The 68,974-nt window shown below is 32.1% G+C and overlaps 9 protein-coding genes across 16 annotated transcripts; 6 read left to right on the top strand and 3 right to left on the bottom strand.

Annotated features, from left to right (window-relative positions):
* Window positions 1-2,839: 2,839 nt before the first annotated feature.
* On the top strand, window positions 2,840-4,264 carry LOC106761534 (protein LURP-one-related 6). Its single transcript, XM_014645091.2, has 3 exons — window positions 2,840-3,242; window positions 3,520-3,765; window positions 3,848-4,264. The coding sequence occupies exons 1-3, from the start codon at window positions 3,024-3,026 to the stop codon at window positions 3,989-3,991; spliced, it is 609 nt and encodes a 202-aa protein (XP_014500577.1). The 5' UTR covers window positions 2,840-3,023; the 3' UTR covers window positions 3,992-4,264.
* A 5,195-nt stretch (window positions 4,265-9,459) lies between these two features.
* On the top strand, window positions 9,460-15,644 carry LOC106762243 (aldehyde dehydrogenase family 7 member A1). The gene is made up of 14 exons (XM_014646029.2): window positions 9,460-9,642; window positions 9,742-9,828; window positions 9,992-10,123; window positions 10,836-10,908; window positions 11,064-11,086; window positions 11,193-11,256; window positions 11,935-11,980; window positions 13,498-13,678; window positions 14,064-14,240; window positions 14,343-14,507; window positions 14,657-14,797; window positions 14,883-14,980; window positions 15,091-15,240; window positions 15,353-15,644. The coding sequence occupies exons 1-14, from the start codon at window positions 9,508-9,510 to the stop codon at window positions 15,405-15,407; spliced, it is 1,527 nt and encodes a 508-aa protein (XP_014501515.1). The 5' UTR covers window positions 9,460-9,507; the 3' UTR covers window positions 15,408-15,644.
* A 3,970-nt stretch (window positions 15,645-19,614) lies between these two features.
* LOC106760063 (tetratricopeptide repeat protein 27-like) lies at window positions 19,615-28,303 on the top strand. The gene is made up of 20 exons (XM_014643500.1): window positions 19,615-20,000; window positions 21,846-21,978; window positions 22,068-22,375; window positions 22,488-22,569; window positions 22,643-22,976; window positions 23,464-23,522; window positions 23,770-23,859; window positions 24,612-24,703; window positions 24,812-24,910; window positions 25,019-25,096; window positions 25,306-25,390; window positions 25,491-25,549; window positions 25,660-25,729; window positions 26,030-26,121; window positions 26,672-26,734; window positions 26,957-27,023; window positions 27,375-27,584; window positions 27,684-27,806; window positions 27,921-28,076; window positions 28,205-28,303. Exons 1-20 carry the CDS (start codon window positions 19,615-19,617, stop codon window positions 28,301-28,303), a joined length of 2,685 nt encoding a protein of 894 aa, XP_014498986.1.
* Window positions 28,304-31,483: 3,180 nt separating this feature from the next.
* On the top strand, window positions 31,484-35,659 carry LOC106759914 (protein STRICTOSIDINE SYNTHASE-LIKE 4). The gene is made up of 6 exons (XM_014643299.2): window positions 31,484-31,668; window positions 31,757-31,969; window positions 32,196-32,266; window positions 34,639-34,875; window positions 34,960-35,092; window positions 35,170-35,659. Exons 1-6 carry the CDS (start codon window positions 31,525-31,527, stop codon window positions 35,440-35,442), a joined length of 1,071 nt encoding a protein of 356 aa, XP_014498785.1. The 5' UTR covers window positions 31,484-31,524; the 3' UTR covers window positions 35,443-35,659.
* Window positions 35,660-36,466: 807 nt separating this feature from the next.
* On the bottom strand, window positions 36,467-44,495 carry LOC106759660 (ATP-dependent DNA helicase Q-like 3). 3 transcript variants are annotated; one of them, XM_014642946.2, is made up of 20 exons: window positions 44,390-44,495; window positions 44,127-44,298; window positions 43,809-43,916; window positions 43,683-43,690; window positions 43,502-43,585; window positions 42,619-42,759; window positions 42,498-42,532; window positions 41,969-42,052; window positions 40,556-40,644; window positions 40,053-40,205; window positions 39,864-39,960; window positions 39,264-39,267; window positions 39,002-39,151; window positions 38,845-38,931; window positions 38,682-38,747; window positions 38,479-38,612; window positions 37,880-37,977; window positions 37,660-37,787; window positions 37,318-37,424; window positions 36,467-37,013 (listed from the first exon to the last, which is right to left on the bottom strand). In XM_014642946.2, the coding sequence occupies exons 2-20, from the start codon at window positions 44,284-44,286 to the stop codon at window positions 36,569-36,571; spliced, it is 2,178 nt and encodes a 725-aa protein (XP_014498432.1). In that variant the 5' UTR covers window positions 44,287-44,298; window positions 44,390-44,495; the 3' UTR covers window positions 36,467-36,568. The 3 variants fall into 3 exon arrangements, with proteins under 3 accessions (XP_014498432.1, XP_014498433.1, XP_014498434.1); XM_014642947.2 differs by having other exon boundaries at window positions 40,068-40,205; XM_014642948.2 differs by lacking the exons at window positions 44,127-44,298; window positions 44,390-44,495 and having other exon boundaries at window positions 43,683-43,724.
* A 1,095-nt stretch (window positions 44,496-45,590) lies between these two features.
* On the bottom strand, window positions 45,591-48,907 carry LOC106759663 (methylthioribose-1-phosphate isomerase). The gene is made up of 9 exons (XM_014642951.2): window positions 48,542-48,907; window positions 48,279-48,334; window positions 47,971-48,129; window positions 47,690-47,789; window positions 47,429-47,568; window positions 47,186-47,291; window positions 46,425-46,563; window positions 46,068-46,336; window positions 45,591-45,973 (listed from the first exon to the last, which is right to left on the bottom strand). Exons 1-9 carry the CDS (start codon window positions 48,620-48,622, stop codon window positions 45,905-45,907), a joined length of 1,119 nt encoding a protein of 372 aa, XP_014498437.1. The 5' UTR covers window positions 48,623-48,907; the 3' UTR covers window positions 45,591-45,904.
* An 804-nt stretch (window positions 48,908-49,711) lies between these two features.
* Window positions 49,712-54,080, top strand: LOC106759990 (protein trichome birefringence-like 16). Its single transcript, XM_014643413.2, has 5 exons — window positions 49,712-49,913; window positions 50,423-50,574; window positions 51,397-51,477; window positions 52,214-52,409; window positions 52,769-54,080. Exons 2-5 carry the CDS (start codon window positions 50,424-50,426, stop codon window positions 53,595-53,597), a joined length of 1,257 nt encoding a protein of 418 aa, XP_014498899.1. The 5' UTR covers window positions 49,712-49,913; window position 50,423; the 3' UTR covers window positions 53,598-54,080.
* A 1,101-nt stretch (window positions 54,081-55,181) lies between these two features.
* Window positions 55,182-61,596, top strand: LOC106761682. The gene is made up of 13 exons (XM_022780446.1): window positions 55,182-55,728; window positions 56,695-56,847; window positions 56,942-57,151; window positions 57,247-57,342; window positions 57,429-57,545; window positions 57,642-57,911; window positions 58,437-58,593; window positions 58,749-58,826; window positions 58,952-59,052; window positions 59,913-60,083; window positions 60,525-60,599; window positions 60,749-60,856; window positions 61,129-61,596. The coding sequence occupies exons 1-13, from the start codon at window positions 55,336-55,338 to the stop codon at window positions 61,480-61,482; spliced, it is 2,283 nt and encodes a 760-aa protein (XP_022636167.1). The 5' UTR covers window positions 55,182-55,335; the 3' UTR covers window positions 61,483-61,596.
* LOC106760062 (protein LAZ1 homolog 2) lies at window positions 60,936-65,981 on the bottom strand. 6 transcript variants are annotated; one of them, XM_022780443.1, is made up of 9 exons: window positions 65,532-65,981; window positions 65,166-65,222; window positions 64,358-64,466; window positions 63,808-63,992; window positions 63,639-63,727; window positions 63,239-63,488; window positions 62,320-62,553; window positions 62,074-62,246; window positions 60,936-61,460 (listed from the first exon to the last, which is right to left on the bottom strand). In XM_022780443.1, the coding sequence occupies exons 1-8, from the start codon at window positions 65,679-65,681 to the stop codon at window positions 62,082-62,084; spliced, it is 1,239 nt and encodes a 412-aa protein (XP_022636164.1). In that variant the 5' UTR covers window positions 65,682-65,981; the 3' UTR covers window positions 60,936-61,460; window positions 62,074-62,081. The 6 variants fall into 6 exon arrangements, with proteins under 6 accessions (XP_022636164.1, XP_022636165.1, XP_022636163.1 ...); XM_022780444.1 differs by having other exon boundaries at window positions 61,323-61,460; window positions 62,080-62,246; XM_022780442.1 differs by having other exon boundaries at window positions 61,328-61,465; window positions 62,080-62,246; window positions 65,532-65,980.
* Window positions 65,982-68,974: the final 2,993 nt, after the last annotated feature.

Genomic DNA, 68,974 nt, shown 5'->3' with positions numbered 1-68,974 from the left:
GGTGGGTTGCTCAACACAGTTCACAGATGCTCTAACAGTACCCCCTACACCGTGCGAAACTGGACAGAACTTATAAATCACCAAATTGATGATGGAGACAATTTCTTAGGGCTATTACCAACTAACGAATGGAAAGGAACAAACGTAGAGCACATGAAATCTATAGGACAGCAAGCCCTAGGTTCAAGAATGGTTGAAGAAAAGGGGAAAGTGTACTCACCAGGCGGAATTGAAGAACGTTCGGTGCAAATTAAAGCCCTCTGCGCCAGGAACAATTTGGAAGCACCAAATCACAGTTTGAACGGTTCAAAATGCTGGAGTTGTAGAGAGAAGGCAGAGGAAATTTGGTTAGGGCATAAGAGCCTTTTTAGAGAGAGAAGGGAAAGTGAGTAAAATGAAAATCTGATTTGAAAAAGGAACCCCTCCTAAAGCCGAATGCTCTAATTCTGATGGGCCTGCTGCCTTCTACTAGGGCCCAATAGCCTTATAAATTATGGGGTCCTTACACTTTTTCTATATAATATACCTCTTTTATATAAAAGAGACACAAATATCTACAATACTTATTAGTCTATTAATATCTTCAATCTAACAAATATATACGGTAATAAATAAAAAAAAAATATACCAATTTTAATTATAACTTTAATTATAACTTCTTTTTTATTTGTAATAAGAGGATTTCTATATCCCTAATCCTCATTCTCCTCTTTTCCCTTTGTTGTTCTTGTCTTCTTCTTTGTGAACTAGATCTGAACTAGATGTCCTTCTCCTCCACCATCATTCTTGCCTCAATTTCCTGCTACCCATGTTTCCTCCCCCTCCCGTCACTTACGTCACTACTCTCTTCAACTGCATATACGACATGGTGGAGCAGCTCTACCACATGTAGTCTTTTACTGCCATGAGCACGAAATTGGAGTGTTTCTTGGATTTTTTGTGGAGCTTCAAGAGACACAAGTAGTAAAAGGATTACTGCCAATATGGGATTGTAGTTGATAGAAGGAAGACAAATTGACAAAACTAAAGTTGTGCGCTAGAAGCAATTGTTGGATATTATACCATGTAATTGCAGCAAGTATCAGAACTAAAACTCGTCATCATATAATAACAACTAGAACACAATTATAAGTACAAAGTTGATTTGATATATATATATATATATATCAGTAGAAACAAATTTTGTTCTCTTTTCAGTTTTATGTTTCTACATAGTTCTATATAATTTTGTTTGCACTCTTTCGTCTTTCAAATAATTATAAGATGGTATCAAAAGTTACAATTCTTTCTTCTTTTTCATTTTTTTCCCAAAACTCCATACACTAATCCTTCGAATCCATTCTTTCTTCATTCTAATGAGAACCTTGCTATCGTTCCTGTGTCTTCTCTTTTAGATGGCAAAAATTATCATGCATTATGAAGTTTGTCCTAAAATCTAAGAACAAGTTAAATTTTGTTTATACCTTATTGACTACCCTAAAAACTTTATAACATTATTAACTTAAATTAAAGGAATGTATAAAAAAGCTTATTTTCTTTAGAGAATTAGCATTTCGAAAGCATTCCTACATCTAATAAACTAAAAGACAAATTATTAACATATTTTAAAGAAAATATTTTTATTTTCCTATAACTTTTGGTTATAATATTTAATAATGATATGATTTTTCTTTTCAATGTTAGAATATGCAAACAAATATGTGCGTAAAAGGTATGTATTTTGGCTTGTATGAATAAATTGGTAAGATGAGAAATCTACAGCCACATACGTATTCTCTAAATTTCTACAAATGTTTGAAAACAATTACTATTGGCCGCGTCTCCACGAGTCTCGTCCTCTGCCCACCACGTGTCATGACAGCAAATAGACAACTATGTCGTAAGATGCTACACTCTTGTATGGGTACTAAAGTCAACCAAATACTGTTACATAATTAAATTTTATCAAGCAACATTTATATTTATCAACTCGTGCCAAATTTCTATTTATACTTCATTACCTTATTTTCTACATAAACCAAATCCGTTAAACTCTTCGGTTTTAAGATATACTTATTCAAAAATTGACAGGTCTTTTATATTACTTTAGCATATAAGAAATTAAGTTCTTTTAACTTACCGTCACTCAAAAAATATTATTTATTTGTTCAATACTTCGTTATGTAAGTTTTTTTTTTTTTGTTAAAACAAGCTCTTAGAGTTAGCCAATAATGCAAATAAAATGCTGTCGGAGATATTGTAAGATGTTTCAACAAGTATAACGATTATCCATGCAGCAAAATTAATAAACTTTTGAAGAAGCATCGAATCATAGGTCTCCAACGTGCTTTTATTTATGGGTTTCTCCATCAAAGTATAAGATTCGTGTATATATTTCAATATTTCAAATATTCCCCTTTGAATTTCAGCTTTCAAATACAGCTCTACCGAAATTCAAAACCTTGCGAACAGTCTCTTGAAAACTACTATCTCACCTACCTTATTTTATGTCAGTATTGCCCTGAGATTATTTCTCTGGTTGAAATCTGAAGGTTTTGGCATTTTGAAAACCCCTTATGGAAATTCAATCTGCCATAACTGAAAGAGCAGTCTAACACGCCAACGAATGCTGTGAATTGAGCTAATTAATTATCACAAAGAGAAGGGTTTTAACTTTTAAGCAATGATCCACATCTGTGTGAACATACTCAAACTTCCACATCTCATATCCACAAGCAACTAACGTAAATCAATAATGCCTTGTAAGATTCTTCTATCTCCTATACGTCAAAACTTGCCAAACCTATAAAGGGTAAGCCAAAGAAGTCTAGTCACACAAGTGAGGAGAACCTTGTTTCCATTACTCACTCATTAATATATCATTTCTTGCAATGATAGACCCCAATTTTTTGTGTATATATAAAAACTAATTGGGTGGTCTTTGAGGAAAGTTAACAAGAGTGTAAGGACGTAGAACAATAGAGCTGAGAATTTTACGCTATTTACATACAAAGACACACAAAGAAAACAATAAGGGTTGGAAGATGATGCCTGTTATTAGCAAAATGTACTGTTCATCTTCTCAGATGGTGCTTGGGGTCAGAAGAAGGCCACATGTGGTGAATGGAGGGGGATTGGTAGTCACGGATTGTAGTGCCCAAAGGGTTGTTTTCAAGGTTGATGGCTGTGGAATTCATGGCACAAAGGAACAGTTGATTCTAAGAGATGGTGAAGGAGATGCTTTACTTCTCATGCGTCGAAAGGTATATATCAAAATTTAATCCTAATCTTTATCAAGTTTTTCATAGACTGTGCATGCAGCGTATTCTGTTTGTGTGTGTGTATAGTAAGTTTGTGATTAAGTTTCGATTTCTAGATTTTGGTTGTCAAAAAAGATTATTCTCTTACATGCATATACCTTAAGAGATCAATCTTTTAACTCTTGAGTGAGATATCTTCTGTTTACTATGCAATGATGTGATTGATTTGCTATGCAATGATGAAATTTGCAACATGAAGTTAACTTTCTGTGATGTTCAGGGAGGCATGATTGAGGCCCTTAGCATTTACAAGAAGTGGAAAGGATATAGCATGAACTATGAAGGATCACGGACCCTGGTTTTCAGCTTGAAAGAACCGAATTCTTGTTTTGTCAGGAACAATGGGATTAGAATCTCCATTGAGCCCAGAGCTGCAAGTAACAAAGGCTGGGACTTTGAGATCAGGGGTTACTTCCCTGATAGGAATTGTAGCATTGTTGACATTAGGGGCAACGTTATTGCCCAGGTACCCAATTTTTCAAGTCTCAATTTTTTCTTTCTGTAAACTGTAACATGACATTAGTAATATGTGTTTTTGTTATACACAGGTTGGGGTGAATAAAGAAGTGGAGAAATTGATGGAAACCAAGGATCTGTACAATGTGGTCGTGAAACCTGGGATGGATCAAGCCTTTGTTTTTGGAGTCATCGCAGTTCTTGACTACATTTATGGAGAATCCACCTACTGCTAAGTCTGAAATTCTGCAGAAGATGCTATGGTTGCTGAGTTATTATTATTATTATTATTATTATTATTATTGCAGAAAACCGATAATGGTTTTATTTTCTTATCATAAATATGCATATATGAAACCAGAAATCAGCAGCCTTTACCAACTAGTATAGGAAAATATCTTGTATATTGTGGAAAGGAAATTGGATAGTTTAAGGTAGTGATTATTTGTTTCCTTAATTCGTGTACTTGTTTGACAATGATGGATATGTTAAAGTTAATTATTTAGTAATTGTTCCTTTTGTGCTTATCGTTTATAGGCTGCTTTCGAATCTGTGTGAAATTGGATTGGTGACGGAAGAATTTGAAGAGTTTGGAACTGAATTAATTGAATAAATTAGGCACGGAATTGGCTAATTTGGCTAAAAGAGAATCTCAAGAACTCTGAATTCATGCGTATGTATTATATTCACGTAATGACTAGTTTTTGCGTAATTGATATAATAGATAATTTACTTTTTCAAAAAAAAAAAATGTTTTGTTGGATTCTTTTACTGGTGAGGAGGGTTCTCTACACAATTATAAACAGAGTTGGTGTGATTCTCTTTAGCAAAAATAAAGATGATTCTATAAACCTAGGATTCGTCGAATTTTCATCAAACTAGACAAGAAAAAGTCGAGAACTGATGTTTTGTGTGATTGGAAATCTAACTTCCACCATCTATCTGTGCATGATGTTTCGGTCAATCCATGCAGTATTCTGGAATCGTATGCACTTGCAATATCACAAACATATAGGATATTTTTTTTTATTAAAATTTTCAATAAATAATAATATTTTTAATATATATAAATTAAGAAGACAAGACTATTTTTTTACTATTGATAATATTTTAAGAAGAATATATAAGTTCAAGTTAAAAATATAGATTAAAAGGGGTAAGAAATAAGGAAATGAGTTATTGAGGAGAATTTATCGTAGTTCGAAATCCACATCAATATGCTAAACATGGTGGATAATGAAATCTGCGATCCATGTTATATTGATCAAAAGCCTCAACTCAGATGTGTGTGAACTTATAAACAGAAGAATTGATATTTGCTTAACTAAAGGGCTAGTCATATGTGTGCATTATCTTAAAGAAATGTGTGCCAAATTGCACACTTAAAAAAGTGTCAAAGAAATGTGAGATACTGTTGTAATTAATTACAAGAGATCCTTTGAAATCAAGAGAAAAAAATTGGGTCTCTTGATGAACTATTCAATATGGAAAAGAATAAGAGCATCCAAAGGTTTCAAACCATCCTTTAATGGACGGTTCTCTCTAGAAAGAAACTATGATAACTATGATTAGTTTGGCCTCATTATTGTTGAAATTTGTATATCAACTAAAAATAAGACTAATTTATAATATATAAGTGTAGTATAAATTTTACTTTATAAGTCGATTTTATAAATGTTCAAAAACATAGTGTGTATTTGTCAAAGTCTTCCATACAAAAGACTCATTATGATGAGTGCATGAATATGGAAGAATTTAAAATAAATAAATGTTTATAAATTAGAGTAATGTTTATAATTAGAGTAGTATTTTGATTATAAACTTTAGATTTTAGAACTTTACTTTTATTTTATTTCTATGAAAAGATAGGTACAATTAAAAATTTTGTAATTGGGCTTATTAGGCCCAAATAAGTTAGAGGGTGGGAATAGTAGTAACCAAAGAAAGAAGGACGAACTTAAAACATGAGAAACATACCTTTGGTTTAGGACCAACAGAGGAATTTTTAAATCTTTTATTTGAATTCGAATTCATTTTTTTTTCTCCAAGGACCTCTAAATTTCGTCCAACTACCAAGGGTAACTAAGTTAGATTTGCATTTCATTTGAATATGCTCAAAGAGAGAGTCATTTTTTCTTTGTAAAACACTTTTGAATATATTGAATGAGTTATTTTTAAAGCATTTCTAGATTGTTTTTGAAAGAGATAGTTTTTTTCTTATTTAGGTCTTATCTTGGATCATAAAGTCAAATGATCATTCAATTCAACACTTATTTTGAATCACTTGGTGCGACTTCCTACTACAACAATTGATGGTATTACCGAAGGCTAATTTTTATCGCTATATGATATATTTCGTCGAAAATCTATTTTATCGACAGCTTACCGACGACCTAAATTTCGTCGGAAAAACCGTTGTCGAAAATAGTTACTGGCGGATTCTGTCTTTCGGTAATTACCGAAGGATAAATCCTTCGAAAAATACCGAAGGATCAATCATTTGGTAATTATCGAAGGACACTACTTGGGTAATTACCGAAGGATAAATCCTTCGGTAACGTCGTCTTTATAGTGATGGCAGTTTCTTTTTTATATAATCCCACTAAAAACAATAACCTGCACAATACATGCACTTTGCAGTTTGCAAAATCTATACCCAATCACAGTAAACCTGCACAATTCAACAGCAACATCCAACTCAAAATACAATCCAACATTCACCCAGTGGAGTCAACTCCAATCAATGCAAACTCCAAACAATGTAAACACATTCCAAGCAAACATATATTTATATATATATATATATATATATATATATAATGTCTAATGTCTAAAATTTGTAATTGATAAACAAAACAGAACTCCACTAACCAATATATGACTAAATATAAAATTGTTCTTAGAAGGTAAAGAAGTAATAATAATGTAAGTAGTGCAAAGTCATAAAATCTAATAGTCGTCATAATGTTCAGAGAGGGAGTTGGGAGAAGGAGTTAGGGCAAGAAGGACGGAGAATCTGAATATTTCTGAAGATAGATTTCGCAAAATGTGGGAAGTAAAAATTCACATTTTCTTAATTATACACCATCAACTTACCCAAGGTCAAATTCCTTCAGTAATGTCCCGTGTCAAGTACTGAAGGCCAAAATCCTTCGATAAAATACTCATGTAGAGGCTTTCGGAAAATCTTTTGGTAAACAAAAATTAGCGAAGGCCTGGGAACTGTCGGTAAAATTCCGCCGGTAATAATATAATTTTTTGTAGTGATGAATCGCAAGTTCTTTTTCTTTATATTATTCTTTATTTTTTCAAATTTTAGATTGAATTGTTGTTTCCTTATTAAAATTATATCGAAAGTATAGGTCGTGGTTCTAAAGGGACCACGGTTCTAAAGTATAGGTCTTTCCTTGTTGAATAGACCGTGGTCCCTTTAGAACCGCGACCTATACTTTCGATATAATTTCAAAAATGCTACTGCACAATATTATGCTTCGGTTTCTAATGAATCACGGCGTAATGTGCGCAATAAAAAATCGATTTTTTACTAGTGTATGAGATAAAATCCTTTTTTTATCCTTCCATCAATTCTAACCACTTAAATATATATATTCCAATAAGGATACTTTCTTCTAAATTTGTTATTCAATACAAGTTCTATAGTTAAACAAACATAATATTTTCTCATATGAAATAACTATATCCAAATAATATGTAATAATATAAATACTAATAAATCTCAATAAATTATGAAATAGAAGAGGGTTGTATTCAACTCTACGTCTCATGCATTTTTCATTTCACTAAAACAAATATATATTATTACAAAAGCTTCTCTCTTGCTAAGTGAGCATATCACTTAACATGTGTTTCGTCTAATGAATACTTTGTTCATTCAGTATTTAATTCTCTTTAAGCTTTCTAGATTTTCCATAAATGTGTGAATTATCTTGTCCAATGACCAATTATGGAAGCAAAAATCTAATGAAATTCATTCGACGAATTTATACCTTGTCTAAAAATATTTTTGCTTAGCAATAATACCACTCGTTCAACAACTCAATCTCCTTAAAGTCAAATTGATTAGGCTTATCTAACGAGTTTATCATCTAAAGTTTTTTATGGAATTTAAAGTGTTCACCCTCACATAATGGATGACGGCTTGTTTAACATTTGGTAAGTATCATTTATGCAACTAAAACAACTATTAAATTATGTCAGTTTAATATTATTGGCTGGTATTTTGTTCTTTTTTTTTAACAAGCCACAAAAGATATAATTCAATTCTAAAATATAAGCCGCATTGATCTAGATAATTTTAAAATAATATAAATTTATCACATAGAGCTCTCTCTACGTAATTGTATATTAGTCTATCCATTTTTCTATTTATGTGATTTAAGTCATTTTTTATTATCAAAATTTATCACAATTAAAACTAATTAACTCAATTGATATTTCTCAAGAATTTATACTCATGTTACAACTCAACCAATCTCAATTACACATAATCAATTAATTGATCACATCAACTTAAAATTAATAAAGTAGTCAACGTTATCACATCTTAGTTTCAAATAACATTACAACTCATTATATCTCAACATGATCACATCTTAATTTCAAATAACATTATAACTCATCATATTTTAAAAGAATAACAAAATAACTAACTTTTTTTTTACTTAGACATGAGCTTTCATCTCCGTTAAGATTTATATACTCACACTCTCTATATGCTCTATATATATATAAAAAAAAATCACATCAATAATTTAAATACATCATACTTATCACAAACAAGGAGAAATTTATTTTAAACTCAAAAAAAGTCACATACAAATATATTTTCTCCTTCATGTAAGCATATATCTAAAATATTCAAGAAAAAAATGTAAAACATAAACTTACTTTAATTAAAATGTTAATTGGATATAATTATTACTATTTACTAGATAACTCTTATGATGTATTTGATCTTAGAAAAGATTATTAAAAAAAAAGTTACAGAAAGAAGAAAAAATATATTATATTGATATAATAATTTTGATAAAATAATACTTGATTAAGTAGTTTTTATTTATAGTTTGAACTTTTAATAATAAAAGAATCAAATAATTTTTACTCTTAAATACTTCTTAAACTCATTATTAAATATTGTGAAAATAAGTTTTAAAAAAATAAAAATAAAATAAAATTACTTGATAAATTTGTGATAATAATAAAAAGTTTAATTAATTATTGATAAAATTTAAACAAAAATAAAAAAAATAAAAAAGTATTTTAAACATTTAATACAAGAATAAATTTTAATAAAATTCAATTTAAAATCTCTAAATTTATAAATTACTTAAATCTTAATTAAACATTATTTGAATTTTAAATAAACATTGTTAAGTTAAAACATTATGTTTCATATATTTTGTTATAGATACTAATAATACCATGAGAATTTAATTAAGTTAAAGTATTAAATCTTAAATTCAGATTCCTCTAGTGTAGGAAACGACAGAGCACAGGGATTTGGCGTATCACATGATTAGCTTAGATCTTATCGTTTAACCTAACATATGCTTTGATGCCACGTCATGTCTGAAAATGCGAGCTTTGTACAAAAAATGGCCATAACAATCCACGTACCGTGTCTGTCCCTGTCATCACCGTATGAGGAAGAGTAGTAACAGTCTCTATAAATAAACTATCTCTTCCACCACTTTCTCAATCACTTTTTTCTTCATCTTCTCATTGCCAGAAAATGGGTTCTGAAAGCAAAAGCTTCGACTTTTTCAAGGAGATCGGGTTGGCTTCCTCCAATATAGGCTCTTATGTTAATGGCCAATGGAAAGCCTCTGGTTCCACTGTCACTTCTGTTAACCCTTCTAACAATCAGGTTCACTTTCTCATTATTTAGATGCTAGTTTTTGTTTGCTTTTATTCTTCAGGCTTTTTTTTTTTCACTGTCGCTTGTTTGTTGGTGATTTCAAAATAGACCATAGCTGAAGTGACTGAAGCTACTTTGCAAGATTATGAGGAGGGTTTGCAAGCTTGTGGTGAAGCAGCAAAGACATGGATGACGGTGATTTTTTTTTTTTGTTTTTTCATTTAAACAAAGTTGTTTACTTATGTTTTTGGGGTGGTGTATTAAGTTTTGTTTCAGTTACATGGTGGAGTTTCCAGCAAGTACGGAATTTACCTTATATTGGAGATGAATTGAGGATATTATTGTAATGTTGTTGCAGATTCCGGCACCAAAGAGGGGTGAGATTGTGAGACAGATTGGTGAAGCTTTGAGGGCCAAATTGGATCCTCTGGGTAGGCTGGTGTCTCTTGAGATGGGAAAGATTCTTGCAGAAGGAATTGGGGAAGTTCAGGTATTACAGTTATCTCTGTTCTGAAATATTTTGTGGCGTTTTTGTCAGGTTTTACAATGTAGAAATCAGAGTTTAGATTGTGTATGATACTCCAAACTTCTTTAATATCAACTAATAAGAGATAATTAATGACGTTCAACTATTTCTGACCAGAACAGTATGATATATTCAGGGACATTTTACTTTGTGTTGTTATGATGAATTAATATACCCTTAAGCTGATTATCTAACTATTCGTCTGGAAAATGTTATCAGAAATGGGAAACATTTGATACTTTTTATTTTAATTTTTTTTTCTTGTGCTCTTCTCGAGCATCTACACCCATCTAACTACATTTACATTTTTTTTTCTCCTAATTGAGGGGTTTCTTAGAATATATCCTAATTTCTACTCCAAAATATTTATTTTATTCAGTTTTTAGTATACTGCTTATAATAATTATTCACTGCATCTTCTTGCCTTATTCCCTATATTGGGTCCTCTGAGGTTGTTGGTTTTTCTAAGTTGCTTTACTTTTGCGGTTGGGAGTTTCCCATAAATATTTGGTGTGCGTATAGGCTAGCGGCACTCAAAGTATTTTAGTGCCTTTCTTAGCTATGCACAGAGCCAAATTAATCAGTAACACCATGTTAATGAGAAAATTACTATGTGAAAAATTCTTCATGTATCATTTTTATATGATATACTTTGTGATCTTGCTACCCATTGCAGGAAATTATTGATATGTGTGATTACGCTGTTGGGCTAAGCCGACAATTGAATGGATCAATAATACCATCAGAGCGTAAGATTGTTGTGTACCTAAATTAATTGATCATCTTTCTGGTTACATTGTTTAAAATAAGTTGTAGCTCAGGATAGTCTTTTGTTTTGATACTGATTTCTCTAGAAGAAATCCCAATTTTGATTTATTGTTTTCTTCTACTTGTCTTTTAACAGGTCCAGATCACATGATGTTTGAGGTGCGTATTTGAAGTATAATTATTTGCAAGTTTTTATACCCATTTATAACTATAATAATTAGTAGGTGCGATGCTATAAACATAGACACATGATTTTACACCACAGGTATGGAACCCCCTAGGAATAGTTGGTGTAATCACCGCTTTCAACTTTCCATGCGCGGTTCTAGGTATGTTTTTTTTCATTCTGTTTTAATGCACACGGCAACAAATTCCTTTGGATTTTGTATATCAGTTCAATGTTACATATAATCAGATTGAACACCTCACTGCATTCATTCACTGTCCTTTTGGCATGTATTTAGAGCTTCATCTGATTGTAAATCTACTGTGTCCAGGAGTTATCTTTATTTCTAATCAACTAGATTGTTTGAGTGTGAACTATCTTTCTGATAAAAGGGCAAATATCACCAATTAATTAACCTTGTTATTATCCAATTCATCTCCATTTTGGATCACTTTACAGTATATCTGTCCTTATATTGTGCATTTCCATTTGATGATATGTTTTAGCCTTTTCTTAATTTTTAGCCGTCCCTGCTATAATTAAAAAATATTCAGATTAGGGATTTCAACATTGAATCTTTGTGTAAAACATGCTTCCCGAGTCTTACCGACCCTACTTTAAATAAATAGATGGATGCTGACATGTATGAGCAGTCAGCTTTCTTGAAGTTTTTCTATCTAATTATACAATCCATTTTCTATTCCCTGATTTTGAAGTTTTTAATTGTAATGAAAACATTTTCATTTTCTTGTGCCTCAGGATGGAATGCCCACTTTCTATCCTCTGAATTTTTAATATTTTTATTGTAATAAAAAACATGTTAATTTCCGTTGTGCCTCAGGATGGAATGCTTGCATTGCGTTGGTCTGTGGCAACTGTGTTGTGTGGTAAGTCTACCTCCCTATCTGTCGTATATTTTATGAGATTGCTGAACTGGCCATTTTATGTCAGGTCATGCATGATTGTTTTGTTAATATTTCATGACTTGTGCAATAATTTTCTTCTCTATTTTCTTGTGATAACTGACTCTTATAATTGGTCGGAATAATGGTATATGTAGAATTCCCGACAATTTTTCCTGGTTGTGTTTCGCCATATTATATGACTTGAACATTCGTAGGACTCTGTATTTCAGTTAAATTCTCAACTCTATTTATCCAATACTTCGGTTCTTGATGCATTACGGTTTAGCTGTATGTATTTCATTAGTACAAAATTAGAATGATTGGTCAGAAACAGGGATAATGTGAACATTTTCCTTGACTTTTAGGCTTTTGGGTAACTAAACATTTTGTTATGAAAAATCCACTTCTTATCTCTAATCTAATTCATTTGTATTAAGGGAATATATCTTAGGTGGCGATGTTTTTGCTGAATGGGATTTTAAGATATGATATGCCCTTCAACTTCTCCCACTTCCAGTATTTTAATTTTTAACTTGTGTAAAACGTCCCAAGGACATCAATGCATGAAGCCTATCCCTCCTAGTAGGATAAGGCTTGATGGTGGTGTTTCCTTTATCGTTGTTCGTTAAATGGTAATGTTCAAGGGCTACATATTTTTGCAATTGATAGATACCAATAAACGAGGTAAAATCGGAGGCAATACTTGTATAATATATGGGAAAGTTCCACCCAAGATCAGTGCAATATCAAATCCTGGAATTCTAATTACTATGAGAAATTGCAGAAAGAAATACAACTTCTGGACAATTTAGGAGTGCCTAACTCTCTCAAGTCATAACAAATTTTCCCGATCCTGTTACTGCCCCACTGAACTCCATCTATTCTCTTATCTCCCCACAATACTTGTAAATTTCATGTGTTTACGATCATGGATCCAAGAAACAGGTTAATACGTTTGCAAACTTGTTTTTGTGAACTTGAGAAAACTCATTACATTCATGTAAAATTGCAAGTTCACTTGCAGCTCTGTGTGTACAGTTGGGCAGTTAAAAATAGCCCAAAAATGATGCCTGGGTTTGAACATTTTTTGGTCTTTATTTGTTTGGAACTGAGATCTACGGTACTATTCTACTTTTTTTGTTGGGTTCTTAGATAAACTTTGGAGACACTAGCTCTAGAGTCCTCATCAGAAGTTCAGTCATCCTTGAGTTCTAATATACCTTCATAATGGCTGCTTGCTTATATCTATGGTTTGGCTACCCATTCAGCCCCCTTCCCCAAAAAAATGTTCATATAATATACACAGACAAATTCAGTAAAGAAAGTCCATCATAAAAGATTATCAAAATATCTTTGTTTTTGCCAGTTATGCAGATCTGTATGGATTTTGTATGTATATGTGTATTCACTTGTCAGATTATCGAGTGTTCAAACCTTTTTTTTTTTTTTTGTGTGTTATCTTAATATTTATGTTTTTCTGATTACCACATACATTAAAGGAAGGGTGCTCCAACAACTCCTTTGATAACTATTGCTGTGACAAAGCTAGTAGCTGAAGTTCTTGAGAAGAACAACTTACCCGGTGCAATTTTCACATCTTTCTGTGGAGGTGCTGACATTGGTCAGGCAATAGCAAAAGACACACGCATTCCCCTGGTTTCATTTACTGGAAGTACAAAGGTACTTTATGTACTTAGTAGTTGGGCATAATTTTTTAACAGCCAAGCATAATTAAAGTAATTGAATAGGATACATAAATTTCTGTTTGTGAGTCCAAAGATGTACATGTCACCTAAATGATGCTCAGTTTAGTTGCCCTTAGTACTCTAGTCTTATTGTAGTTTGTCTATGAAGATTTAAGATATCTGCTATCTAAAATGCTAAATCATTACCCCTTTGGTGCAACTACTTCCATATTTCATATACTATGTAATCATGTATGTTGCCCTTCCTCCCTATTAAATAACTAATGTAGAAACTCTGAATTGTTAACTTTCTTCGGAATGAGTTGGAGACTACGATCTTATGGTGTCGAGTTCATAATGATGATTTCCCTGTTATATAGGTCGGCTTGATGGTCCAGCAAACAGTGAATGAGAGATTTGGCAAGTGCTTGCTTGAGTTGAGTGGAAACAATGCAATAATAGTCATGGATGATGCAGACATTAAATTGGCCGTTCGTTCTATTTTGTTTGCTGCTGTGGGTACTGCTGGTCAGCGGTGTACAACCTGCCGGAGACTGGTATTAGAACCAATTTAAAAGATTAAATTCATAATTGCAATGCAAGTCATGTGTGATTTTATAAGATATATCTATTTTCTTATTCAATTTCTTGTGCTGCAGTTTTTGCACGAGAGTATTTACACAAATGTACTAGACCAACTTGTTGGACTCTACAAACAAGTCAAGATAGGGAACCCCTTGGAGAAGGGGACTCTAGTTGGGCCATTGCATACTCGTACTTCGGTGGAAAACTTTCAGAAGGGTATTTCCGTCATAAAATCCCAGGCATGTTCATGTTACTCTTTTCTATTTGAGTTAAATATTAAGGTCTTGTCTGTAATTATGAAAACTAGGATGTGCTATATACAAAAGATTGAATGCTTGTATTCTCTGTGGAGATAATGTACTTGATACTCTGAATCTCTGATTATCAGGGAGGGAAGATCTTAACAGGTGGATCTGTATTAGAGTCAGAAGGAAATTTTGTACAACCAACAATTGTTGAGATTTCTCCAGATGCTCCTGTAGTTAAAGAAGAATTGTTTGGTCCAGTTCTTTATGTCATGAAATTTCAGGTAGAGTATATTCTATATCTTCTTTCATTTCACTATTTCTTTTGGAGTTTAGTTATATGATTGAACTTCACTATTTTCTACTTAGACTCTGGAAGAAGCAATTGCCTTGAACAATTCTGTACCTCAAGGATTAAGTAGTTCAATCTTTACACAAAGACCTGGAACTATATTCAAATGGATCGGGTAAGTACTTATAAACTACTCTGTTGTAATTCTAACAAGGATTTAGTACTGGCTACAAGAACTCTAAAGATAATTGATTTCACTTGTTCATGGATGTGAATGTGGTGCAGGCCACGAGGTAGTGATTGTGGTATAGTGAATGCAAATATACCTACAAATGGAGCTGAGATTGGTGGTGCCTTTGGTGGGGAAAAGGCAACTGGTGGTGGTCGTGAAGCAGGAAGTGACTCATGGAAGCAATACATGCGTCGTTCTACATGGTAAGTTCTAGTTGAATTTATGATATTGCATTCCTTGGTTACAAGCTCTGTTAATGGTGAATATATCTTCTTCTTCATCTTCTTCATCTTCTTCTGTGCATGTCCTTGGCAGTACCATCAACTATGGAAGTGAACTGCCATTGGCTCAGGGAATTAACTTTGGCTAGACAGCCACCCTTGTTACACGAGGATGAACAAATGCAATTTTGCAGCCAGAAGAGACAACAAGTTCTATAACAACATGTTAGTCTGGTTGACTTTGGCTCAAAGTGTTGTTTGAAACTTAAACATGACAGCTTCAATGTATTAGACTTCTTAAATAAATGGCAATTAAATCTTATTTCCAAATAAAGTATCTGACGTTTAAATATGAGCAAAGTAGATTTTGGTCTTTGATAATATCACATTTTTGTATTTAATTTCTGCAAATTTTTATTTTAGATTTTATATTTAACAAAATGATGTCATTTGGGAGTGCACCACAGGGATGCAATGTCTGGTGAGGTAGAATTTATGAAGACAGAAAAACAATTATGAAGTTAAACACAAATCCCCTACTTTCTTTTTGTGTACTGATGTCTACTTTGATTTTGTTCAACAGTTTTCTTAAGATTCAACAATAACTTTCGTATTTGACCAAAATTTATGAGCAAAATATTTCCACATTTAAGAGTTTGGTAAGATTCAGCCATAACTTACGTACATGAATAAAATTAAATTTAAGATAATGATATCTTGACTTCTGTTTTTAACAATATCTTAACTCTGTCAAGCATTAATCGGTCTATATGGGAGAAATTAAAACAAATAAAAAATGACATGGAAGCTTTAAAATTAGGGATTTTGTATTCGCTTTCTCTTTCATTTGTTTCAAAATTGATTTTGGAAGTGCGAGAAGGCTATGCGAATTCAATTACCGTTGCTGCAATCATTAGAGTTCACAAAATCTATTCATTTTGACTTATATTGGTTTTTGCGGTTGTCTTCGGTTTGATTTGTGTTGGTTTCGAATTATTATTGAAGCATTGAATCATCATTCACATGAGTTATTTGAGGTTTAGGTTTTTGTTTCATCTTTTTGTTTGATTATTTGAATTTTTTTTTCAATTTTTTTTAGGTTTAATAAAGAAGTTCCTATTTCCGTGTGAGATCTCAATTTCGTCTCGTTTCTTTTTGGATTTTTCAATTTGGGTCCCAATTTTTTGAAAATTGTTTTTTTTTTTTATTTCTCAATTGGGTCCCAATTTTCTAAAAATTGTAACAATTGGATCTTTTTCGTTAAAATGATTCCAACGCATTAATGTGTGTTTGTCGTGCCACGCTGGAGTCAATTTCTTACCTGACGTGGGTAGGGACACCTTAATTGATGTGGATAGTTCATGATCTGTCTCTTAATGGCAATGAGGAAACCAATGTGAGGCAACCACCACATCAGTTTCATCTTTAAGGTTTGAGAATTAAGGTTTGTGTTTGAAGAAGGGTTGAATGACATGCTGACGTGGCAAGGGTGATAAAAGTCCTGTGTGCCATGTCAAATCCACATTAATACCATTGGATCCAATTTAACGAAAATGACTTAATTGTTGCAATTTTTAAATTGGAACTCAATTGAGAAATCTAAAAAGAACTGAACGAAATTGAGATTCCACCCATAAATAGGGACTTCCTGAATGATTAACCTTTTTTTATCATTTTAGGCTTGCTGTTGGTTGTAAATTTTTGATTTTTTTACATGCACTTATTTTATTTACAATATTTCGTTTTAATCAATTTGTATATTCAAATTTCTTTGTGGTTAATTTAATTTAATTTCTTCGCATGGTATTAATTACTTCGTTAATATGCTATATTGAAATATGTTTCCATTATTTTTATTTAATTACTTCGTATGCTATTAATTAATTGTTATTTATTTTTTAAGTAAATTTATAATTAAAAAACAGTTACTTAATAGATAAATTTGATTAATAATATAATTATTTTAATTAAAAAATTATTTAAAGCGTAAAATTAGAAACTAAATATGGATAGAAAAGATAAATCACTTTATGTATAAATATAGATAAATTGTTTAGGTTAACAAAATTATAATTCTAACTATTTTTAATAATTGATATATGTTATTTTAGTCTTCTTCTTTTTTATTTCATAATTTAAAAAAAATTAATAAAATACTTTAGTCTTTTAAAATGATCTACAGATTAGTTTTAAAAATCGTCATTATATAGGATCTCACTTCTATAACAATGAAAAATGGTGTTATAGAAAATTATTTGTAATGTGTTTTTCTTTCTGGTTTTGCATATTGGGCCTTGTGCTTAGTGTTATCTTATGAGTAAATATTAACTTTTTTATCTCAAATTTTATTTTCAATTTCATGTTTTATCTTTAATTCTATTATTTTATTTATCATTACTATTCATTTCATTTTTTTACTCTTGATCAGATATCGTACAATGATTTTATAAATATGATATAAACTTAGCTTATAAATTGATTTTTTAATATTAAAATAGATTTAAAATTTACTTCATATTATAATCAAAGTATATTCTACTCAAGTTATATAAATTCATTATTAAGTTTTCGTTTTCTTTTTTAATGTTTTTATAAAAGAACTGTTTTGTGTTTTCACTCTATTCAAATTTGATAGAAAGACACGGATACATTGATATATTCACGTGACAAAAACATTCAATTGATATGCTACTTTTCAAATAATAAAATGAATCCTACTTTTATTTAATATTTATTAAGGATGAAAGAGTAATTTTGAAAAAAAATTTGAAAAGTAACTTATCAATTAAAAATTTTCATTCTTAGTTAACAGGGAAGATTTGAGGGTAATTATAATAAAAAGACACTTTTATCCCTTGTAACAATGTATGAAAATGCAGAAATCAGTTTCTGATGTGAAAAAAGTAGGTTGCATAGTCTCATAGATGAGGGAATCGATTCCAACCCTATTAACATAGCTTTTGATTTTTATTTTTTAAATTTTTAATGTGTTTTACTTGTTTTAATTTAATAAATAATATTTTATATATTAAAATATTAATTGATACTAGATTATATAAAAAAATATTATATTAATTAAACATTTATTAAATTTCGAAATAAAAAGTAAAATTTTAAAAAATATGTTAAAAAGGCGTGAAAAATCTTAATCTGTTTTCAAGGTGAAGTATTAATTGAATTTCGAAAATGGGTTAAAATAAATTCCTTAATCAATTTTCAAAAATCTGTTTTTGAAAATGGTTGAACTCTTAATCTCGATAAAGAATTTTTATTTAATTTTTTTTTGTTTTCTTGTTTTTTTATAGTTTTCACTAAACTTTCGAATTAATTAATACGTTTTTTTATTGTTTTTTATTTGTTTGTATATTTTGTTTTACTTTGAAGATGTAAACAGAGGCTGAATATATGAAAAAGAAATATCTTTTCTTTAAATCTACAAATTAAATTAATTTTAATTAATTATAATGGCGCTCGCTTTATGAAAACAATTAAAAAATAAATTTTCTCTTTTTAACAAAAATATGTTATATATTAATACGTGACACGGAACGTTAATTTATAATTAGAGAGTATTTGGGATAATTACTAAAATAAGGTTATGTATTTAATTTTAAACGTATAAGTGATTATAATAACAAAATTAAGTCTTACTTTCCCTGCAATATTATCTTTTAGAAATAAATGTATCCATTATATCTAAATATATCTAAATATTTAATATTAGTATTTATTTTATTGTGTCTATAATCTATTTAATTACAATTTAAGTTTTTTTTCCTCTTTTATTAAGAAAATAATGAAGAAAATAACACTTATTATAATTACTTATTTATATTTTTATATCTAAATATAATTATTTTACAAAAACAATATTTTCGGACATATATATCGTGGCTTTCTAATTTGTTAACTCATTTAAGTTTTACAATTGTAAAATTTATTTCCTTTTCGTGAATAGACAATTTCTTTTGGATTTATATTTTCTATTTTAATCAGTTCAGTTATTATATTTTGTTTGAAGTAATTGTATGATAAAATGTATTTTATTAAAAAACTAAATAAATATTTAGATAAATATTTACAATAAAATTAATAAAATATTTATATTAAAATTTAATTATATTTGAATAAATTTAAATTTGTGATAAATATATTCAAAATATTAATGTATTATATTATTAATTAATCTTTACTTAAATGTAATTCAATTAACTTATCATAATAATCAACAAATTAAATTTAAAAACTTATTAAATATAATAATCATATTTTGAATGAGGAAAGTAATTCTCCTGTTAAGAAGTATTGAGAAAATCAAATTTTGTTCCAGAGAGAGGATTGTTAGAGTAACAGAGAATGGAACAAACAGTTGCAATTCGCAGCTATGAACTTCGCCTCATTCGTTGCACACTCAATTCTGAGCAATCGCAACAACTTTGCGTCTCGCAGAAACGTGATTCTTTGGATGATTCCATTGACCATCTCTTGAATTTCATTCAGTATGGCAATTATATTCAAGCACTCACTTCTCAGTCCTCCTCCCACCTTGTTTTCCAACTCGCTGACCTTGAATCACCGTCACTCAGCGATCCCGGTAAGCTCTATTCTTTGTTGGTTGACCGCGCCGAGTGCTTCATCGCCGCTGCAACCAACGACGTTCTTGAACAGCAACGTAGGAACATGCTTGTTACGTGCATCGCAGTTGCCGCGTTTCTAGGGTTCACTCAAGTCAACTTTATCGGGTAATTAGAATGCATCCTCTCTTTTATTTTTGCATAATTAATCTAACTATTCTAAATTATAGATTATTTATATTATATTATATTATAAAAACTAAACTAATTTTTTTAAAAACTAAATTATACTTAATTGCTTCAAATAGTAAAACATCCTATATAACCACAACAAATTCTGGTTATACAAAAAAAACGCATTTTTGTTTGTTTAAATACAAAATAACAGAAAAGTAAGAAATATAGGAGATGCTTTTCAAATGCTAAAATTTGAAATACTGTCTTGTTATCTTTCAGAATATATACATATATATATATATATATATATATATATATATATATATATATATATATATATATATATATATATATATATATATATATATGGGTTTGAAAAGTATTTTTTTTTTCCTTTATGGGATACATGATCTAATATTACAACCTAGAATTGAAAAAATTGTACTTATAGGAGCTCTTCTATACCTATTTCTTTAATTTTCTTATGTCCCTTTTTATCACTAAATCAACTTCTACATGCCTTTAATCATTGTGCAAGATAAAAACATTTTTACACATTAATAAATATAAAATGGTTATAAAAGAGTAAACTTTTTTAATTTTTAAAAAATATCTCTGATTCAAATTACCACCACCATCTTCAATTGGGTTGAGATGAGAGAAAAAATGTTGAGAGAAAATGTTGAGATGAGAGAGAAAATATCTTTGATGACAAAGGGTTTCTGATTTTTTTTTTTCAATTGGGGCAACAGTAGGAATGACAGAGTGAGAGAGATGACAGAGAAAATAAGGGAGGTGAGTAAGGGTTTGGGAGTTTTTTTTAGTTTGGAGAATGAAAATTATTTAAATATCACAACTTAGAATACATGATAAATGAGGGTATTTTTGTCTGCTATAATCCGGTACTTGTTAAAACGTACCAACTGAAAAACTAGCGTACGCGTGTTAACAAACCCCATATATATATATATATATATATATATATATATATATATATATATATATATATATATATATATATATATATGGGGACTTATTTTTCCTGTAAAATAAGCAAGTAAAAAGAATTTAAAAATTTCTCTAACTTCTGTATTAAAATGGAATAAGCGTAAAATAAATATTTTGCATCGCCCAAAAAGAGAAATATTTTTTAAGACTCGGTTTTTGATCTATATAAAATAATTTATAAACTATAGTTAATATGAGAACCAAATTTTAGGATTTTTATATTTTCAAATTAATAATAAATAACTATTGTTATTAATTCAATTTCTATTAATTTAAAAGTTATTTATAACCGTTTTCAAATGATAAAAAAAAAGTAGTTAAGATCAATTTAATTAGGTAAGCCCAATTATTATTACTTTGAAAAAGGAATTTGTATTATTTCTTAATATTTTAAGAATTAATTTATAATACTTTTTAAATAATTAATCTGAAATGTTAAAGTACAAATTTAATTAAAAAAATTAACTCTTATGGTTTTAGAAAACATTTTTGACTTTTATAAAATTTAAAATTTGAAAAAAAATCATAACAATTTTAAAATTAGATTTAAAATATTTAAAATTCATTTTCATATAAAAGGTGATTACATTGTTAGATTTAAAGTTATAATCAACTCTTTATTTTTAATTAAAAAACATTTAAGATATACAACATTTCACTTCAGGGAAGTATTAGCTTGATAAAAAAAAACAGTTCACTTTGTCTAAACAAATTTTCAGATGCAAAATAATTTTTGGTTTAGTGTAGTTTTTAGCATACAGTTCATTTTGTCTACCTCTCATTTATATTATATATTTTTAATTTGGAATGAAAGTGTTGCTAGTTCAGGCCCTTGGAAGGGGTAGAGCTACCAAAATGTCCTCTGGGTTTGGATGGTGATGACGAAGGACGGGATAATTGGGCTCGGAATCAGCTTATGTCTTCTGGTTCTGACTTGGTCGGGAAGTTCTCCAATCTTCAGGTACATCTACGTCCTACATTCAATTTGAATTAATTAGGCCATGTTTAACTTTAATTCTTACGTAGTGTTGTTTTTTGTTGTGTTTGTAGTATATAGTTTTTGCGAAGATGTTGCTTATGCGGTTGAAGGATTTAGGCAGTGAGATGAAAAGCCTTCCGTGGTGGCTTGCACGGGTTTTGGTTGTTCAACAGAGGGTGTTGGATGAGCGGTGTTCTTCCTTGTCTGATCTCTTGCATGTGTATATGGGTGAAGCTTTGCAGATGTTTGGTTCTCGCGAACTAGTTGAGAGTTATTGGCAGGATGATTTACACGACGGAGAGAGCTCGGGCATGGTCTCCTTGATTCATTTGGAGGCTGGCATTATTGAATATGTATATGGACGGCTTGACTCTTGCAGGTAATTATAGTTTAATTGCTATCAGCAGGCTAGAGCCATGAATTGTCCTAGTGATATGTTTCTTACCGTGCAGTATATGATGAATTATTACCTTGTGCATTTATTGTATCAGGATGCATTTTAAATCAGCTGAGATGGCAGCTGGGCTTCAGCTTTCAGTCACTGGGGTACTTGGTTTCCGTACTGAACACCAGGTAAACCTAGTAGACCTACTGCATGATCAATAACATGTTTCACGAAACTTATTTAATTCCTGCATTTGCGTAGGCGGAACCAAAGGCACAGAGGGTACTTCTTACCAACACATGTCCATCAAATAATGAGAATGAGAACTGTCCCTTAACGAGTACCGCTATCCAAACATGTGATTCCAACAAAGGTGAAGATGATTGGAATATGAATCAGCATGAAACCTCTGAAGCATCTGCACTCAGAATACCCAAGTTGTTACAAAACAACGATGACTCTAGAATTAGATCTCCATCTCAAAGCATACAAAATGGTGGCCATGTTACTCCTAATTTGACAGCAATTCAACAAGCTGTAATTCTGGCATTTTGCCTTTTGATTGAGAAGAGCTCCCCACGCGATGAGTTGCACTGTAAGTTACTTGAATTTCTATATTCATGCATGCAAATGCGTACTTAAGAAAGATATAAATCCCATTTTGAAGCTACCTCTTACGTGGTCTTTTAGCCTATGATGTCCAGGGAAAAGATTGTAGAACTCGATCAATCCTATGATGTTACCTTTTTGAAGGACATCGTCTTGTGCTTAGATCTATTTAAATTTATTTCTGTATTATAAAAGCCTCTTATTTTCCCGAGAAGGAAAAGGTAAAAAAAAAAAAAAACGACAATGATACTTTGACAACACTTTTTGACAACTTTTTTGACAACGGGACACATGTCATCATTTTATTGGTCTATTTGAATTTATGTTTAAAAAATATTTAAAACAGACCAATCACAAACTGCCACGTATGCATTGTTAAAAAGTTGTTAAAAAAGTGTTGTTAAAAGAAGTTTTTCAAAAAAAAAAATGTCTCTGACCAAGTTTTCAATTGCTGTCTTGTGACCTGGTTTCAGTATGGGATATGGCACCTTACATTGAAGCAATTGATTCCCAGAACTTCTCTTACTTTACTGTAAGTAGACAAAAATCTACACCGGAGCTTATACTTTAAAAATGTACTCTTTTCTGTACAACCTATTTGTATTTAAATATGTAACTACATTTTATTTTATTATATTGTTACAATAGAGTTGTTATTATATAATTTTTTTTTTTCAAAATATTATTTTTCTGATGCTTATGGTTTTTGTTTTCCCTTTTACTCTAAATTTTATTGTAAGCATTATCTGCGTTTGATAATTTTCTCTTTGGTGCTATAGATAAGGTGTTTATCGGATCTTTTACGTATTCGATGGGAGTCATCTCGTTGCCGAACTAAGGAGCGTGCCTTACAGATGATGGATAACTTGGTATGTGTTGTTCTGCGTTAATTAGCACGCTGACTTGGGAATTACAAATATATATATATATATATATATATATATATATATATATATATATATGTTTCTAATTGAACTAAAAAACAGAAGTAGTGCAATTTCAGATTTTTTTTTAAGAAAACCCAGTTTTAATAGTAATTTATCAAATTTAAATATATGAGAATTACAATAAGAAATAAATTTATTTATCTCCTAATAGGTCCATAACTACATCCATTATAAACCATTGTCTTTGGGATGATAAGTTTGACATTTCAGATTAAAACTAAATGTATCCGTAATTTCACACGATGAAATTTATTATAGTATATGATATATATTTAATTTTTTTATGTACGATCAACATATATATGCTTCAAAAATAAAAATTATCACAGTAAAAAAAATAAATAGAGAAGTTGAATTCCATTGGCAACTCCTAACAGAGTTTAGAAAGATCTAATGAGAGTTACAGTATATATTTATAACCTATGAAATTTACACGACTTGGAACATAAATTTGGATTGGTATTTTCTAAAAGGAATTCTATTAGACGTGTGTGATCACTTGGGAATGATACTCTTAATATTATTCCCAATCTAATGGATAATTACCGCGGTCTCCAATTCCTTTATCCTTGATGTTTGAAACAAAGGCTGATTTGTACATTTAATCTGGCTATAATGAATGGTTGTATGATTTGTTCACTGTACCTGATAAACTTGTACAATGTTATTTGCAGGTTAAACATATTTATGAACCTTCTCCAGCAATAGCTGATAGAATTGCTTTTATTTATGCTATTTATATGCCAAGTATTCCTGCATTGCAGATGTAAAAACCTTTCCTTTGTAAGCCTTTTATGTATTTTAGCTTCATAAAAATGAGACAATTCTCAAACAATGGTATTGCCTTTTTTTTTTTTTTTTTTTTTTTTTTCAGGGAATATGGGGAACTTTTGTCAGATTGCGGTTTGAAAGGGGAGGCAGCGCAGAAGTTTGTAGAATTAGAATTATGGTATAAGCTAAAAGACTGTTACAGGTATTATAATAAAACCCTAAATGAATAAACCAAATGATTTTTTACACTCTCATAACATTCATCTTTCGTTGTCAATGACGTTCACTTGGTTTTTGATTTGGAAAACAGTTTCTTGGGGAAGAAAGCAACCGCTGTTGAACTCATCAGGAAGCGACTTTCGGAAACACCAAATGACCCCATATTATGGTACGTTCATGGATTGCTTATTTGTCATCCATCACCAAGGACAACTGTAGTCATATTTTTATTTTATTTTTCTATTTACTCAGTTATTATCCGAGATCGAATGGATGACATGCTAACATAAAGTATATCAGATAAAACATGAAATATAGGAAGACTATATAACATTATTTTGTATATTCTTTTTAACTCACTGGCTAAAAATTTTCCAGGTGTTCCCTGGGTGACCTTACAGATAATGATGCATGTTTTGAGAAAGCTCTAGAAGTTTCAAACAATAGGTCTTCTAGAGCAAAGGTACAGTCAGTGCATGTATTCGTGTTTGTACAGGTGTTCTTTTGCCTTCCATATATCTGCTTCTATAATATTACAAAAGTAGTTTTTCTCTTACTGACAGCGTTCTATGGCTCAAAGTGCATACAAAAGAGGAGACTACAACAAATCTATATTGTTGTGGTATGTATTTAACTTTCTATCATCATTGCCTTTATCGTTAATGCATGCATGCATGTGTTATTATTTTGAATGATATGTTAAATATAACAATTTTTGTTGACCAAATTTAGGGAGTCTGCACTTGCAGTGAACTCAATGGACCCAGATGATTGGTTTAAACTTGGGACTGCTGCAGTGAAGGTTATTAACATTTTACTTTCTCGGCGTTAGATTTCATTACAGTGAACAATTATTTTATCTAGAAAATGGTACAACTTCATGTAGGGTAGATGAGTATATAAGTTTTAGGCGAACGTTGGTGAACTGAATAGGGTAGATGAGTGCGTGTTTAATGTATAAAGTTTTAAAGTTTCAGATAGTTTATTTCTGGAAAACCTACTTCTTTAATTATGCACATAGTTTATTTCACTTGTCCCTCTTATTTTTTTCTTTCACTATCTCATCATTTAGTATGTCAAACTGACTGCCAAGATTTTACAGGCTCAAGATACAGGAAAGGCTCTGGATGCGTTTACTCGCGTAATTCAACTTGATCCTGAAAATGAGGAAGCTTGGACTTACTTTGCAAGCTTGTAAGGAGTTCTTTCTTTCTTGTAGTATTAAAAAATAGTAAAGATCTTAGTTTGTTTCAGTGCATAAGCTCTATTTTCTTCGAAACCTCTCACGTTTAATTATTTACAAGAATCTGTTTGTTTTGTTCCATCTATATTCAGGATACACAAGAAAAATTGACCCAAATTTGGTGTTTTTTCTGTTGCGCTATTTTCCTTTGAGCTAAAAAATTTCCACAATAAGAACAGTCCCCTCAAATTTCACCTGGTCTATTCCTTGTTAGTTTCAAACATAAGACCTCCATCTAGAACTATATATTTTCTGCTTAACAATTAAGGTGTTTCCTTAGGGCCACGAAAAGTATATTCACACCTTTGTATACACTAGATCAAAATTTCCTTCACTCAGTTTGAAATTTAATTATTCATCCTCATTTTTACCTTGGTGACAATGCTGTGATAAAAACTGATAAAGCTGATCCAGACTTAATTATCAATAACAACGTAAAAATCACTCATGATTTATTAAACTTTGGTTCTAGATTTTACTTACATTTTACCTTACATGCAGGCACGCGATGAAAAGAAAGGGCAAGGAAGCCTTAATCGCATCAAAAGAAGCCTTGAAATTCAAGTTTCGTATACATCCCTTTCTTTAAATTTCCTTTTCATATGCTGAAAGTGTCAAAAACATACAATTTTGTTTGCTTCATAATAATTTCATTTTATCCCTGTTATTAAACTTCCTTTGCGTCATTAATATAGACATATGCTTGCATACACACAACATTTGTACTGGTTCATAACCATTCCATAGTTAACAGTCTTTGCATAACATAACGATACTTGGTAACAGACGGAACAGCTGGCAATTATGGGAGAACTATAGCCATATTGCTGTCGAAATTGGCAATATCAGTCAGGTATGCTGTTTTTGGTTTATCCTCCTTTGATCAAACATGTTTTTTATGCAGTTTTAGTCTTTTAGATTTACTGAACCTTTTTCACTGGTTGACCCTTCTACTCCTTTTTTTAGCTTATTAAAAATATATATTTATATTCATAAGCCACTTTCATAGGCTTTGCTGTACGTTTTTAATTTTCATAAGTGTATGTGATAAAGCTGGCATATAATGGACAGTAAATATATTTAAAAGCCTTTTTAATCCAGCAATAACTTCTAAAATCAAGTGCAATAAATAAAAACTGTAGGAAAATTACAATTTCTTTTGGTTCTTCCTTGATCATCCATCCTGTTTGGTAAATTCTTTTAGGCTCTGAAAGGTGTACAGATGGTTTTGGACATCACCAATTATAAGAGAGTAGATAGTGAATTATTGGAAAGAATCACAGGAGAGGTGGAACGGTTATGCATTGTCGATTCTGGAGCAGAATATGAAATGGAAGTAGGTGGAGCATCTGTTGCCGGAAGATCACGTGAAACTGAAAAATTATTGGTTTTACTTGGCGAAGTTTTACAACAGGTATTACTCAATTCCACACCCCAACCAGAAGTAGAGTGCAAACAATGTTGTTTGCTCTGCAAGTTAAATAAAAGTTTAATATTTTACGCTCTGCTACAGATAGTTAAAAATGGGAGTGGATTTGGATCTGAAATCTGGGGCTTATATGCCAAATGGCACAGAATTAATGGAGATCTCATGATGAGCTCTGAAGCCCTCTTAAAGCAAGTTAGGTCACTCCAGGTATGTTCAACGATAAGGTCCATAAAATCTCATACAGTTGTTGTTTGTCCTAATGATAGTTTTCATAATTAACCAATTGATATGATTTTTATTTTACTATTTGTATCGTTTCAGGGAAGTGATACGTGGAAGGACCAAGATCGGTTCAAAAAATTTGCAAAATCATCTTTGGATCTTTGCCAGGTATACGTGGACATGTTTTCATCTGCTTCTGGTAGTATTAAACAACTGTATACAGCTGAGCTGCACTTGAAGAATGTCATCAGACAGGCAAGATAATTTAGTACAATTTTTCATGATGTTGGAGGGTTGAAAACATAATCTCGATTACTTTTGTTTAAATCTATCTACTGTAAAACGTATTTTTGATTTATTTATTACTTTGTATATATGCTCAGGCTCAGAGCTGCTTCTCCGATACACAAGAGTTCAGAGATCTTCAAGCTTGCTATGATGAAGTGAAAATGAAACTCCAATCCAACTCCATCAATGCCTAGGTAAAATCTTCTTGGGAGGTTGCTTTAGAATCTCGAGTATGCCAAGTATTTGATATGATTGTTAACAAGTCACTAGAGATTTTGATCACCTTAGTTTTGATATATCTTTCTTTTTTAAGTTACTTTTAGTAGAAAGAGTCTTGATGTGTGATTCACTATATGTCTTATGAAGTATTGTCAAATGATCTCAAAAGAAGTATAAAAAATGTCATGAAGTACATTCGTATCCAAGACTAAATGACTAACATCACATAATTGGGAAGCTCGTGACCCATCCCGAGTGATGTATGCTCATTCACTAAGTCATCACATATCTTTAGACACTTATAAACAAAGGAAAACGTTTCTTTAACAACAGATTTTTTATAACATTTTGACAACAATACGTGTCACATTGTTATTGGGTGTTTTTATTAAATTTTTTTAAAAAGGTTGATTTTGTCTTCGAGAGCGCTTTTGAAAAAAATGTTCACAAATCCTTTTGGCGCCTTTCATTTCAGAAAGAATATTTTGTCTTTGACATTCCTGTCTTTGACATTTATGAACTCTCTCTCCACCATTGAAGTGTTGTTTCTGTCCATCGTTGTTCCTTCGTCGCTTGGGTCCATTGGTTACTTTGTCTAGAGCATTTTGTCTATGTCTATCTAGCGCATTGCCTCTATGGTTTGCGAGTGGTTGCGTTAGTGTCATTTCTCTCTAAAGATTTTGTTTTTTCATTCGCGCATTGCGTTTGTGGTTTGACCATGGTTTCGTTGGCGTCATTTCTCCAAAGGTTTCGTTTTTTCGCAGACTCCTATGGTTTCGTTTATTCACACACTCTTGTGGTTTCGTGGTTTGACCATGGTCTCTTTATTTCGTCGCACTTTGTATCACGCATTGAAGGCGATTACCCATTTCGCCCCTACTACCATGATTTCACCGTGGTTTACTTGGTGTTATTTCTCACAAGGTTTGGGCTTTTCACACACGTCGTGGAGGTTGGTATCACCATTACTTGAATACTTGAGGCATTTATGTGTTTATACTTTAATTTTGTATATTGGACATTTTGTCAAAATTTACGATATGTATTGAAATGTTGGATTCTGTAATAAGAAGATTGAGTATACAAATTATTAATCTTTTTCCCTTGTTTACTAAAAGTTTACGATATGTATTAAAATTTTGGTTTTGCCTTTGTTTATTTGTTATTGTAGGTTATTATTTGATTTAAGTCTTTACTTCAGTTCAAACCGAAATGAAAGCATGCAATAGCAATGTAAGTAGAGTTTGAAAATTTCTATTGTATCCTCATTTGGTTATCAAAAAAATGCTGGAGAAATGAGTTCACAAAGATGACGTTGGCAATGAAGAAAAAGAAGTAGACAATGAAGAAACACAAGTTTGTAATGAAGAACATGTGGTTAAATTCGAATGAGTCGGGTTTAAATGAGTAGGGTTAAAAAAAAACGTATAATTTTTTCAAATTCAACCTGGTCCGAACCTGTGGTGGACCGGATTGACTTATGATTATAACTCATTTTAACAGTTCTAAATATCATTGAAATGTTATAATTAAATTAAAGATGGAAAACAATTGTGAAGTTAAAACCAAATTATCCACTTTTTGTGCCCTGATGTACTTTGATTTTGTTCAACAGTTTCTTAAAACTCAACAATAACTTACGTATTTGAGCAAAATTTACGAGCAAAATATTTCCACCTTTACAATAACTTACGTAGAGGAGTAAAGTTAAACTTATATAAATGTGACGTCAAATGAATGTATCTTAGTTATATAAAGTACACTATATGATACCAAATCTAATTCTTATTTTTTTTTTTAAATGCACTATCTTAAATTATAGTTCCTCCCACTAAAATTCTAATGACAGTGGAGTTTTTTTTGGGAGGAAGATGTTGTGATCCTTTTAAAATTATGTATTTTCAGAATTTATGAAAATTAAATAAGGTAACTTTTTAATTTTTTATAAAATACGGTTATTTAATATTGATCAATAGTAAAATATAAAATTATATATAATAAAAAAAATTATTAAGATAATTTTTTATTTATTTATCATTCTTCTTCATCTTCCACCGTTTTTACACGCTGCTTCACTTATCTCTTGAGTATTTTGTATAGTGAGTTTTACGAAAAATTATTTGTAACGTGTTTTTTTTTTCAAGTTTTGCATATTAGTGTTTGTTTGGTGTTATCTTGTGAACAAATATTAAACTCTTTTCTCTCAAAAATTTTATTTCTAATTTCATTCTTTTCTTTACTTCCATTACTTTATTTGTCACTATTATTTATTTCATTTTTTGTCTGCTCATTTCATTCTTGAGATTTATTTTATTTTTTTCTCAGAGTTTATGATTTTTCATTTCAAGTTTTATTTTAGTTAAATAGTTGGATATGGCTTTTATATTTTTCTTACAAGGGATGAACGAAAGATCTTTTGAAATGAAGCAAGTAAGGTTTTTAAGAGTTTTCAATAATAATATCTTTAAAAATATAATTAGTTCGATATATATATATATATATATATATATATATATATATATTTGTTTATATATATTTATACTATAAAAGGAAGGAATGGGATGAAGGGATAAGTGAAGAAGAATAGCCATAGATTTGATGTTTTTGGTAGCAATGGTTTTAGTTTCCATTTCATTTTGAAAACTTTTTGGGTATGAAAAAATTGAGTGAGTTTTGTCCTCTTGTGTTAATGTCTGTGCTACTAACATTATGGGTCAGAGCTATCATTCATTTATTAATTCATTTATTCATTTTTCTTATTCATCTTTGAGAAAAGATAAATATAAAAAACGTATCTCTTGTTCCACGTTGAAATTATAAACTCAATATCTCAAAGTGAAATCTACCTTTTACATTAGTCTTTAAAGTAAAAGTTTTTTATCTCTTAAATAAATTTTAAAAATGTTTGGTATCTGAATTTTAAAACTCAATAAAGTTCAATTATATTAAACTATATTTTTAAGATCGTTTTATCTTATGTATTAAATAAATATAAAATGTATCATCAAGCTCTTACAGAGCAGCAGAGTTGAAATTTGATTATTGATACTTGTCAGAGGAAAAGATAAGATATTTAAACAAAAATCCATGCTTGAATTATGACCACACAAGTTGTTGGTGGTGAAAATTTGTTAGATAAATAGAGTCAGCTGTTACTCATACGTTTGCATATCAGTTAGCAGAACATTAGAGTAACATGGCTTCCTTAGTAAGAGTCTTCTCAAGCTTCTTTCTAGCAGTTTTACTGTCTCTCACAGTTCAAATCCTTTTCTTCTCACCCATTGATCCACTTTTGCTTGATCTAAAACCTTCCACAACAACCGGAGACAACAAATTACAGGTGAAAAGTTGATATACTTGTAACGTGGTTTTGCTATAGAGTTGAAGAATCAGTATATTTACTTGCTGTGTTTCTGTTTTTTGGACAGAACATCATTAAACTTGGAGATGGACATGTGAAGGAACCAGAAGATCTTTGTGTGGATAAAGAAGGGACTATGTATACTGCTACTCGAGATGGTTGGATCAAACGAATGCACAGAAATGGAAATTGGGAGAATTGGAAGCATATCGGTGGTGATACCTTGATAGGAGTCACCGAATCTAAAGAAGGTGGTATCATTGTTTGCGACTCTGCCAGGGTAAGAAAAACTGAAAAATTGTTCTCAAAAAACAAAAAATATATCTTTAACGACTTTTTTTAATAACTTTTTTACAACTATTCATATAATAGTATATAATAGTTTATAATTGATTTGTTTTAAATATATAAATTAATAATAAAATAGTGATACTGTTAAAATGTCATATTCTGTTCTAAAAACATGTTCTGTGTTTTGGGAACATTCTCAAAATTATGATTTTCAGGGTTTGCTGAGGGTTAGAGAAGATGGTATCAGTGTTCTCACTTCAGAAGCTAATGATGGTTCTAAAATAAGGTTAGTTCCACAAATTCATGTTTTATTTTCAGATTGGTTTGTTCTGTTACTATCCCAGAATTTATTGCATGGTTACTATTTCTATGTCTTCAATGTTTTCGTTTTTGTCTTTTCTATATGCTAACTCATTACTCAGAAGTGATTTTCAAAAGGACAAAGTACAAAAAAAAATAAAACTCCACGTGGTTATTGTGTTTGCATTCATGTACCTAAATTTAGTAAACTATCAATCATTTACATGTTGTCGTGTTTTTTAATTTTAAATAAAATTATTTAAAATATAAATTTAGATAAAAACATACATTTAATCTCTTAAATTATTCAATGAAATATCAATGTAAGTAAATCTAATCTCTTAAAAAAATAAATTTAAATGGGTTATATCAAGATATAATTCTTTTTAAGAAAAATTAATCTTTTATGAAATAATTTCAATTTTATTGATATAAAAGAATTAAAAATATATCAAGTTAAATTTTAAATAATTATTACGTGAATAATATGTTAACCTTCAATCTTAAGAACAGGTCTATTTTGATAAAGGAAAAAGGTTTTTTATAATTTCTTTTAACAAACGTATATATATATTAGTTTATAATTAGTTTATTTTAAATATTTTTTTAAACATAAATTTAAACATACTAATAATAAAATATTAGATATATCTAGTTGTAAAAAATTTGGTAAAAAAATAAATAAATTCGTAAATGTTAGTGAAAGAAAATGACCTAAAACAGACAAATAGCAGTGTAAGGTTAGAATGCTGAAGAGTGGGACCAACATATGAAAGCGAATCTGCGTATCCATTTCAGGACCACCCAATGACATGTCCATCTTTAATAGGAATAATGAGTGAACAAAAACCTAAGTATAAAGAAAAAATAAATTTTTATTTGATACATTAATTATCATTTGACAACTCTTTATAAAGGTAAAATTATGTTAATAAAAATAAAATTTTATACTTTTAAAAAAAAAGGAAAAAATTTCTAAAAAATAATAACAAATAGAAATGAAAAAAAAATTCAATGTGAAAATATCATTGTCCAAATATAAATATTTGATAAAGGTTTAATTTATACTGTCAAAAAAAAAATTATGAAATTAATAGAGCTCTTACTATATAATTTAATGCTTAACTTAGTCTCACAATCATCTTAAACATTTTTCAACCTCGAATTAAATATTTATAAATAGTTTAATAGAAATTTTGACAGTGATAGTAATAACTTTAAAGAACTTAATGGTCAAGTTTCTAAGGTGAAAAAAAAAATAGTGATTAATTAAAATATATCGTTATGCATCTTCCTAATAACTCCTATAGCTTTTGAATTTCTTTTTATTTTCTCATTCACGATTAATATTTTAGTTTCATATGTATTAAAATGATTTTTATCATGATGTAGAGATGTAATAAATAAAATCAACCATCAAAATGACACATTGAAGAAATAATAAATGGTGGAAAACGAAATGGTAATGTTATTAATGTAAAGGTTTAAACCTTTTTTTGCTCCCTAAGTTATGAGCGCATGTTCAGTTTAGTTTTCGCTCTTAAAAATGTAATCCTTTGATTTCTAAGTTATACAAAATGTATCAAATGAGTACTTTTTTGATGTTCATGGTCAAAGTACAAAGAACAATCTAAAGTGTTGTTATTATTAAGAAACAAATCAGAGCAATCTAAAGATGTAGCAGTTAGTAAGAAACAACCAAAAACAGTATTTCAAGTCAAAAAAATGACTCATTTGATATATTTTTTATAACTTAGGGACCAAAGATTTACATTTTTAAAAACGGGAACTAAACTGAACATCCTTTTATAACTTAGGGACCAAAATGAGGTTTAAACCTAATGTAAAAGTCGTAGTTGAAGAAACAGAATGTTTAACACCAGAAACACGTAGTATCCCGACAAAACGTCAAAAACTTCAATAATTACTTATCAAAGTTCATGTATCTAATGGTGATTATCAAACTTCAATTATTATTATTATTATTATTATTATTATTATTATTATTATTATTATTATTATTATTATTATGTTAATAATAATGGTGATTATCTGTACTTGAACCAAGTCACTAAAAAGCTAAATGCATTAACATGGACGGTTTGATTTGAGGTTGTCTTATATTCAGACATATTTAGTTTATTGAATGTACTAAATAATTAAAAGTTAAAGTATATGTTTTTATGAATGCTTAACTAAATTATAAAATATTATAAGTATCATTAGTAATTTAATTTAGTAGCCACAATCTGATAGTCTGATTGTTTAAGCATATTCTGGGAAAAGTAAAAGTTTGAAGGTTTTGTAGAAGTAAGAATTATAATTAAGGTTGAAATGAATATGGGATGGAATAACCAGGTTTGCAGATGATGCAATAGAAGACTGGGATGGGAATGTGTATTTCAGCATTGTGAGTACGAAATTTGATATGCATCATTGGCATCTGGATTTCTTAGAGGCAAGACCTCACGGACAACTTTTCAAGTACACTGCAAAATCCAACGAATCTGTTCTTCTTCTCGATAATCTTGCCTTTGCTAATGGAGTTGCACTCTCCAAAGACCAAGATTTTCTTTTGATCTGTGAAACTTGGAGGTATACCACTCTATACTTCTTTCACTTTCTTCTGTTATCTGTAACTTTGTTTTGTCTGATGTTATAAAGTGTTGTGTGAATCAGATATAGGTGTCTGAGGTATTGGTTAAAAGGAGAAAAGAAAGGCAAAACAGATATTTTCGTAGAAAACCTTCCTGGTGCACCTGATAATATCAATCTTGCTCCTGATGGATCCTTCTGGATCGGTTTGATTCAGGTATTATTATTATTGCTATTAAGTTGTTTTCTTAGTGTTAAAATTGATGTTTAATAACTAAAAAGATTATGTAACAGTTGAATTCTGAAAGGCTGGAGTTTATGTACAAGTACAAGATAACGAAGCATCTGCTAGCTGCATCTCCAAGACTGTTTAACTTTGTGGCTGATCTGAAGAGAAGAGCAAGGGTGGTGAATGTGGGAACTGATGGGAAGATAATTAGGAAGTTTGAAGATGGTGATGGGAAGGTCATTAATTTTGTCACTTCAGCTTTGGAGTTTGAGGAGCATCTTTACTTGGGTAGTCTTAGTTCAAACTTTGTTGGAAAATTACCACTGCATGCTGCATAGAATGGATGCAAAAGAATCATCATCTCCTTATATGTATTATGCAGAGACTAAGCATATAGGGTAGATAGATATTCATGATAAGCTCTCCATGTCTTTTCTTTTAGTTTCATTCTTAAATCTTTTCAAACTTTAAACATTCATTCGTTCAAGGATCTGATTACAAAAGTAGTTTAGAGACCTCATTACAATTATTTTCATGAAATTTCAAATTATATCACTGTAGAGTTTTTATCAACTAATTAATTAAGCATAAACATCAGCCTGTCAAACTATTGGAAGATGATGCTTCAAGGAAAAAACTATAACCGTGTTTTCTTTTCGGCCATTAGAATGGAGTTTTCTATCATTTTCAAATGATTAACTAGGTATGTCAGTTTATTTTTTTTCCCTGTAGATAGCTTAAGAGACTGACATGTTCTTTATTCAACACACTAATAATATAATGAATAAATACATAAAAATCATAAAAATATTACAAGAAATGAACATTGACCTACTACATGTTCTTTATTCAGTTATTTTTTAATTTATTTTATATATTTATTATAATTAAATCAAAATATATTTTATTTTTAAATTTATTTTATATATTTATTGTAATTAAATCAAAATATATCCACTCAACTCAATTTTTATAATAATAATAACACCAAATAATTGTTAAAAACTAAAATATCGATGTATTTGACAAACAAATAAATTATATATTCAAACATTATTTAACTACGTGTTTTAAAAATAACAAATTATCAACCAATATAATTAGTAATAAATAATTATAATAAAGAACTAATAAAATAGTATTGCTAATAGATTAAAGTTAACTTACCTCCTAGTTCGAACCATTTAACCTATTAATCTGGATTTAGTTTGATCCAAATTTTAAAAAGTTAAATTTTTTCTAACCCAATATGAATATTTTATGCCTCACATGTGCAACCCATTGATACTTCTAACTACAAGACTATTTTCCTTGACAAGGATCTGCTCCAACAAAAACACTGCACCAATATGAGACAGAAACTATTCAAACAATACTAACTGATTTATAGAAGCCGAAATTTGCACTTGATATTATGCCACTAAAATCTGAAAACTTTAATAGCTAGTATCTACAGAAGTAAATTTACTGCATCCTCATCCTCTTTTCGGTTCTTGAATGCTTCTTTGTGTCATTTAACTGCTCCCCTTTTGTTTTCCTACTATTAACGAATTCAGAGAAGGATGGTATTTGTGGCAAGTTGGTATTATTAAACGAACAGCTTTCCATTGGCACAATACATGGAGAAGTTTCTGATCTAGCATTGCCAGAGTATTCATTGCTGGTATCTTCTGCACAAGGATCTAAAGTAGGTGGCGGTTTGAAGGGCTGTTCAGCTGGCGTAAGGGACTGTTCAGCTTCAGCAGAAGCATTAATTGCACAAAGTCGGTTCATCAATTCGCTGGAGGTGGCAGTCGTCAGCCATCTTACAGTACTTGCCACTTGCGAATAATAGAATGATTTACCAGCCTTGCCATACTTCTTGTAGCATTCATCTTCAAGGAAAGATGCTGACGTATCCACTTCAATCCTGAACAAATGTGATAAAAGAATCAGCTGTCGTTGCTTTAATTTAGCTGTGACATAATTTAAGGTGAATTTATCATCATGTCTGTGGTTGTCATTGTCATTATATTATGGTTAAAGATTTAGTTTTGCTGTTTAAATAATACAACTAGTAATGTCATCTATGAACAAGGTGCTGCTGCATGTCAAATAAGTGGGACACTTGTTATAGCAAAAACACATTGAGCAACTGATGGGTGTGTTTTTCTGTTGTGGAAGAGGGAGTGGGACAACAGAACAAATACTCAAATTGATGAAGCTAAGCATACTTGAAGTCGTCAAGCCGTTGGTGAACCTGTTTAAGAGCATTTTGTAACCTTTGCCTGCTTGATACTCGCATTGGATCCGAAATAGCATTCTTGTCACCTTTGTTGTTCTGTTATCAAATTAGATGAGTCGGTATAATAATGTATTTTTATTGATTTTAGCAGTAATAATGAACTTCGGAAAAAAAAAAAAAAAGAGGCAGATACTACAAAACAACTGTATTGTCTTTCCCGATACAGATTGCTTATAAGAACAGTTTCTGCAATGTTACCACCCAAAGGTGCTAACTATGGAGAATCTACGTTTTTTAACCAACAACGTGGAATAATCCAATAAAGATAAACCTGTTTATAAGTGTTATTATTTCTATAGAAGTTTTCTTCTGCCCGTTGTAACATAGCAAGCTTTTCATTTACTCCCAATTTGGATTGAAGCTTTGACCTGGTTAGGTTGTTGATAACCTCATTATCATCTGCAAGCGAAAATTCACCCGCATAAATTATGGTCTAATAAACACTTGATCTCCCCAAAAGTAAAAACACAGGCAACCAAAATAAGTTCTACCTTCTGAATCAGATATATCTTCCTCTGATCCACTTGCTTCCTCTCCACGATTCCAGAATTCAGATAACTGTTCTCCAGTAGTAGTTGCGGCACTGGAACTGAAAAATTAAATTTGTCAATAAATAAGAAACTAGATATCATTTAACTGGATTAGTTAATATAGTAGAAGGCAATCATCATCAGACCAATAATGAAATACACAAGAATAACCGTAAAGTGTAACTAACAAGTCAGAGCATACAATCCTTATGTTGGACCAAACTACTCAATAATCAATTGTTTTAATTCCATTGCTTTCTTTTCTTTTCATGTTTATGGGCCAATTCAAGAGAGGAAAGTCCCACGGTATTCACACTAAAATGACACAAATTTAAGTCAAGCTGTATTAAAGTTCCATCGTTATACCCATATGGTCATATCTGATATCTTTATGTCAAATGAAGTAAGAAAACTAAGCATAGCCTGCATGACACACCTACCATTCATAAATTTTCCTAGCAAAAAAGTAACTGCTCTACATATTCACAGAATCTGTTTTCAGTTTATCAACTTCAAGTTCAATTCCAAATGCATGAGGGTTCTTTACTGATGAATAGTACCTGGTTATAAAAACTCGAGATGAACCATTTTTACGATGCAGAGCACAAACAGTTTTGAGATCCTCCAAACATCGGGAAACTAAGTTTGCATGTCTGCAGGCATCACATGTTTTTCCACATAGTGATGCAGTTACCTGCTTATAACAATTAAAGTTAATAATCCACTCAGGTTAACATGAAGCATGCCACAGATATTTCATTACCTCTTCCCCAAAACTCTCAAGAATTCTTTTCCTGCGGCATCCAGATCCTTCACAGTATTCAACTATCTACAGGCAGTTACAAATATATTCCATTACGTAAGTATATAACGGCAAGGTGCAGAGATACTGTGTTAAAAAAAATCACCCAGAGACTAGATGTCACCTGATTGAAAGCAATCAGGGATATTTTGGATGACTCTTCCTGTGAACTAGATGACTTCTTGCTCCCTGATTTACTTAATATAAATTCCTGATACAGATTATAATTTAAGAAAACAGGTATAGTACAAAAAGAAGAGTAAAGTCTCTAGTAAGCCAACCATTCTTTTGCGATCGTCTATCCCATAGTACAAAAGACTTCTAGATGGCAATTGATCACGACCAGCTCGGCCGGACTCTTGATAGAATGCTTCCATTGACTTGGGAATATTGAAATGGCAAACAATTCTGACATCCTTTCTATCAATGCCCTGTAAATTTGATCTCAAGTTATAACCAGCAAAGCACAAGTATAATAAATAAAGATTACAATATTAAAACATCAAAATTTTTTAATCAAACCAATAGTAAAACACCACTTACCATTCTGAATGAAGACCAAAGGCTCAGTAACTACATGCAACAGCACAGCTCCATGCAAAGATTAGGAAGAATGGAAAGAAATATATCACAACCTCAAATAAATCAAAAGCTATTTGCATCATACTCAGATCAGAAAAGGATGTAGATATATTTTAACGCAAGTGAAAATCTTCAACTCAGATTTCTAATCACATTTTTTGTTCCTCACACTTTGACCCATTCTGCTACACATTGTAAGAAAACAATATTGATTTTAGTAATTTATTGTATTTTAATCTATCAATATTATTTTCAATCTCTGTACAGGCCCAATCAACATTGGACTAAGGAATGATGAAAGAATAGTTAACAGCATGCTTGCGCACCATCATGGCTCCATGGCCCTTGGTCTCTACAAAAGTCCCATCACAGGGCATTTTAGCTTGGTAGATGTCGCACCAAGTATCATGCCAGAAATCATTGTAATCCGTAGATCTTATGGCCACTACTATGAACAGGGCCACAAAATTCATCAACCCCCCACAGCAAACACCAACATGTAATGGCATGCTTCAAAGAAATAATTGCATGAGATACAAACATAAAAAGGGAAAACCATACCCAAAAGCCACTGTGGCAACAATAACTTTTATCTTAGAAGAAATCCAATCATCTAACACCGAAGTTCGCATTTTATTATTCAATCCTGCATGATAAGCTGAAAAGACCCAAAATAAAATATACTATGTGAACTAATAGGTGTAGAAAATCAATTAGTAAAGGCAGAAAAATATGTAAAAGAGGGAGTACCAGCACATGAAATACCATTTTGGGATAGATTACTTGATAAGTCATCACACATTGAACGTTCAAGGCAATACACTATTGCACAGACATCTCCCAGAGATTTGAGTGTATTAGATAAATCAGCACAAGCATCATCCAATAGATCTTTGTATCTAACTGTATAATCAAGAATTGAAGTCACATTTGTTTGAGTAAATTATAAGCTTCATCTCATGCAAAATCAACATCTAGAGAAACAGAATTCATGCAGTAACTTGAATGTTTAAAATAGCCAAAATGGAATAGCATGTTCTTTTGCTTTCTTCTATCTTCTGTAATTGTATCTTCATTATTAAGAGGAGCATAGACAAACACTTATGTACTGTGTGGATTGATTTATTACTTATTGCACCAGTCACATTACATGTCACACGGGACAATCATATTTCACCATTACTAGCATAGAAATTATGTCACAAAAGTTTAATTGATTTCAGATATGAATCATTCAGCAAAGCAGAACTGACCTTCATAATATATATTTGGACGATTAAATGAAGACTTGAGTATTAATGGATTTTGCATCCGCAAGGATTCAACTACATCCTTCTGAACCCTACAGAAAAAGAACATCCAGGGAATCAATGCCGCATGTCATTCTCATTTGTCTCCCCTCAACACATAAAAATGTTAGATCAGAACAAAAGAGAATGCGTGCACCAAAAATATAACCCAGAATGTGCAATGATCATTGTGGTAAGCAGGGGACTTGACAGAACAAGCCAAAAATTATTTGGTCATTAAATAATAGGAAAAAATTCTTCCATAATACAAAATATACTGGAGGTTCCTAGATTTATATATTTACACAAGCTAGGATAAGTTTATACAAGGTGTAAAATTTAGTTAAATTATGCCTTCAATAACCTTTTATAGAATGCAAATTTATTTGTTCTGTTCATACACTCTGTAGTGATCATGCTCTTAAATATCTCTACCATTCTTCTATTCCTCATAGTTAATTTGGTTCAAACAGTTGCTTAAAGAATTGAGATTTGGGGATGCTACACAGATGATTGTTTGTGATAACCAAGTTACTCTTCATATTGACTCAAATCTACTATTTCAAAGGTAGATTACCACTTCATCCGAGATAGATTACCACTTCATCCGAGAAAAGGTTTTGTCTAGAGACATTACCACTCAATTCATTAATTCCAATGATCAAATGGTTAATATCTTCATCAAATCACTTTAGGGCCCAAGGATGGACTATATATGTAACAAGTTTGGTGCATAAGATTTATATGCTCCAACTTGAAGAGAAGTGTTAGATGTATTTTGTACCTAAATACGTATACATGTTCCTTAGTGGTGCTTATACACACAAGGGGACTTTTTCACAAGAATGCATTCGATTTCCCTCGACATTAATCAATCCAACCGCTGAATTTCATATTCTTATCAATTAAATTAAATCATACATCAAAATACAAAATTTCATACAATTTCAAAATTATTTAAAAGGTTATAACGTCACTTAATGGATAATATTCTATTTAAAAATATGTAAAATTTTATTATTAGATAACATATCTATACAAATTTTAAATCATATGAAATATCATAAACATGATCATTAAGATAGAAAACTTCATCGGTTGGATCAACTACATTTGTATTCAATGAAAAGTTATTGGAGGTTTGATTTTGACTAAGTTTTACACTTGGTGTAAACAGATAGTAACTCTCTTTCATCTATCTTACTTATAGGAGAATAGCAATTGCAAAACCATGTGAAAATTGACAAATTAATGTTCAAAAGAATATACAAGCTTGCAAAAGCATAAGCTTGAATATAAAATGCAAATACGAACAAATTAAGACATGACAAAATAAAAAGCAAATCATATTAAAGAAATTAAATTAAGAAGACTCACTTTGGCGCAGCGGTAGCAGTCAAAGCTAATATTGGTACATCTGGTAAGTGGCTTCTCAAAGATGAAAGCTTACGGTAGCTAGGTCTGCTCCAAAATAGGGAAGGAAAAGAGAATTGTGTATCATGATAATAAATTCTAATCTATATGCATATATGGGAAATTAAACATAGACACCCCAAAATTAATCAAATCTTCAGATATTGGATAAAGAAAATCCAAAAGGCAAAGATAATTGAAACATTAATGGAGTTCAGCTGGAACCTATTGAGCACAATCAGGCACTTACCAAATTAATGTTATAAGTTTAGCACTAGGATAAAAGTAAATATAAAAATCTTTCATTTATACATGTGAACAGAGAAGAGAGGATGAATCTAATTAGGCAAGGCACTACAAAAATATTAACTACATAAAATTTATTGTCTTAGCAGAAAGAAACATATGGGTCCTATAAGATAATCATGAAAGAATTCTACCATGACAACAAACTCCAATTGCCTTGTTGCAGAAAGCAGAATGTATGACAAACCTGAAATCGTGACCCCAACTTGAGATGCAATGTGCCTGAAAATTTTGCACAAGCGAAATTACTAAGAAACCAAGTAAATTCCTGTAGATAAAAAATTTGAAATGGTCTTCCCAGCTCACACCTCATCTATGGCAATGAGATTTAGCAGCCCCCTAGTATAAATCTTTGTGAGCTTTGACATAAACCCTGGTGTTGCTATTAACTCTGGAGTCACATATAGCAGCCTTGTAGAAGGTTTTCCAGAATCAAGGTCCTCGTGAATCTTAAATCATAAAAGGTAAAAATCACTTTCCTGAATCAATAACACTAGGGAACACTGAGGAATTGGACACATATGGACTTAGCTCCTCTAAACTCTAACGTGAAGAGATTAGTAAAAAAAGTAGGTTTTATGTAACACAGATTTCAATTATAACATTTTCATAAATATAAATTGATAGATAATTTCTCACTTTACACACGATAAGAACTTTGGTATCATGGGGTGCCTAAGTCCCAACATGGAGAGGACTTTTGAGGGTGAGTTTCCCAAGTGTTTGGATACTTATCAATATCTCTTTACGTTAAAGGGGCTAAAGTTATTACACATGCATATATATTAATTTGGCATGGATTCTTTCCCTTTCCCCAAACAAAAAAATACATTTATATACAGACAAAGACACTATTCATGTTAAATAGAAGTACCAAACTAATTCCAATGTAAACAACTCCACGATCTGGAAAATATTATTGAGATTATTGTAATTGTTATATTAACTAACTTCTGTTTCACTTCGATATGTGTAGATATATTATTACAGTAAAGATGGCGATGAGCCTTGATGTAATAATAAAGTTACTTCCTTTTAAGGTGATAGAATCAGTCATGATTGAAATCCTGGTATCAGTCACACTGCACTGCTTCCAAGGCGAGACAGCTTACATCTAAACCAGACCCCACTATGTTTGATTGTCGTCACATTGCCTATCATAAAAAGTCAGCATTTTAACAACTTACTCACCTTTACTTTAGCATCCGCTGTTTTTGTTGAGGAGAGAAAATCTGCTGCAATCCCTTTCTCTTTCAGTGCCATTACTTGGTTTTCCTAACTTGCAGAAAGGGAAAAAAATCAGCCAAAACAAACTCTAAACTCAGGAAATCAATATTTCTGAAAATCAAGTGAATTACCAAAAGATGCCTACCATTAAGGCTGTAGAACAAAAGTCAGACATCACAGTAGTATCCTAGCATAAAAAATTGTGTGAATTACCAAGCAGCAACAAGCACAGCTAAAGACACAACATGTACACAAGAAGAAAGTCATCCACCTATTAAAGGAGATACAACGAGCACAATTCCTGGTTTTGCCAATGCAGGGATCTGATAACACATTGACTTGCCTCCCCCAGTTGGCATAAGACAAAAACAATCCTTTCCTGCATAAAGAGTCCAAAATCAATGGAAAATTCCAACTCAAGTTACCATTCTTAAGCAAAGAGTCACTTTTAGTATAAAAAAACAGGACTTGAATTGAAACCGTTACTTTTCACTAATCAACAGTCTATGAGGCACCAATTACTAAAAAAAAACGAAGGAAAATATCATAGTTCACTTCTACGCTTGTAGAAAGGAAAGGGTGAATGCACCTGAAAGCACCGACTGAATAGCGTCCAATTGCATGCCCCTAAAATCAGGGTACCCAAAATGCCATCTTAGAAGCTTCACCAACGTTTCCTTGCTGTGCACTTCCTTCCTCTTTCTGTTCGCATTCGCGTCGCTCAGTGGCAATGTCGACTTCTTCTGCATTTCAATTCCAACCTGTCAAATAAGAAAAAAAAAAATTATCTACGAATTCTTCAGCAGAAGAATTAGGAATAAAATCCTTTGAAAGTGCAGCGAAAGTTCTCACCTTTGCGGGTTTTGCAAATTGATCGGTGCAAAGCGCGGGTTTTTCTTTCTCCCAATGGATAAAAATTGAAATTGGACGGAGACGGAATAGGTTGGTCTTTTATGACATTTGTAAAAGAGAAAAAATAGATAGTGAATTAGTTTCAGCATCCTGAAATATAAATATTGCTTAATCGATTTTAAAAAAATAGTGAAATTTAAGTTTCTACAAAGTTTTCAAATTAATTATTTTTGTAATAATTTGTTTTTAAGTCATGTCTAGCTTTTCATTAAGTATTCTGATAACAAAAATTTTCGTTAATAGTTGACATTTCTTATTACTTAAGTTAAGAACATTGTGTAATTTCATGTTCCTCCTATCATCACTTTTTGCCACTGATTTGCTAAGGGATAAATAATAAAAATAATTTAATAATTACAAACCATAATTATGTCTAGTGAACAATAATTCATTATACAATGTTAATAATAACAAGTTATATGAAATCGTTTACCTAAAACAAAGTTTAAAAACCTAAATGTAATTAGGAAAGTATTACTTTACTTTATAATATTCACATCTTTTGTAATGTGTTTGTTTGAATGGAATTCATTGTTCAAGAATATATGTGGAGACAGTCAAATCGTTTTGAAATATTTGCTAAGTCATAATTCAAGGAACTGATGAGATTTTCAATATTGGATGGTTTGCTTGGATTTAAAGTGATTTGAATGAAATATTAATTTTACCATAATACAATTAACATTTTACATAAGAAAATTTGCATGTAGTAGACATCGAAATGAGGTTAAAGATGAAGAGAAACCAAACATAATAAATGAACATGGAATCCATTATACGTGTAAACCATTTTACCGTGAATGAGGTCGAAAATAAATAGTTGTTTGAAATGAATTTTATTTTGTTATAAATGATGTATTAAATTATTAGACTATTTAATGATATATTAAATGATGTATTATTTTATTTTGTTATAAATGATGTGTTAAAGTCTAATATTTTTTTTAACACAAACAGTGGTTTTCATAAAATTGAATTATTTTAATATTTTATATTAAACCATTTAACTTGTAAAGAAATAATTAATGCCCATTTAAAAAGGTATTTTAGAAGTGACAATTTTTATTATATCTGGTCTAATGTTACACAATGGATCGATCACTAAAGAAACATTTGACTATTATCTCGTGCAATATTAAAATGCTAAAATGTTATACCAAACATTGCATAATACTAAAATGTAATCATGTTATACAATTAGGTTTTGTTATCAAGTCTTATCAAACTAGCGTACCAAAAGGGCTCTTAAAAACCCTTCAACTCCATTTTAGCCACACAAGGCACGGTTTCCATGAATTTCTTATTGACTTGTTTACTAGCCATAACTATGTCCAGATCAGTTTTTTTAGGACACCAACATTGAACTAGTTGATCCTCCGGTCACAACACTCTCTCCAAACATCAATACTTTTCAAATCTACATATGTTGTAACGTGTGCGAAAATCCACTCTACCTTAACCAGTTTTCTGTACGAAAGCTTTGATGTCGAATGCATCATCAGCAGAAGTCTTCGTAATGACACCCTGCTCGGAGAACATGAAATGGTTTAGAGGAGAAAATGCAACTGAAACCCATACATATTATGCAAGTAGAGAGAGATGAGGAGTAAAGAAAGACCTTCTCCGTGATGATCCCAGATATCAGACTAGCAGGAGTAACATCGAAAGCTGGGTTCCACACAGAAATTCCTGACGCAGCAACCTGCTCTCCAAGTCCTCCACGTGCGTTCAACAATTCCTTGGGAGACCTCTCCTCAATTACAATTTCTTGTCCAGAAGAAAGTGATAGATCAACGGAGGTGAGGGGGGCAGCCACATAAAAAGGTACATTATGAAACTTTGCCGACAAGGCAACACTGTAGGTTCCAATTTTGTTGGCTGTGTCACCTGCAATGTCATTTAGAGGAAGATGAATCTGATGATAGCTTTCATGCTCAAGCAAACTATAGCTTATTTTCATTGTAACTCAAAGTACCATTTGATGCAACACGATCAGCCCCAACAACAACAGCATCCACACTTCCTGCTTTCATTAGTGCAGCTGCAGCAGAATCAGCAATAAGAGTTGCTGGTATTTTTTCATGCACCAACTCATAGGCAGTAAGTCTAGATCCCTGCAATTAAACATTGCGATTGATTGGTACTCAACCTCCAAATCGTTTTAAGTTTGATTTCATTATGTGTTCTCAAAACTACTACAAACTTAAGCTAACTTGTTCTTTCATGTCATCAATCTACTGTTCAAATAATACACACACACATATGCATTCTGGATCTCTGTAATTGGCGTGATCATCACATATAATATCCTGACTCTGAATGAAATTCTAGTATTTTAAGTTTAATGGGCCCCCAAAATTTTTACTCTCTTCTTTTCCTTATTCAAATGAATGACTACGCAGACAACTTAAGTTGAATATAACTAATTAGATAAACTACAATTATCACCAAGATACAGACCGAAAAATATCTGTTGTTTGAGTGTTCTTGTTCAGAAATTGATGCTACGTATTAAAACTTTAAATTGAACATGGGTACAAACCAGAAATGAATATACATCACTGCGGTTAAAAACTGTTCTCAATTAATGCTATTTAATCAAGTTGTCAAAAGAAAAAAAAAACATAAAATAACTTTTACTGATCATCCAATTTAAATGTAACACAGGATGTATCTTCTCTGAAAACGGAAAGTGCACTCACTTCATTTTGAATATACTACGGAAAGTGCACTCACTTGATTAAATGGGCGTGTTTCAGTGCAATAAGCCCTTTCTAGAACTCCTGCACTGTGAAGTGCACGGATCACACCCAAAGCAGTACCATATCCAGCTGTGGCTAGACTGAGTATTAATGAAAGACCAAGTTATTAGTGCGTCCAAACACTTAATCATTAATTTATCAAACAAATGGAAAACAACAGATAAACTCTATTATATGAAGTACTACACTAAATAAGGAATGGTACTGTAAAAGGCACCTTCCAGTATTGCAATGCGTCAAAACAGAAAGCTTTTGTTTCCCAGTTTGTTGCTGAATACAGCTAGCTCCGTAAGAGCCAATAGCTCGATTTGAGGCAACATCATCCTCAAGCATAACTTCAGCAGCTTCTATAAATGCCTACGGATTAATCCAGTATATTCAGGTTCAAATGGCTAAAACCAAAAATGTGTAAAAAGGGTAAAAAAAATGTAACTTTCTTCACTAGCAAGAATTCCTTTAGTGTAAATTTTAGTAATACCTGGAAAACACTCCTGCCCTCTGAAGTGGTAGCAGCAGCATTTGATACGACTTCTTTGAGTTTTCCCGCAGCATCCGATAGATTCACTGCAGTTGGCCGACTGCATCATGAAGAAAGAAATAAGCTAAAACTCATATGCTTGAAAGGAACTTCACGACAATCACATTAACTTCTTCACAAGGAACTTCAATATGCTAAATATTAATCGCTAGCAAAAGCATGCTTAAATCAACCAAAATACACAGATTGCTCCCTAAGAAATGCAGAAAATTTGTAAACACCTTGAGACAAGATATTCTAATTTATTCTGCAGGATGGAAACAGCTTCACCAGCTGACCCATTGAAACCGTCTAAGTTGAACACCTCCACAGCCAAAGAGAGTGCCGCTGCAATCGCAATAGCAGGTGCTCCTCGGACCACCATATCCTGAATGGCATTCCTGAGAAAGTTATGAACATTCAAATAGTTTGAACCCACTGACTGAAAATATTAAGATCATAATCCAAATTCTAGATGAAAATTGTCCACTTAAAAAGTTATCTACTGATGTAGCGAAACTCAAATTCAAATTCAACTAAAACATCTTACCAGCCATCTGTTGAATCCCGAATTTCCAAGTAAGTTGTCTCCAGAGGGAGCTTTCTCTGAAAAGCAGAATCAGTGGCGAAATGTAAAGATTAAAACAAAACCAAGATTAGTGGTTGCTACTACACATCCAAAATATTAAGCCGGACTTTCAAATTTAAAATATAATATTAGAACATTGTCGAAAACGTGAAACGTGTGTACGTGCGAAAATCTTTGCATACGAAATCGGCGAATGGAAGAGGAATATAAAGAGAAGAGAGGACCTGGTCGAGAAGGTGGAGGGAACCGCGGTTGTAGCGTATGGATTGGAGCGTTGCTGCAACATCGTTGAACTCACGTGCCATGGCTTCGCTTTCCGAAACAGATTCAGGGTTTTAGGGTTCGGTTCCCGAAGAAGGTTAGTGTGTTTTTGCTACTTTACCGGAGTTTCAGAAATTCGCAATCCTGCGTTTTTCTCCCTTCTACTGCATAAACAAAGGAATACGATGTTGTTACTGCAAAAAAAGATTCCGCGATCGTGCTTCTTTTCTCTCGTCACATGTCATGCTTTTTCACTCTTTTACTGCAGCAACAAAGATTCCTTGGCATCCTCCACCACCACCATCCAAACAATCCTGATTCTTATACCAACGTTTTAAAAATGCCCACTATCATTGAAGATAAGGAAATTTTAAAATTTGTTAAAAATAACTTTTTGGAAGAAAAAGCTTACATTTTTATTTTTATTGAGACACCTTACTTGCCTAACCTATATCTCAATCCTAAATTTCAATCATGTATTTTCTCCAAACCTTAAAAATTAAGAATTTGTTTACATGATAAATGAGGCTCTTATGAGATATCAACACATATTTAAACATACACGTGTCAGTGTCATAAATCACGACAACAAATTCATAACATTATTTGATAACCAAAATTATATTCATTCATATTTTTAAAATTTAAGATTAATAATTTTAAAAAATTAATTTTATATTTTTATTTAAGTATTAGAAAGATATTTAAGAATATAAACGATTATGGAAGAAAATAGAATTGTGATAGTGAAAATTATCGTAGTTTGAAAAATCATTGTCGGATATCAGATGACAGTCACACCTATATTGCTTCGTGGACTTAGATGTTGGAGTCGACAACATATATGAGAATCCAACCAAATTATAAAAATAGTTTTGACAAATTTAGAAAATAAATCAATGATTATGTTATTATCGAACTAGCGTTCTCTTAAAGTTCCAACTCCAGTGGTAACACTTGATAAGAACTTTTTATGCTCAAATTAGTAAAAAAATTGAAAGTGATAATAGTATGAAAGTGTTTAATACTTTATATTTTGTAAGTCTTTGAATCTTCGAGAAGATTGAAAATAAAAGAAAATATTAAATTTCTTAGATGCATTATTCGTATTTTTTAACCATTCACAGTAGAAGCCGTGAACAAAGAGAAAGAAAAGAAGGTTAAAACAGGAAAAGAAAGAAGTAACTTCCCAAAACGGTTCTTCTACAAACTCACCACCTTCTGATCTATGAATCACTTCCGATCTACGCTACCCTTTTTCTGTTTTTAGTCACTTCATTTTCGATACACATTTTTACACTTTCTTAGGGTTCCAAGTCCCCTTTTCCTATTGAGGTGAGTTCTGGTGTGAAACCAATCATCCGTTGTTAATTTTCATACCATGATCGCAATCACTCAATTTCTGTCCGTTTGTGATACTAGCTTGCTAGCTCATGCCATCCACCCTTCCATTTTTTTGGTTTCTTGTGCATTTGTCGCGGTTGCTTCGAAACCGGCTTGGTGGAAATGTTTTAGCAAAATTTTAATTGAAATTGATAACTTTTATTGGAATTTTTAGCAGAAGAAGGTCTTGCTGTTTCAATGCTGCTTAGAGTTTGATTGATCACTTGCTTTTTTGAGAAAGTGACGTTTGGTTTTCCTCTATAGCTTGAAATCACTGTTGGCTTAAACTGAAACCTTTTATTTATTTTTGTTTGTTTCCTTTCTTGTTGGAAGATTGTTTATTTGTTTCTACTATAACTCAATTGGAGCTTAGTATTCAACACATTTGAAAAGGAAAGAAGGTGTCTTCCCATCCCTTTTCTTTACTTTCCTATGTTTTTAACTTTCTTTTGTCTGTTTAGGATGAAGGTGGGCTTCTATGGCTTGAAGGGTAAAGAAATTTCCCTTATTTCCATTATTCTGGTGTCCACAACGTTCATTATATGGTCATGGGAGAGAGCACCTGGTCGTGCTTCATTTGTTTCCTCTCAAACATTGATGCATTTTTCTTCAGGTTTGCATTAGTTTTTTCTTTGAATAAAACTTGTGTGTTATTCCCTAATATGGGAATGTTATTTTATTTTTCATTTATGAAGGCCTCATTTATGTTGCAAAGGTTACTTAGTAATTTGGACTTCGGAGGTAGTGTTTAAAGTCTGAATTAAAGAACATGTTGTCTTGATGAGTGATGAAGCTAGATGTAGATCCCTAGTTTTTTGATAAGGATAATCTCATCCTTTTGAGATGAGGATTGAGGATTACATTTATTTAGCATCCATTGGCGCCAAATACCGTCTTATTATTTTGTAACGAAGCTTTGAAACTTCATGCGGAACAGTGGACTTGTATTTACTATCAGTAGTTTATTTTTGGTTGTTTAGCATATTTGAAGATAATTTGGCCAATAGCTCTGTGGTCCACATAATCGTGCCAAAGCCATGTATACGTGTAAATAATAAAACAACCAATAGGATAAAGAAACTAAATATTAATGTTGTGTCTCAGGCAGTTTCTGCCCAATGCTTTGCAGGGATTAAAGGAATGCTGGAAATACAGAACGTAATATATTTCTTTCAAATTATATGGTTGCATTTCTGTTTTATTTACGTACTTATGTTGTTCTTCATCAAGTTGATTGGGTTAATTATACTGTTATGATAATAGTGTCCGCTGTTTTATGTTCTATTATCTCATACAAAGAGATTAGATTATGCTAGTATCATCCTTTAACCATTACAACCCTTGTCATGTGGTCTTGCTGTTCTCTTCCCCTTCTATCTTTGTTAAGCTCGTGTTAACTTGGGACTTAAACTTGGTCTTTCGTTTGATGTTGTAGAAATGCTTTCCAGTGTGTTAGATGAGTATGATAGCAGCGGAGAAGTAGGCATCGGTTTGAATAATGCCACAGAAAACGAAGGTATTGGAAATTTTTGGCAAATGAATATGTAATATGTCGTTCTAATTCCCAATTCCGTGGAATGTTCAAGCTGATCCAAGTATCCATAGAATATTATTGTGAAGCTAACTCCTTCTGATTGTTTGAAGGGAAATTGATACATGTAACTTGTTTTCTTGACCTCGAGTTTTTTTTTTTTTAAGTGTTTCTCTGAGTTTTTTCTGACAAACCAACTTTTCATTTAATTTTACAAAAACCTTTAACCCTTATGGTTAGAGGAAAATTGATGCATGCTCTTCAGCTTATTATCTAATAACAAGCTTGTTTTTAAAGGTTACCTCTAAATTTTTTTTAAGAAACCAGTTTTATTGCTAAAGAAAACTCGATACGTTATAGCTGTTATAATGTCGAAGTTGAGAAAATAATCTCATTGTTTGTTCCCTTCTCTTATCGAGAGGTGACATACCTAAGCAAGTTGCAATTTAGCACTATTTTGAGCTGTAGTAGTCAACGAACAAAAGCATCTTTCTGTAGACTAATTCAGGGATGAAGAAGCTCTCATGTTAGACAAACTGGATTAAACTTTTGAGTGTCCAATATCTTTTCTCTGGTTTGGTCTCTTCATGCATTCATGCTTTAGAGGATCAAAGTCCTTCTTCTGATGCAGGGAAAATTTCATGCAAATTTGTTAGATTGATGAACCATATATTGCTAGTACTGTTAAGTAAGGATTGTTTTCTTGTTGATCCTTTTCCAGTATGTAACCTTGCAAAAGGAAAATGGGTTCCAGACAACCGCCAACCTTTATATTCAGGTTTTGAATGCAAGCAATGGCTGTCAGAGATGTGGGCCTGCCGCTTGACACAACGCACAGATTTTGCATATGAAAGGCTTCGATGGCAGCCAAAAGATTGTCAAATGGAGGAATTTGAAGGGTCTAAATTTTTGAGAAGGTATTCTGTGTTCTAAAGTAATGTTTATATATCGCAGTCTTGTCTAATTGTTTTAGCTTTCAGTTCAATGATTTGATAGTTGAGATCGCAAATTGAATCATTGGGTGCTGCTTGATGTACTTTGAATAATCAGTTTGGTAGAGGCTTGTGCTAACAGGCTAATCATGCAATTTTAGTGATTACTATTTCTGGTTGCTCTGTAAGATGGTTCTGTACTTGATCAATTTCCTCTGGTTTGGAAGTTACCTTGTATTTCACTACACAACGGATTGCAATACACTTGCGCTCTTCATAGTTTAAAAGTAGTATAAATTTTTGGGATCATTTTTTACAAATTGATAATCATTGACTGTGTTCAGGATGCAACACAAAACTATAGCCTTTGTTGGAGACTCATTGGGTCGGCAGCAGTTTCAGTCTCTAATGTGCATGATCACTGCTGGGAAGGAAACGCTTGATGTGGAATATGTGGGGAAGGAGTATGGGCTGATTCTATCTGAGGGTGCCGCTCGCCCTGATGGATGGGCTTATCGGTTTTTGAGCACCAATACTACAATTCTCTACTACTGGTCTGCAATTCTCTGTGATATTGAACCTATCAATGTCGATGATCCAGCAACAGAATATGCTATACATCTTGACCGGCCTCCGCAGTTCTTGCGCCAATTCCTTCGCAGTTTTAACGTTCTGGTTCTCAATACAGGTCACCATTGGAATCGAGGAAAGATCAATGCTAATAGGTGGATAATGCATGTTGGAGGTGTGCCAAATACTGACAAGAAGATAGCTGTGGTTGCGGGTGCCAAGAATCTCACTGTTCACAGTGTGGTTAGGTGGGTGAGCTCGCAGCTTTTAGAGTATCCTAGTTTAAAGGTATTCTTTCGGACCATTTCCCCAAGGCATTTTGTTGGTGGGGACTGGAACACTGGAGGCAGCTGTAACAGCACTACACCAATGTCAGTGGGAAAGGAAATATTGGGTGAAGAGTCTACAGATAAAGTTGTAGCCGATGCAGTGAAGGGAACAAGGGTCAAGATCTTGGACATAACAGCTCTTTCTCAGCTTAGGGATGAAGGTCATATATCACATTTTAGCATTTCGGCCAAGCCAGGTGTGCAGGATTGCTTACACTGGTGTTTGCCTGGCATTCCTGATACGTGGAATGAAATACTCTTTACACAAATCTAGTCTGCACATGATGTTACTTACTTTTTTTGCCCAATCATGTCGTTCACACTTCCTATCTTGTACCTTACACTTCAGAAGATGCAGTAGTGGGCATGCAATAGAAGATGCCCTTAGCAGGGTTGGAACTTTGACCTGATCTTTGATACATGAGTATGACATTCCTGATACTTTCGTACAATATTGGTTAAGCATATAATTTTGCTTCTTAAGTGGGCAGTTGCTTCCTCAAAGAGAAGGTTGGTACATAGCTAAAGTATTGGATCATTTAACAATAGTAACTGGAACTGAGTTATGCTCAGCTCTTCAACTGCAATTCCAGACATTGGGAAATGGAGATACCATTTTTAGTCTTCTTGGGAGCTTGAGATAAAGAGTTCCAATGTACTTTTAGATTTAGTATACTTACTGGATCTTCTCAAAGAATAAACATTACAAGTTCAATATAACATATATCCTCTTCATTGCGAGGGAGAAATTTAGTCATTGCTGTGAAATATTCTCTTAAGTTTAACTGTATTTTTAATCCTCTGATAAAATTGCTGTTTGACTTGCTGCCATAAAAGTTAAAAAAAGAAAAGAAAAAGAATTAAGTCTCTTTGTCATTTTACTGTCAAATTATTAACGAAAATTAATAACCCAGTGATGTATGTAGCTTATGCAATATCATGATTTCCTTGTGATATAAAATGAGAACAACGAAAAGAAAGATTAAATTTTAATGAATTTTTTTGCGGTATTTTGTTTTAATAGATTTTATTTATGCCCGCTCTTAACTAACCAGATACTTTTGTAATACATTACTGGTAACGGTATTTTTTTTAATGTTTGTTTTCAGTTAATTTTGTTGTCTTTGTCAGCATAATTCAAGCAGTTGATTTTTTTCCTATGTCTACAACAAAACATGCTTTCTTTTATGTTTTTTCGTAACAGAGTTTTTGAAAAGAAGATGGTAACAAAAATCTAGTGTTTATCTTTTTATTGATTCCACCAAATATCATTTTTGAAGTACATCTATGATTACTCCTTTTAGTTCAAAGAACAAGGTAGTTCTTGATCAAACTACTTCGCAACCTTCGGAATTTGATAGAATGTGTTCTGTACGGTGCAATAATTCATTCAACCAAAATTTTTAGATGAACAAAGCTACTGATATTCACAAAGATTTTGTTCTTATTTTAGAATTGTAACTCTTCTTCAATAAAGCAAGGTGGGTAATCAATAACTGAATTTCTTTAAGAAACTGAATTGAAATCGATATGCACCACAAAAACTAAAAGAAAAAATAGGTTTTGTCGTGGACGTGAGAAAAAAAGATGAACAACTTAAATAGTTAATATATCATTATCCTTAATTATAAAAAAAAATCATATCATTAGATGAATTCAAGTTTATGTTGCGTTGCCTCATTCTTATATACCACAAAAAAACAATAAACAAATACTTAAAAAAAAAGTTAAGAAATATTAAAATACTGAATAAAATAAAATTTGGAAGTATTTGAACATAAAAATATTGGATAAAGAGATTTATTAGGGAAAAAAAGAATTGGTTGGAAAGAGAAGCCACGTCAGAAAAGGAGAACGTGGGTGGTGTCCGTTATTGTATGAGAGGGTGCGTCTATTTTTATGCGAGCGTCACAAATATTGAAAGTCGTAGGAAACGGAAAACGAAATGAGGTTGGTTTGAGAAGGAAGGAACTCCATGTCGATGTCTCCTTACCTTCTCTGTTGAAGAAGCCATGGTAGAGGAATTCTCCAAATCGGTGGAGGAGGGGCTCCGCCTCTCTAAGAGAATATACTTCGGCAAAGACCGCGCCGTCTCGCCGCCCAAACCTCCACCAACCATGTCCAAGTCCAACACCTCCTACCTCCCCACCGCTCCCATGCTCTACGCCGTCATTCACAATCCTGCTATCGTCGACAACCCCGACGTTCCAAGCTATCAGCCTTACGTCCACGGAAAGTGCGACCCGCCCGCGCTCATTCCTCTTCACATGACCGCCGTTCACCTTCAAGCGCAATGCTATCTCCACGCCGCCGCCTTCCTCACCCTCTCCGCCACGTTCCGACTCCACTGCGTCTCCGGCAGCCGCTTCTGCGATTGCATCGTCGCTGTTCCCGTCCCACATCAGGTGCCTGAAACATATTTCATCTTTCGGTTCCTTCCTCTGCAAGTTTATTTTTATTTGGAATTACTTTTTTTTTTTATTTCATGCCGATATTTGTAATTTATTTACTCTTTTTTTTCGTTTCCTAGTTGTTACTATTTTCTTTCAAAGAACTAGCTAAGGATCATATGTTAAGGGAGGTGTTAAATAAAATATGATAGTGACTATAACAAAAAAAAAAACTTAATGTTTGTTTTGAAAAACTCACATTCGAGAAATAATAATAAGAAAAAAAAATGAGATGAAATTTGACAAATTAAAAATATATATTTTTTAAACATACTAATTTACGAATTAATTTTACTCTATGAAGGACTAATTTTAATTTTTCTTTTTATGAAGGGGTAAAGCGCAGATAAGTATAGGAATAAATGTATGAAAATGATATAATATTAAGGTTCTAATTATGATTTTTGTTAATTTTGGGACCTAATTAACAATCCTAAATATGTGTTGAACCAAGAATAAATTGTGTTTGCTTTTTCAACCAAGCGTGATCATGTACCTAAAACTTCTTTTGAGTTAAAGGAAACAGAAAATTTGCATTAATTGAGAAATTTCTACTAATTTTTATGAGCTTGCTTTTAAAATAAAAAAAGACTTCAAGCATAAATCATTACTTTTCAAACTTAATCAATATTACCCAAGATCAAGTTTACAAACAAACCCTCACTCCCATGCTTTATAGTTGCGGGACTTGAATAAGAAGTCTAGGCTAGATTTCTGGCGTTCCAAATCCATTATCTGTTGTTTTCTTTGTGAAAACTTAATAACTTTTTTTCTATGATTTAATGTGGAATGAGTCCCGAATATATGTTTTGAAAACTTGCCTATATGTAAGGTTTCCATAATGGCTCCCAATCATGATGCGTTTGAATAATGCTTCAAAGAAGTTGCAGATTTTGTGTTCTGATACCATTTGGCTAACAGGGTTCAATTCTAGGTGTGGAAGTCAGTGTTCATAGGAAGTCTTATTCTACTCTGCTGGTTGATATGAAAGACAAAGATGGTGAGAAGAATATGATCCGATGTCAAGATGGAGGCTTTATCGGGCCTAATTTGTTTACCTTGCATATACCTCAGGTGGATATTATGTTCTGTGTATTCTGAAGGTTATTGATTTCTAGGTCGAAATGGTTTGGTTATCTTGTTCATATGCTTCTTATGCTTGTAACAGATAGACGGAGGTTCCAAATTATCTGTTAAATTTAGTTGGTACCAGAAGATACTATACAGCAATGATGAGTTCCTCTTAAATGTGCCGTTTACCTTTCCTGATTTTATCAACCCTGTTGGGAAAATGTCAAAAAAAGAAAAGATAGAAATAACTGTGAATGCTATAGCTGGAAGTGAGCATCTTTACCATAAAACGAGTCACCCCATGAAGGTTCATATTTGGTTCAATTATTGGTGGTATTATAGTTCGTATTTTATGTACAACCAATTAGCCATGTGATGTGGTTGTATTCCCTGACTTTACAGACAGTGAGGAACAATGCTGGGAGTACGGGTTTCTTGTATGAGGCAGATGTTCTCTCGTGGTCAAAAACTGATTTTAGCTTTTCATATGTTATGCCTGTAAGACTCAATGCCACTTTTGTTGTCATTTTTATTTGTAGCTTCAGCTGTTGAAAGCTGCACTTTGGCATGTTGTATAAATTCAGGATTCTTCAAGTCATATAAGTGGTGGGGTTCTCTTGGAATCTGCACCAGTGGATGACTTTGATCAAAGAGATATGTTCTGCATGTACCTTCATCCAGGAAATCTTCAGAGTAAGAAGGTTTGTAGAGTATTTATAAACTTTGTAGGTGTGCATTTTATGTAGAGTTTTCTGATTGTCATTTTGTTTACATTGCTGGTCCTACTCAATGTCTAGATATTCAGAAAGGACATCGTATTTGTAATTGACGTCAGTGGAAGCATGCGGGGAAAGCTAATTGATGAAACAAAAAATGCACTATCTGTTGCTCTCTCTAAGCTCGATCCTGACGATTCATTTAGTATTATAGCATTTAATGGAGATATATACCAATTTTCAAAATCCATGGAATTGGCTTCAAAGGATGCTGTTGAAAGGGCCATAGAGTGGATTAACATAAACTTTGTTGCAGGGGGTGATACGAATATTTTGCATCCTTTAAACACGGTAACTTAAATATTCATACAAATTTTCTTTTTTCCGGGGGGAGTGTCAATTTTATGTTTCTATTTGACATATTTGTTGTTAATTATATATTTAAAACCATTTTTTAGTAGGAAAAGATATACACAAACACACACGAACATTCATCCAACATCCTTTAAGAAATATTTTTCTTTGCTGAATTTTCTTTTTTTTCAATATTAAAAAATAAAATAATATTATAAGTCACATCATTAGGTGTTTTCTCGGTATTTTATACTGTTTGAGTTTCTTCCGTGTATCAACACTCTAGTTAGTTTGTCATGTTTTGGTTATGATCATTCATTGTTTAACAAGAAAACTTCTGAATCAAAGTGCAATGTACTGTCTACTGAACAAATGAATCAATATGTGCTCAACTTGATGCAAATAGTTTGACCCTCAAATTAGCTTTTGTGATTGTTAATGGCCACCATAGTTCTTTCTGTTCACTGTTATTGGGTAGCGTTGCATTTTATATTTGTATATTTTTACCGTCTTTTGTTTCAGGCAATAGAGATGCTATCTGATGCTCAAAGTTCAGTTCCAATTATTTTCCTAGTTACAGATGGAACTGTTGAAGATGAGAGACAAATCTGTGATGTGATAAAGAATCATGTGACCAATGGAGAGTCAATGTCCCCACGAATTTATACTTTTGGCATAGGTATGACTTCTTCTTTCCAGTATTTTAAGTCTGGATTCATTGTTACGTTCTTACCCAATTAAAATTCATCGATTCTTGTATTTTTTTTTTTTTTTTGTGTATTGTGAAATTTTGAGTTTACTTGCTAATGTTACTAAAATCACATTCAATCCCAGGTCCATTCTGCAATAATTATTTCTTGCGGATGCTTGCTACGATAAGTCGGGGCCAACATTTTGCAGCATTGGATGCAGGCAAGTTCTAAACTTTTAACTTCAAAAAGTAAATGTCATCGTTGTTGTTTCTTGTTATTGTGAGCTTATAAAAAATATTCGGGTGTTCAACAATTTAAGTTATGACCTATTTGAATTTATTGCAGATTTGGTCGAGTCTCAAATGCTGCAATTCTTCCACAAAGCTTCATCTATTGTTCTTGCAAATATCACAGCAGACATATTCAATGGTCTGAATGAAGTTGAGGTAAACATCTTACTGGCACCTGGTTAGATAAAGGGAAATAAATGTGTCAGCATGTTTGCTTTTTTTTCTTCTCACTAATTTCCGTTCTTTACTTTTATACATTTGCTTTAGTTTTTCTACCTTAACCCAGATCAAAATATTGATATTTGTCTGATAGAGCTGGATTACAATTAGGGTGCGGAAAGAAAATGACACTTAGAAGTTTATTAAGTAATATCCAACTCTGGATCAATGGATGCCTAGAGTTAAGAAGATACAAAGGAGGCCTCCCCAGTATTTCAAGAGCCTAGACTCTCCCACCCTAAACTAACTGGACCAACTTTTATACTCCATTACATTCTCTGCCAGCACTATATATATCAGGCTAACTAATTAACTAACTCTAATGGCTTTACTGACAAAACTTGCCTTTAACTAACAGGATCTGGTCCACTTGATTCCTTTGCCGTTGACCCCATTCTTATTTCTCTCGGTATTGATTTTCTAAACTGGGAATCAGTTGCCTAGTCTCCACTGTTTTTGATGGAGTAATTTGAGTTAGGATAGGTCCTGCTTGCAAAAAAAATTCCAGTGGCTTCTTTTTTAGTTTCTATGCTCTTCCTACTGAATTCTGCAGTTCCCTCATGCCTTTGGGGGATAATTATTTTTCTTTATGTTTCTTTTTTCCCGTTTATATCTTCTTTAGAAAAATATTAGCGATTGAAGACTCAAATGATGCCATGATGGGATTCATATGTCCTGTCAAGTATGGTTATTACTTTTCTGTAGCATATGTTATTATAAGTTCCATTCTTTTATCTAATTTCCCCTGAACTTGTGGTTCACTCTAATAGCATTATTTGCAATATATCTTTTCGTAGGTGTGCCCCTTCCATATTCCAGATCTTTCCTCAGATGGTCCAATGATTTTATCTGGAAGATTCAATGGCAGTTTTCCCAAAGATCTTGAAATTAAAGGGGTCTTGGCTGATTTCAGTAATTTTGTAATAGATATGAAGATTGAAGAGGCTAAGGACATACCTCTACAAAGGGTAATGCTCTTCGCACTACCTTGCTTATTCGCAATTCAAGTTTATTTGTTTTTCGTTTTTCCTAAACTATATCTAAAATTTCTGGAGAGGATGCTCAAATTTTGTTTATGGGTGCTAGAAATCTATTTGGTACTCTGTCATCCTCTTTGAACTTTGAAGGACCCGTCATGTCATGAAGCACAGAGTGATATACCAGTCACATTTAATCCTAATTCCTCTTTTTTTTACATTCCATCCTTATGATTTTCTGGGGTTACATAAAGAACCACGGCTTTCTTTATCCTTCTAATGTGTGCATATACAAAAAATAGTGATTTCTTCATCTATACTCGTGCATGTTGTAGTTTACCTTCCTTGTAATAATGATGCACAAGTTTGTTATTTCATTTCATTTCCTTTTCTGTTAATTATTATTCTCCTGCACTGCTTTTTGTTTAACAGATTTGTGCAAGGGACCAAATAGAGTATCTTACTGCTCAAGCTTGGCTCTCAAAAGATGAAAAATTAGAACAGCGGGTTTGTTATTAGTTTCTGTTCTATCACTCCATGTATTCACGTGCTTGGGTTAAAATTTCATCTAGGCTGTAACGGTTCTTCAATTTGATATTCGGCCATTTTCTTTTTCTCTAAATTTTGTTCTTGAGCTACCTCATTTAAATTGCCAGGTTGCAAAACTAAGCTTACAAACGGGTTTTATATCCGAGTACACACTTATGGCAAATCTTGAGAATGATCTTCGAAAGAATGTCAAGGAATCAGATAGAAAGAAAGAAGTATGTATCAAAAGTTGAGGTTCTTTTTCCTAATAAAATTAATATAATCTTATGTAAACAAATTTTTTGCCATTTCACACTTTCAAATGTATTCCTTTTTGTATTAGATTTATGGTAACATGACATAGAAAACTAGAGTTTACTCTGTTGGTTTTCATGTTTTAATAGAACTCTTTATTTCAATTTTATACATAGTCGTTGTTGGTTTTTCTTTTTCAATAAATAAAATATTACTTTCCTTTCTGACCGTTCTTCTAAATTATGGCAAAAAGGTGTCAAAAAAGAGCCATCATAAGAAGGCTGGTGCAAAAGAACAAGGGAACCGAATATTTTTGCTCCCTCACTTAGGTATAGGATTTGGGAACTTGGCTGCAACTGCTGAAAACATTCAGCCGGGACGACATGAACCAAAAGGGCCTGATGCGGCTGAAATCTTTGTTAAACGGGCAACGAATTGTTGTAGCTCCTGCTGCAACAATTCCTGCTGTTGCATGGCCTGCATTCATACCTGTACCCGGATAAACAGCGAATGTGCAAATGCAATTACTCAACTCTGCGTTGGATTGGGATGCTTCAGCTGCCTTGAATGTTGTGCAGATATATGCTGTTCTGGAAATGAAAACTGAAACCTCAAAATATGTTGTATGGTTGCTGTACACTACATAGAAATTACTGTTTATTGGGGTTGTTGCTTTGGGAATGTATATGCTTATGTCATCAGTTTCGTTTGATAGTTCATTTTTCTTGCCAAAATTGGGTAGTTTAAATTTTCCAAGGGTATCTTGTCCGGCATTTTTAATTTTCTATAGAAAGTCAATTTTCAATGCTTATACTGTTAGAGAAGAAAAAAGTTTTGTCAAATACAGCTTTACTCCCTCCTTTTAGCTTATTAGACTCATATCTCAAAGGATTTTTACTCTTTAAAATAAAGAAAAAGTTCTGACAATTGGTCCGTTGTTAAAATATCATACAACGGAAATCTATTGTAATTTTATCCTCTGGTTAAGTACCAGAGGAATGATGGTTATACTGTCTATTCTAGCAACTCCTAGCTAGCACTAGTAAGCAGTCTTCTAAAGTTGCATCAACATATGTACACATTAACATGTAAAGCAGGCAGAAACTGCCCATATATTGTGTAGAATGTGTAAAACAAAGCCCGCTTCTTCAAGTCTGTTTTCCATCCTAATAATTTTACATAGTTGCAGTTTTTTTACCTTTACCTCTAAGATTCTGTGACATCTCTCTCTACTTGTATATCTGATTCTTTTTCCTCATCCTCATCAGATGAAACCACCGCTCTGTGATGGAAGGTTTGCTGAATTCTCGTCACTCCCTTTTCCACAGGCCCTATTGCTTGATTTATTGCCAGTACAACATCCTCGACAACCTGATAGATAGAGAAGATGGGGTTAACAGTGATAAATTAGGCAAATTATGTGATTCTTATGCAATGAACTTACTCTCTGACCACCTTCAACAACAATATCCTGGACGCTCTCCGTCACACTTGTTCTTGGAGACTCAACTCGAGTCGATGTCTCTTTTAGCAAAGCTGCTTTCTGCCTGTTCTCCTCATCTATCTCCAAGGCTGCCTCTTTTGTTTCTTTTCTGACTTTTCCATATGCAGCAGAAGGAAGAAAATGATATGGTTTTGCAGAAAATACAAACACATGAGCAACAGCTGCAACGGCCATCTGCATTACCATGTACATGAAAGTAGTTTGCGATGTAAGGGAATTGAAAATCATTTTTACTGTCTTCATTTAGGATTAATTTCTAAAAAATAATAAAATTTTGGCTGTGGCGGTTTTCAGAATTCAGAAACCCAATTATCACTTCTGTGTACGTAGGCTCCTCGTGAATTTTCATCGTAGAGAATGCATTAAAGCTGTGTGAAGAGTGTTCTACTAGCATTTCTTAGACGCCCAAGTGAAGTCTATGCATTATGAAATTCTTTCAATTCATTTGCCTCCAGGTAGGAGAAAATAAGATCATCTATCAAAAAGACTTTTGTTTAGAAACAATAAAGCACATAACGATGATATGTACACAATTAGCACCTAAATTTTGAGACTAAAAATTTATCTTTCTCAGCAAAAATAATGTTATTCGCTCATCTACCCAACAATAAATATATTGAAAAGAATTAACATTTCTTTTTTATTGATTCATGTCCCATTTCCCAAGGATTGCAAGCAGAAGATGAAGATAATAAACCTTGCAAAGTTCAAATAGAATGACAAAATGGATCACTATCCCTTCTGCTAATAAAACAAAAATATCTGTCAAACTTGGCTTCTTAAAAAATGTTTATTTTATATCTTGATGGTGGTTATGAGAAATACAACGAGACTAAAGAGATACAGAAGAATTAATTACCTCTATGCAAATTAAGAAATCTTGCAAACCAGTTTGGAATTTCCCCTCATTCGGTAGCACCCCAAATGTACACAGTACCGCAATACCTACACCTTGCCACCAAGTAGCAAACACAATAGCCTTGAAGCTGATGAACTTTGCAAGTGGCTGTATTGGTTGAAGTCTCTCATGAGTCACATTATAGAACTGAACAAGGCAATATAATGCCCACATCTGGCTGAAGTTCATTACTACTGCTATGTATGGATACCTGCAAAATGTAGAAAACCATTATTATCGAAAAAATTTGAAGATAACTTTACCTAGTATTAACCGGTGCACACAATTAATATATCAGTTTAGGATGTCAGAGACCATGATAAATCGGATATTGGATTCCTTCTTGGTATAGAATACTCACCCGTAGTACCACTTGAATTCCCCATCACCATAAACACCAAACTGTTCCAATATAAATGCTAACAATGCACAAACAGTCTTCAGAATCATCTGCACTATATCTTAGTGATATTAGAGTCGTTTTATAACTACAGTGAACTGAAATATTAAGGAAAACTTCAGCGTCTTACATATTGAACAAGACCAAATTTTTCTATTGTGAGAAGATCTTTTCCTATCTTGCCTGGATGCCAAAAGAAGTTGCAAAATGATCTATCATCCATGTCATGATTCTCATCTAGGCCATCTAACAAGGATTTACCAAGGTGCTCTGCATATTCATCTTCAAGTAATTCTACAACCTTTCCTTCACCACCTAGCACATTGCATTTGAAGAATAGAGTTAAGCGAAATATTTTCAGTTATGACATTTAGCATCATGATATGCGGTCTTTTCTAAAACAGGAATTCAAAGAAGTATAACATCAAATAATAAGTTGTTGACTTGGGGAGATGAAGTGTTTCCGAAAACCCTTTTCTATTTTATATTCCAGTTTCCTAAGACTACCTCCTTCATGAACAGCTTTCAGCTGCAGATATAACATATGTAACTTCTATTTTACTTTACTTCCTTCATTTCTCAAAAAGCCAAGTTTAGATGAGAAGAAGACTAGATATGCCTGATGCTAAAACATCCACTGCGATATTCTCAAGACGTTGAGGTTAGCGCCAGTAACTTACCAAGAGCAGCAATCAGGTATCTGCCAAAAGAATACAAGGCAAAGGCTTCGTAGCAGTTTCTTAAAATGTCACATGCTAGAGATAATCTTGGATTCCACAAAGAAATAATCTGGAATAACAGGGAGAGAGAAAACAAAAGTTGAGTCATGTTGAAGTACTGCGGCTACTCTAAACACTTTTGAAGTAGAAATTTGATCCACAGATCAGCACGAAACATCCTACTTTCCTCTTTGTTTAAGGAGGGAGATGTAACTTAGATTGAGTATGCACCATTGTGATTTATCACGCAATTTCATAGCTTTAGAGACACAAAAGTAAACCATGAAAGCTTGCATTGTTAGTGATTTCCTAGACTTTACCCCTTCCTTTTTGAGGTGGAAAAAAAGTTTATAATTCCAGAAGAATATAGGAAGTGTATTCATCATAATAGATCAGACACTCTGATTAAAGAGAGAAATGAAAGAAAGGAATGTAATCACTGAAGGAAACCTTCCATTCTCTGTGGCATAATAGCCTCACTCCTTCAATCTCCCATCCTTATTACACCATTTCCTATACTTCCCTCATTCCTCTTTTTCCTTCTACAGTCATATCAATTGGCCATCTGAGATAAGCTACATGGATCACATAACGCCACTGAGATTGATTAAAACCCAATTCTACCAGCTTATCTGTCTATTAACAATTGCTTGAATACTGATACAACCTTGATACGATTCAAGACTAGATGTAGTTGTTCCTTCAAATGACTAACCCAACCAATCCAAAAAGAAATAGGAATGTATTTCAGAGAGTAATAGAACCTTACAGACTCAGTAGCATAGATAGGGACCATTGAAATAACACCAACAATCCACTTCTGCTCCTGAATGTAAACCAGTTTCGGGTTAGTCCAAGTTGTTCCTAACCTCTAAACATTTGATTCAAGCTAATAAGGTAGCAACTTCAATATGTGGAAACGTATGACATGTTATTTTGTCCTTTTTTCTTCTTCTTAGCAGAAGTGATATCTATAGGCACTGCATTTTTTATTTTTTTGAAACACAGATTTCATTGAATAATATTTCAACGAGCAAACACCACAGAACTCATCCACACCTCATGTCACAGTAGAGGCGAAGAAAGAATAAATAAAAACTTGATTGATTAAATGGGCACGAGAAAATGAACTCACTGCAGGGTTGTTGTATGATTGAAGATGTTGCAGAATGAGAAGGAAAGACAGCACTAGAGCTCCAAGCACAGAACAACCAGCAATTATGGCAGCAGGGAGGCGAAGATTTTTGTATGTTCCTTCAAAGTTTGAGAAATGATTTGGTGCCATTTCTCATGCATCTTTCTCTCTAAACACTTGAGAACTTTTTCACTTCAATCACACCAAAGCATGCAACATGCAACATGCAACTTCCATTAATGTAAGGTTCAAGTTCTCAATAACAACCATTCATAGGTTCGTGTTCATTAGAATGAAGAAAATGCTACTTCAATCTCATTAGTAATTCCATTCTGCTAAGGAGACACACGTGCCTGCACTAAACTTCTAGCATATTGTTGCAGAGATAACATTGTGCGAAGGAAAATTTTACATTTATACACTGTTCTGATATAAATAAATAATCTGAAATTCATGCTCTGTCACAAATGGAACGAAAGAGTAACCAACATGTTTAGAAAATGTTGCAAGTGAGATGAACAACACACCATGCATATCTAACTACCGATCTTTACACGTGTGCGCAAAGATTGACACGTTTTGCTATGTCGCTTCCGAAAAGGACGCGTGTAGTTTCGTTCTGAAATCCTCGTCATGAACAGAATCCTTACACTTTTGTACTCTACAAATTTATTTTGTTTTCTTTTCATTCTAAAATCAAATCAACAAAAATGACGGAAAAATTGTTTATACATTAATGTATTTATATTCATTCATTAAGAAAATTCCTTTTATCTAATTTCCTTTTACACATTGTTATATGTTATTCTTATTATTGTACATTTTACTTTTACATTCTAAGTACCTTTTCTTACATGTATCTATATTATTTTTTAAACTCAATTCACGATAAATCCCAATAAAATATAAGAAATAATAATTGAAATTTATTTAATTTATAATTAATTTTATAAACAAGTTTGTTTTTTTTTTCTAATTTTAGTAATTACTTTTTATATGAGGATTGGATGACATATGTAGATATTTTTTGGTGAATATCTCTTTATGTATAGATTTATATGTGATGGTTATTTATGTTTGTGTTTGATAGAATAATTATGAATTTAATTGATATGTGGATTACTAATTAAAATATTTTCTTTTATATACATTTCTTTAAGTTGAAAATTTAATGTTATTTATGTTATGATCTTATGATATTATACTATATACTAAAATGATTTGAACATACCCTTGTGGAATTATTATTAAATCTCTTCTTACTTTTACGAGGGTGTTACACATAAATTTTTACTACTCCTTTTACGTCAATCATTTCTTTATTTTAGAAAATTTTTTATGTAACTATTATACATTAAATAAATAAATAAATTATTTTTTATTTGATAAATAATTATTAATTATTTTACAATAACTCTTTTCAATTTTGTGAAGACCTAAAAAATAATATTTTAAAAGTGTTAGTGGATTAAAAATATTGAAACTCGATTATTTTAATATTAGAAAGATTTTAATATAAATGAATTTGTTATAAAGGAGTTTCGTTATTTTAAAACACACAATTTCTTCATAAATCACTCTTCTAGAGTTATTTGACTTTTTTATAAGAGTTTTTCTACTTTGCTCATCTGATTGAAGAACTAAGACCTTAAGAGTAATCTTGACAGTGAGCTCTTCAATTTAGACCGATCAGTTTCTCTGTCTGAGTAAGTTAAGTTTTGACCCCTTTTCTGTCTTATGTTGCATGTTGGCTCCACTCATTTTGCATGTAATGTCTAAGTCTTTTATAAGACTCTCTATTGACTAGTGGTACTAACAGTATATCCTAATCATGTTTATGTTGTCTGTAGGTACAAATAAAGCTCCTTGTGTGTGAGCAAAATAGGGTTCTCTAGAGTGGTTGGTCTTCTAAAAGGTAAGGGAAGCTAATTACTGTTTTTTTTATATATACGGTTAATGTTTGATAAACTGTATTGCATGTTTGTTGTAGCATGAACTTGGATGACATGTAGAAATTATGTTTTGAATGGTTTGTTGAATGTGTTGACTTATGTATTGTTTGATTTATTTGGTTTGAATGGGTAGTTTTGGTATGTTGAATATTAGTTGGGTTATTGATGAATTTGGGAATGTAGAATTGGTAACTCTTGAGTTGATGAATTGTTACATAACTATACTGTATGCCCATACAGACTAACCGGCCAAGGCCACTTGAGAGGACAATCGATTGAATGGTAAGTCATCTACTAAAGGTCTAACAATTCAGGTAGTTAGCATACACATCATCTGGTCATATAAGGAGGAAGACCAAACGGGCAACTTGCAACATTAATGATTCCTAAACATCACCTCTAATCAAGATTACCGGTAAGCATTATTTAGCAGGTAATAGGCCATGATTGAGCCGAGATTAGGGTTTCACTAATCTCAAGGTTCATCTTCGAAACCTTTTGATACTTGGACCCAAGTCTAACAACAAATATTTCTTCCCAGTCATATGGTTGGAACAACCTGTGTCTAAGTACCAGTAGGATTCGTCTTCTACATGATTCATTTCATCAGCTAACGACACGTGTTCAACTTTGCAACACTTATCGCATGCAAAGTCACCGTTCTTGAATTCGTTATACATGTTGTTGCATGCAGAATCATTAGTCTGGCACCCATTACACCTGTTATCGCCACATGCAGAATCATTATCCTTGCATTCGTCTCCGTTATATCTTCGATAATGCTCATTAATAACACGTGGTCAGAGTCAGAATTGTAAGACCCGTATAAATAAAATAATTACTTACTTTTAGTATTTTATTTTTGTGATATTAGATAATAATTTTGATGTGAAACGTTGTTGAGAAATATTTAAGGAAGGTAGAAAAATTAAATTAATATTGATTTTTTTTATTAATTTTCGAAAAACTTGAAAACGCATGTAATTAAAACTGTTTGCGCTACTTTATCAGCAGATGGAGTTTGGCCTAGTGGTGGTTGTGTGTGTGGATGGGAGGGTTGTGTGCTTGGTCCATGAATTTTGGGTAGTAACCTGAAATTGTTTGTGTGATACGTGAAGGAGGTTTTTTTTGCTCCATTCCTTGATGGGTTTCATGCATTAAATGATGAGAGAGAAAGGCTTACTAGGTAATATTATTTTAATATATTTTTGTGCATGTGTTTTGTAAGAGAAGTGGAGAATTTAGTTCTCTTTCACGTCATTTTAAGGGTTGCACCATGTATTGCTTTTAGTTCATTTTATATGTTTCATTTTAAATGGTTGAAAAGTCAAATTTAAAGCAAAAGTTGGGTGCCTTAGTGAAACGATCAAGAGGAGGAAAGTTGCCTTCTATTGGGTTACTTTTCTTTCTCATTCACGTTAAGAAGATTGCTTTGGTTCTATGGGTTTTATTTCTTTTTTTTCTACTTTGCATGGTTGGGCACTTATTTTC

The sequence above is a fragment of the Vigna radiata genome, chromosome 5 (assembly GCF_000741045.1).
Source record: "Vigna radiata var. radiata cultivar VC1973A chromosome 5, Vradiata_ver6, whole genome shotgun sequence".
In the NCBI taxonomy this organism is placed as follows: Eukaryota; Viridiplantae; Streptophyta; class Magnoliopsida; order Fabales; family Fabaceae; genus Vigna; species Vigna radiata.
Note: the sequence above shows the minus strand (reverse complement) of the source record. Positions and strands in the feature narration are given on the sequence as shown.

Bases quoted from the DNA above. Each gene is read 5' to 3' on its own strand.
- LOC106760062 (XM_022780443.1), bottom strand. From the start codon at position 65,681: ATGGCACCAAATCATTTCTCAAACTTTGAAGGAACATACAAAAATCTT. The intron at 65,223-65,531 runs GTGAGTTCATTT...GTTTACATTCAG, and splicing joins AATCATACAACAACCCTGCA to GAGCAGAAGTGGATTGTTGG. The intron at 62,554-63,238 runs GTAATTAATTCT...ATGGTAATGCAG, and splicing joins ATTTCTTAATTTGCATAGAG to ATGGCCGTTGCAGCTGTTGC.
- LOC106759990 (XM_014643413.2), top strand. From the start codon at position 50,424: ATGAAGGTGGGCTTCTATGGCTTGAAGGGTAAAGAAATTTCCCTTATT. The intron at 50,575-51,396 runs GTTTGCATTAGT...TTGATGTTGTAG, and splicing joins ATTGATGCATTTTTCTTCAG to AAATGCTTTCCAGTGTGTTA. The intron at 51,478-52,213 runs GTATTGGAAATT...ATCCTTTTCCAG, and splicing joins TAATGCCACAGAAAACGAAG to TATGTAACCTTGCAAAAGGA.
- LOC106761682 (XM_022780446.1), top strand. From the start codon at position 55,336: ATGGTAGAGGAATTCTCCAAATCGGTGGAGGAGGGGCTCCGCCTCTCT. The intron at 57,912-58,436 runs GTAACTTAAATA...CTTTTGTTTCAG, and splicing joins TTTTGCATCCTTTAAACACG to GCAATAGAGATGCTATCTGA. The intron at 58,594-58,748 runs GTATGACTTCTT...ATTCAATCCCAG, and splicing joins AATTTATACTTTTGGCATAG to GTCCATTCTGCAATAATTAT.
- LOC106762243 (XM_014646029.2), top strand. From the start codon at position 9,508: ATGGGTTCTGAAAGCAAAAGCTTCGACTTTTTCAAGGAGATCGGGTTG. The intron at 11,981-13,497 runs GTAAGTCTACCT...CATACATTAAAG, and splicing joins TGTGGCAACTGTGTTGTGTG to GAAGGGTGCTCCAACAACTC. The intron at 14,798-14,882 runs GTAGAGTATATT...TTTTCTACTTAG, and splicing joins TTTATGTCATGAAATTTCAG to ACTCTGGAAGAAGCAATTGC.
- LOC106761534 (XM_014645091.2), top strand. From the start codon at position 3,024: ATGATGCCTGTTATTAGCAAAATGTACTGTTCATCTTCTCAGATGGTG. The intron at 3,243-3,519 runs GTATATATCAAA...TGTGATGTTCAG, and splicing joins TACTTCTCATGCGTCGAAAG to GGAGGCATGATTGAGGCCCT. The intron at 3,766-3,847 runs GTACCCAATTTT...TGTTATACACAG, and splicing joins GGGGCAACGTTATTGCCCAG to GTTGGGGTGAATAAAGAAGT.
- LOC106759914 (XM_014643299.2), top strand. From the start codon at position 31,525: ATGGCTTCCTTAGTAAGAGTCTTCTCAAGCTTCTTTCTAGCAGTTTTA. The intron at 31,970-32,195 runs GTAAGAAAAACT...TATGATTTTCAG, and splicing joins TTGTTTGCGACTCTGCCAGG to GGTTTGCTGAGGGTTAGAGA. The intron at 34,876-34,959 runs GTATACCACTCT...TGTGTGAATCAG, and splicing joins TTGATCTGTGAAACTTGGAG to ATATAGGTGTCTGAGGTATT.
- LOC106759660 (XM_014642946.2), bottom strand. From the start codon at position 44,286: ATGCAGAAGAAGTCGACATTGCCACTGAGCGACGCGAATGCGAACAGA. The intron at 42,533-42,618 runs GTGTGAGCTGGG...CAAAATTTTCAG, and splicing joins ATCTCATTGCCATAGATGAG to GCACATTGCATCTCAAGTTG. The intron at 37,978-38,478 runs GTACTATTCATC...TTAATTTTTCAG, and splicing joins TCTCGAGTTTTTATAACCAG to TTCCAGTGCCGCAACTACTA.
- LOC106760063 (XM_014643500.1), top strand. From the start codon at position 19,615: ATGGAACAAACAGTTGCAATTCGCAGCTATGAACTTCGCCTCATTCGT. The intron at 24,704-24,811 runs GTAAAAACCTTT...TTTTTTTTTCAG, and splicing joins AGTATTCCTGCATTGCAGAT to GGAATATGGGGAACTTTTGT. The intron at 25,097-25,305 runs GTACGTTCATGG...AAAATTTTCCAG, and splicing joins CCAAATGACCCCATATTATG to GTGTTCCCTGGGTGACCTTA.
- LOC106759663 (XM_014642951.2), bottom strand. From the start codon at position 48,622: ATGGCACGTGAGTTCAACGATGTTGCAGCAACGCTCCAATCCATACGC. The intron at 48,130-48,278 runs GTAAGATGTTTT...TAACTTTCTCAG, and splicing joins CGGGATTCAACAGATGGCTG to GAATGCCATTCAGGATATGG. The intron at 47,790-47,970 runs GTGTTTACAAAT...TTCATGATGCAG, and splicing joins TTAGAATATCTTGTCTCAAG to TCGGCCAACTGCAGTGAATC.